Below are 72,089 nucleotides of genomic sequence, written 5' to 3'. Positions count from 1 at the left end.
CTTATGGTTCTAACACAGAAATCAGGGGTGGGGTGTACAATTTACCCTTTAGCATTGATACAATGATAACAAATACCTTGGCTAATACATTCTTCATTCTCCAAGTCTTAGATCAGTAAAAAGGGGTTTGAAGAAAGACTACAAGGTCATTGACCCTGAACTCTGGCCAGCTCTGTCACCAGAACTTCTGTGTGCTACTTGAGGGTGGATTTTTCTTCCCAGAACATCCATTCCCCTTTATCATTGCAATAGTACCTCCATTTGTCTTTGGGGGAACAACTCCATCCTTACTCCATGTGCTCAGGAAAAACTGAATCCACTATACTTTGTGACGGAGACTAAATAAACCACAGAGCCCATTTCCACCACCATCCTCCACACCCCCACCTTCAACCACAGTGCTGGAAACATAGGATGAACACATTGACCCAAACTGCACTGACAGGAGGCGGGTCAGTAAAACCCTAGACCTGTGAAAATGCTTCAGGTAGCCATCCACCCTATACAAAATGCAGAAGGGGAATCATACAAGTTTCAGTTCATTGTGCGCCACAGTGCAGACCCTAGGAATGGATCAAATGGAATTGTTTGAGCATAGAACCAAAGCACCTAAAACTATCTATATGCTTAGATGGTTTCACCTCTCCTAAAGGAACAAGAAATGCCTAGGTCAAATTTGATTTCCAAGAAAGTATTTGTAATAACAAGGAAAACGAATTGACATTTGACTTTCTCCACTAGGCAAAAAAAAAAAAGTTCATCTTACATTGTAATTAAATCATTGTGAAAAGGTTTCAAAAGAAACATGCATTCATCTGAGAGTAAAAAATACAAATTTAAATATAGATAGCTGTATCTGTAATTTATAAAGTATATGCATGGCTAGTAACTTGAACAGAAATATAGTAACCTTAAATATTTAGTCTTCAAAACAAATTAGATAAAGGGTCTTAGATATGCTAATCAGATCAGCAATAAGTACAGATTTGGGAACATATTTTCCTGTACAGTAGCTTTTCACAAGACTATCAGGAGAGCACAAAATACAATTCTGACTCTGGGGCTGTTTGAGTTTTGCAGGCTAGCAAACATCTTTCAACGTTTGTTGGACAAACATTTATATTTGTATTTATATTTCTACCCAAGAGGAACAGAAACTCAGAGGTGATCTTTTAAAAGCTTACAGATTCCTTTAAAGCTACCCTGAAATCATTTGCTTGTAAGATCTTTTAGAAAGCATGCTGAGTGGCAAGATTCAACTGTGGTCAACTGTTTTTAGTGTCACTTTCAGATGGACTCAGTATAAAGTTAATACTCTGTAAAAGAAAACGGTTGTCACTGCAGTTTGTTTTTCTTTGACAATGTAAGACAATTTTCAGTCCTGATCTGGGTTTTCCAATCTTTCACAAGGGGAAATACCCAAACATAACCAACCAATCACTAAACTGCTGTACTTTCTTTCCAGTCACTTCAAGTAGCTAGATGAATGTCAGGATCATGTTGGTGTTCATTAAACACATTTGCTAGCTTCCCTTTCGTGGGTGTAATCTTGGTATAGACAGCTTGCCTTTGAATTCCTTCCAGACAGTATCTTAACATTCTGGCAGAATTCAAGTGAATGAGTGTGATGTTCCAAAGGCAGTTTTAAACTTCAATGTTTTGGAACTGGAACATGCATATGCCTGTGTGAAGGTACTGTAGCCGTGGTCTCCTCTTACTTACAGTAGATATATTTCAAGATCCCAGTGGATGCCAGAACCAGCCAGTGACACAGAACTGTATATGTACATTTTCTTCTTATCTGTACCTACTTACGAACTTATAAGTTAAGACAGTGAAAGATGGACAGTAACTAAGAATAAAGTAGAACAACTGTAACAATGAAATATAACGAAAGTGATGTAAATGTCTTTTTCTCTCGACTGATTCAGGACACTGTTTTCAGAGTACAATGGAGTGTAGGTAAGTAAAACTATGGAATGTGAGGCCACAAGAAAAGGTCATTTCTATAGTCATAGCTTGGGTCTTCGAAAAAGCTGGACAGATTCCAGCTTTTAAGTCTAGGTTTCTCAGTCTTACACTTCACACTATTAGCCTCCCCACCTTCTGAAGAGGATGTCCTTTTTAGTTGGATATTTTCTGCTGCATGCAACAGGAAAATGAACCCAAACTGACTTTATCAAGAAGAATATTTTTCTTCAGGCATGTCTGACTCAAGACTCAAAAGCTGTTGTCAAGTCGTCTCCTTATTCAGCTTTATCCTGTGTAGCCTATCATCTTGGTTCTCTCTGGTAGTAAGACAAGGCTTAACTCCAGACCTTCTAGTTGGGAAAACAATTCTCTCTCCCAGAAATCAGAAAACGTCAATATCCCTCTTTGACTCAGGACAATCTTTAAAGCAATCAGAAAATGCAGTGTGTACAAATTTCTGTGGGTACAAATGCCAAATGGATGATAGGAAATCAAAGAATAACTTGTCTTCTAGGAAAACATTATAATAGGTCACAAGAATTTGTGTGTGTGTGTGTGTGTGTGTGTGTGTGTATTAGGGCTTGAACTCAGGACTTGGGCCCTGTCCATTAAATATTTTACTCAAGGCTGGTGTTCTACCACTGGAATCACAGCCCCACTGCAGGCTTTTTGGTGGTTATCAATATACTTTCACTGACTTTCCTGCCCAGGCTGCTTTAAATCATACTCCTTAGATCTCAGCCTCCTGAGATTAGAGGCATGAGCCATCGGTCCCCTGAGTATCATGGTACACATCTGTAATGCCTACTGGGTAGTTGTGGCAAAAATGTGAGATCCTATCTGAAGATCAAACAAAAAGCAAAGAAAGGAGGAGGCAACAATGCTTGATAAGAAATGTACTCATTACTTTGCTCATATAATTGTAACCCCTCTGTACAGTATTTTCACAATAATAATAATAATAAAAGCAAAGGACTGGGGGAGGGGAGGCATACCTTAAGTGGTAGAGTTGAATCCCAGGATCGCAAAAAGACAGTTTATTTGTTGTTGTTGTTTTTAAAAAGACCAAAAGTATGTGTCAACTTGCTGCTAATACCTGCTGAGTTCTGTTCTCATTAGTCAACAATATCTCTCACTTGCATTGGGTTAAAGCTGTATAAACGAAAGTGCATAGGTTTGTCATCTCTCCTATTCCCATGCAACTAGCACATCTAGGGAAGATAAGAGAGAGACAGGCCAACGCCGGGGACCCGGAGATCAGAGGGGCAGACACTCCACCGAGGAAGGAGGAGAGAAAACAATGGTGAGCAGTCATCACTAAAGTATGGAGAAAGTAGGGGAAAGGACAGGGTAGGAGCCTAATGCTCTGGTGACAGAGGAAACACTCCCAGCCAACGGACGCAGTCAGTGGCTGGCCCTGTCTACTTTAGCCAACTATGGCAGCAAGGTAGGGGTATTTTGGTGCTCCCATGTCAGTCTTGCTCAGAATAAGTCTGTCCTGGTCTTTGATTAACCAAGAGGTTTTACTTTCATTCCCCTCCAAGGAAAAAAAAATAGAAGTACTACTTATTTAGAAATTTTGAAGTTGGGGTTGTGTGTCTTGACCTGTTTCGCTTTGTGTCAAGGAAACAATGTTGGTTTTATAATTACAAGGTAAAATAGTTAACAGTTACACACTTATTTGGCTGTGTGTGCATGCATTGAAGAGAAACTGTAGTGGTTATAAGCACGCATCAAATAAGCTCCCCTGGAAGAATGAGGAAGCAACGATTGCAGCTGGTGAGTGGTTTCGATCTCTAACCACAGAAGCAGCAGCCAGCAACAAATTCAATTTACAAAGTAAATGTAATTTCTACTGTTGGGCAGAGTCTGTTGTTTTCTTAAAGGAAATATATTTTAGTTTTGCACTGTAAAAACACTCGGATTAGCATTTTTCAGAACATTAGGAATCAAATGCACTGTCATAAAAAGCCTAGAAAAAAGGGAAGTAATTTCCACCATCTAGTTACAGATGATGCTCAGAATTAAAATGGTGTGTGACTAATAGAGTCCAAATTTGTGTGGCTCTTCTCTTTTCCGTGTGGTGTTCCATATATGGTTCTATAGGAGAGCAGAAGACAGGACCAGTATAAGAAGCCCACAGACAAAACCCCACCACAAAAGACAGATTAGGGCTGGGAGGGTGGCTCAGTGGTACAGTGCTTGCCTAGCATGAATGCAGCCTCGGGTTCGATTCCTCAGTACCACATACACAGAAAAAGCCAGAAGTGGTGCTGTGGCTCAAGTGGTAGAGTGCTAGCCTTGAGCTAAAGAAACTCAGGGACAGTGCCCAGGCCCTGAATTCAAGTCCCAGGACTGGTAAAAAAAACAAAAAAAGACAGATTAACAAGAGGAAAGCATAACCAATTTATTGAATCGACATTTTATGTGGCATAGGATAGGAATATTCAGATTGAAGATTCAAAAGAAAAGACAAAAGAAACTAGGAAAAGCCATTACTTTTGACTCTCTGATTTGATAAAGAATAGATGGCCTAGAAGAAATGGGATTGGACAAAAACGTAGGTACCACTAGCCGGAAGTGGGGAGGCCCACCAAGGCCTGTGTGTCCAGATTCTTCTCGGTGTCTCAAGGTGTCCTTCCTTCCTCCATGTACCCGCAAGACCCTTTGAAAGGGGCTCTTATGATCAGACAAGTTTGGTCAGAGAATTTCTTTCTGGCCAACCCTTATACAGAAAGGCAAGGAAAGGCTAAAGAAATACTTGTAGGCTTTATGACTTGCATGAGGGAAAAGAGGTTCTGGTTCCCAGTCTATCCTGGGAAAGAGGAGTCCTGATTTCTTTACCTTGTTTCTGGGAACAATGAGAGGAGGCGAGAGAAGGCCAAAGAGACCTTGGTGCTGCTGTTCCTGAGGCTTTCTAGTGGCCTCAGAGGCCCACAGTGCTGTGCCCCAATACCACCACGACTCAGTAAAGCCATTCCAACTCCTGTCTCTGCCCAGCTTCTTAATATCACCTGACTCTGCAAAATAGTGCCATCCTATTTGAATTAAATTCAGGATTTCTTTTTCAAAGTAAATCCTCATCTTAAAAAATCATTTCATATTCATATTAGACAATTTTAATGGAAATTTCCAGAAATAATAATACACAAAGCAAAGCATTTTATGTGTTCCTAAATCAGAAAATAAACAATATGGATGCTCCTTGAGACTTTGGTTCCTGTTGGTGCTTTGGGCTCAGACAGAAACTGAAGGAACCTGCTAGAAACTTTGGACAAGGTTTTCAAAACATAAAGTTAAGCATAAGTATTAAGGTTGTATGCCTGCCATTTGACAATAGGATAAGACAATGTTAATATCCCACAGTACTTCTCAAAGTCAAAAGAGGAGTTCTAAGAGCTAAATAAGCAGTAATATAAACGAAGCAAAACTCATTTATATGAAGACGATTCCCCTGCTAGCTGTCTTGCTCAAAGCTTTTGAGGCTGGGCATGTTTTGCAAACCCTGGTCATTTCTGATGGACGTGGGGTGGGTACTAGCCGGACCAATGTGTGCACTGGACTGGAAACCAAAGTTGACCCGATTTGGCGAGAAGCAGCCAGAAGTGGGGGATGGGAGCTAACTCAAAAGGAAGTTGTGAGGCAGACCATGGCCCTTGCAAACTGAAGAGGAAATTAGAATTATGAGTAAGCAACGGAAGTTGCTAAGAAGCTTTCACAGGAAAATGGAGCAGATGTACAAAGATTCTGAGACCAAGTTTGGGACGCCTGCCTCTGGGTGACTTTGCTCCTCAGCCTCAGCTCCCATCCCCAGTGCCATTATTATGGACAGGAAGAAAACGGTAAACAAGCATTTCCTTGGGGTAGCTACAATGCAAAGAAGCCCTAACCACACACAGACCACTTCATCTCACATTGACCCAAAGCACCGGTGATAGAAAATGACTTCCTGAGTCTTTCAGTAAGGAAACAGTTGCTGGCCCAAAATGCGGTTTCAAGTTGAAGAGACAAATGAAGTCTTTTCAGATCTCTCACAAAAATTCTGATGTAGCAATTTAAAATAATGAAGAGTCCTGAAGAGTTAAAGACAGATAGCAAGATGAAGAGGATTAAGAAAGTCATTCCAGCATTAGTGGCTCATGCCTGTAACCCTGGCTACTCAGGAGGCTGAGATTTGAGGATCCAGGTTCAAAGCCAGCTCCAGCAGAAATGTTTGTGAGATTCTTATCTCCAATTAATCTCCAAAAAAAGCTGAAGTGGTACTGTGGCTGAAATGAAGCTGTGGCTGAAGTGGTACAGTGCTAGACGTGTTCAAAAGTAGCTCAGGGACAGTGACCAAAATTCAAGCCCCCAGGACTGGCGCAAGCGCGCGTGCACACACACACACACTCACACACACACACACACACACACAATCTAATCCATTAATGTAAGTTGATGCTGTGTAAATTCTCTCCCTTTACCTCTTTAATTTTGAGTAATATCTATTTCACATTTAATTAATTAATTAATCTTGCTGTTTCTGGGGCTTGAACTCAGGGCCTGGGCTCTATCCCTGAGCCTCTTTGCGCTCAAGGCTAGTGCTCTACCACTTGAGCCACAGAGCCACTTTCAGCTTTTTCTGAGTAGTTGATTGGAGATAAGAGTCTCTGGACTTTCCTGCCCCAGCTGGATTCTCAGATCTCAATCTCCCCAAGTAGCTAGGATTACAGACATGAGCCACCAGCACCCAGCCTAAATTAAATTTTAACTCTTTAAAAATGTTTCCCCAGGGATTAAAAAAATTAATGTACCTTTCCCTTTCCTGAGCCATAAGTATTTCCTTGTATGCACCATGAAACATTTCCTCATTCATTTAGTAGTCTAATAGATCAAGAACATTTTAATTGCATATTATAAGCCTAAAGGATTCTATTCAGTGCCAGGTCCATTCAAAGTGTCTGACTTTTTGCAGGAAGATCAAAGACAGACTTTGTATGCAGGAAACATGAAAATACAAGCTCTTGAGGCTTAGATTAAATATCTTTCCTTGACCTATGATCCAAAATTTATGTATTTAAAATACATCATATGATGAATTTTCTCTTATCTAAAACATATATGCTGTTAATTTAATTTCTCATGCTAGAACTTCAATTTCTCAGAGGTTTTGGATAAAGAAAAATGTCTCTTACTTTAATATTTTATGAATTCAAGCTTCAAAATACCAGCTTCAAATATCTGACAATAAGCGGAGAACTGTCAAAATAAAACAGTTCAGTAGAAATATAACATACATTTGCATAAAGTAATTACATATCTCCATGTCAGTTTTTACACAGACATTAAAACCATGTCACTATCCATTAAATCTCACAGTTTTATTATACAATATAGACCTGGCTACCTTTCAGCATTTAGTAGCGTTTTAATACAAAAAACATGCATGCTGTGATATGCCCCACACCCCCACCAGACTGAGACTCTTGCTATTCTTTGTCCCATGTCTTTCTAGAACTGAAAGTTTGGCTCTTAGAGAAGATTGAAAGCAGCCACAGTGTTCCCTCTCAGACTTTTCAGCCTGCCTAAGCTTCTTATCTCTGGGTTTATTTTCTTCTTTTCAGCCCAAAGGCAAACTTCTTTTCAGCTTAAATATCTGATATAAGAAGCATTCCTTTAAAAGACATTTAACCTTGTACACATGTGTGCATATTATCATGATGGTTGGGCTGTGGTTTGTTCACCAAAGGCTCCCGTGCTGGAAGCTTCCCCTCCTCTCTTGTAGCCTAATGCATGTGGGTCCTGGTACCAGCTGCTACGGTCAACAAAGGGGTTTAATGCTATGAGATCAAGTTGTAGTTAGAGGACCTACCACTCCCTCAGAATCCTCCTCATTTTCTCTTTCCTCACATGATCTCTTCTGTAAGTGTGCACGCACATGTGTGTGTGCACGGGTGCACATGTGTGTGTATACACAGGTGCACACGCGCACACACACACACACACTCCACCTATGGTAATGTCATCACCATGTGGCCCTCACCAGAGTCAAGTAGACACCAGGCCCATATTCTTGAGCCTCCAGGATTATAAGTTAAATAAACATCTTTTCTCTATAAAGTATCCTGCTTTGCATATCTTATTACAGCAACACCAAACAGGTTGACTACAACTGCCCTCTTATTTTCAAGCAAAATACACAAGTTCATTGAAGCAAAATATTGAAAGGCAAATTCTTTGTTTTTACCAAACAAAATCTGAGTTTTCAATTGTGTGTGTGTGTGTGTGTGTCTGTTTGGTGTGTTTGTTTCCATTTGTTTGGTGTTACTTCCTCCCCTACAAATGGTGCTCATATTTTAGTTTTTCAGATCCCTAGCTCTTTGCTACATGAGCCACAGCTCCACTTCCAGCTTTTTGGTGGTTAATTGGAGATAAGAGTAGAATGGACTTTCCTACTCAGGCTGGCTTTAAACCTGGCTCCTCAGATTTCAGCCTTCATAGTAGTTAGGATTGTAGCCAGATCCCACTAAGTTTAAACAGGTTTAAGCCTAAAGTTAGTGGTGTGCCAAGGATTGTTTTGTTGTTGTTGTTGTTGTTACTGTTGCTTTATTTCATTTTCAATGTTAGAAGGGAAGACTTTTTTACATATTTAACTATTTCTATATATACTCAGTGGGGGAAGAGGAGAGGTTACTTCATTTTTTAATCTCTCTTCAGCTTCTGTGAAATAAAATCCAGTCAACAAAGACACCAATGCCAGTAAATAATCTTCAGTTAGGAAATGGGATATAAATCTTTCCTTGGAAGGTCCTCAGAGTATTCTAAACTCATTACTTCTTAGGAATGCTGTTTTTTGCCATGGGAGACTTGCTGCCCATACTGCAGGGACTGACTTTCATTTCTAGACAAGCTCTAGAAAATGGATGGCAGGAGGCCTCTCTAGAGGAGGAAGTTTATGTCTTATAGAAAGATAGAGAAACAATAGAGGTTTACTCAGGCCCCTAGAACCAGAGATCGCTAATTACTAATCATACTTCCTATCAATACGTATTTTCCTCCTCCTTCTTGTCTTCTCCTCCTCCTCCTCTTCCTCCTCCTCCTCCTCCTCCCTTTTTTTTTGGTTGGTCATGGGGCTTGAACTCGGGGCCTAGACACTGAGCTCTTTTGCCCAAGGTTAGCACTCTGCCACTTTGAGCCACTTTGAGCTCCACTTCCAGTTTCTGATGGTTTATTGGAAATAAGAGTCTCACAGGGACTTTTCTGGCCCAGCTGGCTTCAATCCTCGATCCTCAGATCTCAGCTTCCTGAGTAGCTAGTATTACAGGCACGAGCCACTGGTGCTTGGCTTCCTTCATATTTTTTAGTGTTCTCCAATATCTCTGGGGTATCTGGGAGGAAAGCAATCAGGAATTTGTCCTTCCCACAGACACCATGATTCTATTTGTCTACCATTCTTAGTATATAGGTTCATGTTGAATCAAGGAATACTGTGTTACACAAATCCATGGGGCCTACATCTATTTTATTTAAATAGCAACCCATGGAACTAATAAGGCAGCTCAACCATGATCCAACTACAATCTGAAGTCATAACTTGTACAGTTGCTAATTCATACAAGGCAAAGAGCATAAAATAGTTTAAACATAATAACTATGGTATCTCTTCCTAAACCTTGAATTTGAAATAAAGAGCTACATGGTAAATTAATCTAATCTAGGGATGAGCCAGTTAAGAAAGAGAGTTAAGAAAGAATGCTCTCCAAGGTCAGACAGGCAGATAGACTCAACAATGTCTGTTTCTGGGCTGGGAATATGGCTTAGTTGTAGAATGCTTGCCTAGCATGCATGAAGTCCTGGGTTCGATTCCTCAGTACCATGTAAACAGAAAAAGCCAGAAGTGGCTCTGTGGCTCAAGTGGTAGAATGCTAGCCTTGAGCAAAAGAAGCTCAGGGACAGTGTCCAGGCCCTGAGTTCAAGACCCAGGACTAGGAAGAAGAAATAGAAGAAGAAGAAGAAGGAGGAGGAGGAGGAGGAGGAGGAGGAGGAGAAGGAGAAAGAGAGGGAGGGAGGAAGGGAGGAAGGAAGGAAGGAAGGAAGGAAGGAAGGAAGGAAGGAAGGAAAAGAGGGAGGAAAAAATGTCTTTTTGAAGATGACCAAGCCTAAAAAGAGATATAATGAGGAGCACGGAGAGATAAGGAATCAGAGTACGAACATTTGCTCCCTCTGTTCCCCATCTTTCTGGCCACCTTGCCATGCCAACTTATTATAGAACAATCACCACACATTTAGACTTTTAAAATAAATGCATGCTTGGGGCTGGGAAGGTGGCTCAGTGGTAGAGCGCTTGTCTTGCATGCTCAAGGCCCTGGGTTCGATTCCTCAGCACCACATAAGCAAAAAGAAAAAAGCCGGAAGTGGCGCTGTGGCTCAAGTGGTAGAGCACTAGCCTTGAGCTGAAGAGCTGAGGGACAGCGCCCAGGCCCAGAGTTCAGGCCCCACGACCAGACCCCCCCCCAAAAAAAGAGTAGTGCTGCAGCTGGGTGCCGGTGGCTCACGCCTGTAATCCTAGCTACTCAAGAGGCTGAGATTTGAGGATCACAGTTCAAAGCCAGCCCAGAAGGAAAGTCCATGAGACTCTTCTCCCCAATAAACCACTAGAAAACCAGAAGTGGTGCTGTGGCTCAAGTGGTAGAATGCTCACCTTGAGCTGAAACGTGCAGGGACAGTGCCCAAGCCCAGAGATCAGTCCTCACAACTCACAAAAAATAGTAATAATAATAATAGTGTTGCATTAAGCATGCGAGTTCAAGTATCTTTTGGGGTACCATTATTTCATCTCCTTTGAATATATTCCTGGATTATGTAGTAGCTCTGTTTTTACTTTCCAGGTATTTTTAGAGAAATTTCCATAATGGCTAAAGTCATTTATAGTCCTAACAACAATGTATAAGGGTTCCATGTTTACCCTGTCCTCACTAGATCGGTTATTCTATGTCTGTTTGGAGCATAGCCATTCTAACTGGGATGAAGTGGACTCAACTGACTTTTGATTTACATTTTATAAGGACCAAACATAAATCCTCATTATGGATCATTCTCAGGCTTTTGTTCTGAGTCACAGTGGAGGGAGTTTCCCTCCTGTTGTGAGTATGAATCATTACCGGGTAGACACAGCCATCTAGAGCTTACTGAGGCATATCTTGGCCAGTGTAAAGTCTTTTCAAGCCAGTGCAAGTTTTCTGGAGCAGCCAGAGCTGGAGCAAGGCCTCCAGAGGCAGAAATGGTGGCTTCCGTGGCATCCAAAGCCACGGTGGTCCTTGCAGCTGCAGTGGGGCGGCCTCGGAGTGACGCCTTGCCAAAGAAGGGGCTGCTTCACAGACAGCTCCTCACTCAAGGCAGCTGGACACAAGGGAAGGGACTGTCAGCTGTCCCTCGAGCAGCAACTGGCTCACACTTGACAACTTTTGCCCATTGAAAACAGCAAAAGATGCTTACAATGCAGTCCTGCGAAAATAGCCTTATTAGCAGTCATTTATAGGGCCTAACTCCCCGTCAAAGACCCTTGGGGAAAATTGGATCCTTCAGTCTGTTTTTTTAGGGTTTTAAAGTAATATCTATTTTAATGTTAGTGTGTAAAAACTGCGAATCTAAAGATGCATACCTAGTTCCCCTCTTTTTTTTGGGGGGGGGGGAGGGAGAGAGGGCACTAATAGAGTTCAAATTCAGGGCTTCACACTTGCTAAGTAAGTGCTGTACCACAAAAGCCACTTCACCAGTCCCTTTTTTGTCATTGGTTATTTTCAATGAGGATTTTCATTTTATGCCAAGGCTGGCCTGGTTTACTAGGATAGGTTTTCTAGGATAACAGGCATGTGTCACCAGACCCAGCCATTGGCTGAGATAGAGTCTCGTAGATTTTGATGCTAAAGCTGGCCTCAAACCACAATCTCCTAGTCTCTGCTTCTAAAGTTTCTAGGATGATAGAGGGTTTTTGTTTGTTCATTTTTTTGTCTTTTTTTTGTCTGTCTCTGTGTGTGTGTGTGTGTGTGTGTGTGTGTTTGTGTGTGTGTGTGAGTCATGGGGCTTTAACTCTGGGCCTGGGCTCTGTCCCGCACTCTTCAGCTCAAGGTGAGCACTCTACCACTTGAGCCAAGCACCACTTCCGGTTTTCTGGTGGTTAATTGAAGAGTCTCAAGGACTTTCCTGACCAAGCTGGCTTTGAACCTTGATCCTCAGATCTCAGCCTCCTGAGTAGCTAGGATTACGGGCATGAGCCACCAGCACCCAGCTGGATGATAGGTTTGTAATTATTGTGAAGGTCTATTTTCATATGAGTACATATTGGTATAAATGATCATTTAGTTCAATCAAAGTCAGATATTTTTCCTTTAAATTAATTTCAACATTATTTAAGTTATTTTGTTAAAAAGATTCTGTACATTACTTAAATTAGAGAGGCTTAGGTATATCATTAGGGTTTACTTGGAACTCTGACTGCCTTGCACCTATCCACAATATGATGCTACCTAGTCTGACAAGTTTACAAAACACTTGGTAACGTAACACATTTTTCACTTATATATTTTACTAGCAAGCAATGCACTGACTATCTTTTATTTCTTAAGTACTGAAAAGGTTTTATTTGGAACTCTATTTGTTAGGTTAACTTATCTACATATATGTCTCTACTGAATGCAGAGAAAGAAGTAGGGAAACATTTGAGAATGGGAAGCTTTAATTTCCTTTTGCTGCTGTAAGAACTGACCACAAACTTAGTGGTTTTAAAACAACACAACGGTACTATTTTACAGTTCTGGTCCTCAAATGTCTAGCATGAATTTTGCCAGCTCACTATCAGCAGGACTGCATTCTCTGTAGACTCTACAGGAGAATTCATTTCCTTGCCTTTCCCGGCTCTTACAAGCTTCTTGTATTTCTTGGCTGATAAGTCTATACCACTTTGACCTATGCTTAGAGTACCAGATCTTTTTTTTCCCTCACTCCAACCTTCCATCTCTCAATTATAAAGACCCTAGAATGACAGTGGATTCACGCAGAAACTTCTAGATAATACCCCTACATCAAGAGTCCTAACTTAATCACATGTGCCCAGTCCCTTTTGCCATAAAGTAACATATCACTGAATACAAACATTAGAACATGGATTACTTTGGGAGACAGCATTATTCTGCCTGCTACAACTGTGCCAGATTAGCCACATAACAAAAGCTGGTGGAAGCCAGGCCCAAAGAAACATAGGTCCATGGTTTCCCTTATTTGCAATAACTAGTATATGTCTGGGACAAGCAGAGAAGGTCAAAGCTATATACATATGACCATATAAGATGATGTTAAGTGAAATGAACCCCAAGACAGGGACAGAAGTGGTTTTTTTCTTGCTTGCTATTATTTTTAACGCATTTATAATGTACTATGTGACTTTTTTGTGTTTCTTTATATGTTCCTCCCCTACAGTATAACACCTGTTTTCACTGTATTTGATTCCTGTGCCCTGCATCTTGTATATACATTTTTTCTAATTTGGGGAGGGGAAGGGAAAAAACACAATGCTTAAATAGGGATACAGGTTGACCCATTGTAACAATGAGATGCACAAGACATTATGTTGAAAATGAACTTTGCAACTTCAGCTGAGGGGTGGGGGGAAATAGTTGGGAAGGTGGGGAAGGAAGGGAGGGTAGGGGAAAAACAAAGGAGGAGGTAACAATGCTCGATAGGAAATGTACTCATTACCTTACTCATGTAACTGTAGTTGTTGGTTTTTTTTGTTTTTTTTTTGTCAGTGGTAGGGCCTGAACTCAGGGCCTGGGTGCTATCCCTCAGCTCTTCAGCTCAAGGCTAGTGCTCTACCACTTGAGCTACAGCACCACTTCTGGCTTTTTTCTTTTTGTTTATGTGGTGCTGAGGAATCGAACCCAGGGCCTCAGGCATGCAAGGCAAGCGCTCTACCACTGAGCCACCTTCCCAGCCCTTACTCATGTAACTGTAACCCCTTTTACTAAAAAATAGATTAAAAAAAAAAAACAAAACAAAGCTGGTGGAAGAAATCTGCCCCTACTGGGGAAAAGTGTCGATATACATTCTCCAGAACAAGAAGAGAGGCATTCATCTAAGAGAAAGGCACCTTGTGTTGAGTGTGGAAGAGACTTGCAAAGAGGGACAGAGCTGTAGTTCAGGCCAAAGAACAGAGCTCCCTCAGGGCTCCTGCAAGATGACATCACTTAGCAAGATTGGTGGCCCGGGTTGGGCCAATCATGTGCACAAGAAGAGACACAAAACCCAGCTCCAAATGGCCACTTCCATTTTTTAAAATTCGACTTCTGCGAACAAACCAAGCAGTGCCATGGTCCTGGGCTCCCGCATGCTTCTTCCACGATGGCTGGAAGAAACCTGACACTTATCAGCCTCGTCCCAAGAAGAGGGCCAGGAGGAGCGATGAATCACCAACCACATTGGACTGGAGCCAAGAAATAAGCAAAAGTGATGTCGCCCCCACCCAGCCAAAGGACAATGGTGAAAATGGCCAGGGAGTTATTTATTCAAGGTTTAAAATTTTTAAAGGACAAAACATGGAGCACCCAATTTAATCTTCCAGTTGCTTTTATTCTCTTAAGATATTCCCTTGGCAACAGCTTCTGAAGCTGGGAGGATTCGTCTCTTGCTGTGTCATCCCATGTTCCCTTCCCCGCCCCCCTCCTGCTGCCTGTGGGCTCCGTGTGTGTGTGTGTGTGTGTGTGTGTATTTGGTTTCTCTCTCCCCTGTAAGAGCACAGCCCTTCTCCTGTTCCTGCTCTTGCTGCTCTGCCTGGCTTTCTGCTGCCTCTTTCCTCTCCTTTCTCTTCCTGCTTAGCTCCAGGCCCTCTGGTAAGTGTGACAAACACTCCCCCAAGCCCAGAGAAGAAAGTGCAGTTTGTAGTGCTGGAAATGTGCAACTTGGACATGGCCAGGGAACTGCTGAAGAACTTGCCATTGTTGTATTCAAATTCCAGTGTGTTGCTCAGGAAGGGAAGGTGTGTGTGTGTGTGTGTGTGTGTGTCCACTGGGACTGCCAGTGCAAAGGAAAATTCTCTCAGAGGAGGGAGGAGGGGTCAATAAAGTTTTTAGAAGATAAAATTCAGAAATTGTTTCTTGGCTATAAAATACATTGCTAAAAAGGAGTAATTGAAAAATAACAAAATTCTTTGTTCTCCTCCCTGCCCTCTTGCTAATTTGTCTAAGTTCTTCTTTTAGGAATTGTGTTGTACTGTTATGCTACTTTAAAATACTTGTGACGGTTCTTTCTCCCTTGTCATTACGTTTGGAGTTTGGGAAAATGAAAACAGGACTAGCTAGTATAATAAACAGGACAAGTATATAATAAACATATACAATAAATTTCATTTCTATTTTATTTTATAGATAAGTAGTCAGAAAGAGACAGACAGATGGGTGGAGGGGTCAAGGATAAAGGGTCATTGGTAAAAGTACTCGTGTAGGACAATGAGGCCCTGTGTTCCCAGCACAACACCCAAAATACAGCAACATCAACACTAACATAAATGTGGTATAGAAGCTCAAGGAATGTCCATAGAACTAAGAATGAAAACTTGAACAATTGTGACTTCCGATGAATGAGTAAGTCAAGGACAAAAAAGAAAAAAAAAACATTTTGCATGTAACCTAACTACAGTAAAACTATGGACAGACATGTCTTAATTACTTACTTGGAAGTTCAGTTTACTTTAGGTTTTTTTCCATCCAAAAATACTTTAAAATCCACATAGGGATTTAAACCAGTAAGTGCTTACTATTTTTAATTTGATTTTAAAATTATTCTCTGCACTTCCAAGGATAAAGTGTTACACACCATGACTCATTTTAGATGAGCTTAAAATAGCTCCTGGCTGGACCAAGGGTGACATGTGTCACCCTCTGAGTTTAGGGGAGGCAGAAGTTATATATAGATGAGTGTGTCTAATAAGGAGAGAACAGGAGAAAGAAGTTATAGTGCTAGAGACCATTGGTTTTATAGGTAAGACCATTTTACTTGGTAAAAGTTGGTGAATGAACATTGATGAGCTTACTTCTTGGTAGTCAACGGGACTGAGAGGGAGTACTAGTAGTCACTTTGATTGTTCCTCCTGGGCTCGCTTCCAAGCATTTGACTTCGATCTTGACAATGGAAGAAGGAAGCCATGCAGTTAGGAGAAACAATTTTTTGTTTTCATTTTGATACCAACACAACAGCAAAAAGCTGTGAACTAGAGGGCCTTGCCACCTTTTTATGCGACTAATTAGCAACTATTAAACATTATTTACAGGGGCTGGGAAGGTGGCTCAGTGGTAAAGCGCTTGCCTTGCATGCTTGAGGCTCTGGGTTCGATTCCTCAGCACCCACCCATAAGCAAAAAAAAAAAATCCGGAAGTGGCGCTGTGGCTCAAGTGGTAGAGCCCTAGCCTTGAGCTGAAGAGCTGAGGGGCAGTGCCCAGACTCAGAGTTCAGGTCCACGACCGGACCCCAAATTAAATATTATTTACAAATGAAATGCATCATACTTTAAATGTCTAAGCCAAACCTATTTACCCTACACAGGGTAATAACCAGAAGTCTTAGAATCTTTTTTTTTTTTTTTTTTGCTAGTCCTAGGCTCAAACTCAGGGCCTGGGTGCTGTCCCTGAGCTCCTTTTGCTCGACTAGTGTTCTACCACTTGATCCACAGTGTCACTTCCATCCTTTTCTGAGTAGTTTATTGGAGATAAGAGTCTCAAGGACTTTTCTGCCCAGGCTGGTGGCAAACCATATCCTCAGATCTCAGCCTCCTGAGTAGCTAGGATTACAGGTATGATCCATCAGTCCCTGGCTTAAGTCTTGGAATTCTTAACTCATTCCCTCAACCCATATTTCCCCAAAGCTCATGGTACATCTGAATTATATCCCTCATTGATTTACTCCCTGTGTATTATACATAGGTATTTCTTTTTAAAATATTATTCAATTTCCTAAGGGATTTTTGACTTAGAAGTGAAAGTTGTCATCTGTTTTCTTCTAAAAGGAAGTCATTTTAGAGTAGAACAAAGACCATTGTAGAAATTTAAAGAATTAATATCACAAGCATCATCATGTTTCCAAATTAGCTGGCTTATTTATGCCCTCTCTCATTCCTTGTCTTACTTATTAAATGATGATAGTTTGAACCTCAGAAAACCTGTTTTTTTAAGTGATAATTGCATGTTCCCCTCTAAGAAAAAGAAAACAGAGAAGAAATATTTCCTATTACTAACATGTTTATATCAAAGAACACTAATCCAATGATGACTTGTGGAACAAAATAGAGCTTAGGGACTTATTTATTTATGTAAGCCCATCCTAGGGCTTGAACTCAGGGCCTGACTCCTGTCCTTGGGCTTTTTTGCTCAAGGCTAGTATTCTACTGCTTTAGCCCCAGCTCCACTTCTGGCTTTTTTTAGTGGTTAATGGGAGATAAGAGTCTCAAGGACTTTCTTGCCTGGATTGGCTTTGAACTGCCATCTTCAGATCTCAGCCTCCCGAATAGCTGGGATTACCCACGTAGCCACTGACATCCAGTTTACAAACCTAACTAGGATGAATGATTTTAGTAAGCACATTAGTTTTTGTATTAAATATTTTAACTTTGAAAAAAATGTATATATCTATGTAGCTCCAGTGATTAGGAATTATCAGTAATACTGGATACTACTGAAATCTGAAGATCAAACCAAAAATATGCCAGTAATAGAACTTGATTTGAAAAATGTTTCTTGTTGTTTCTACCTCACTAATTGTAAAGTCAATGGTTTGTGAAGGTACATGGAGATCTTCTTCCTTCTTCTTTTGCTTCTTCTGCTTCTGCTTCTTCTTTTCTTCTTCTTCTTCTTCCTCCTCCTCCTCCTCCTCCTCCTCTTCCTCTTCCTCCTTTCTTTTGCTTGTCCTGGGGCTTGAACTCAGGGCCTGGGCACTGTCCCTAAGCTTCTTTTGCTCAAGACTAGCATTCTACCACTTGAGCCACAGCACCACTTCTGGCTTTTTGTGTGTATGTGGTACTGAGAAATCAAACCCAGGGCTTCATGCATGCTAGGCAAGTACTCTACCATTAAGCCACATTTCCAGTCCCATAAAGAGTATTTTAAATATTCAGAGGAGTTACACCTTTAGGTTCCTCCCCTAAGAGCATCCTCCTTTTTAGGCTGACTGTGTGTGAATGCCTAGAGTCCTATATAATTTATCGTGTCCCAGAGTATTTTAGATCTAACTTCCACATATGAAAGAAAACATGCGCTGTTTGTCTCTCTAATCTTGACTTACCTCCCTTAACATGATTTTTTCTAGATCTATACAAATGACATAATCTATTTTTTTTTTTGCCAGTCCTGGGCTTGAACTCAGAGCCTGGGCTCTGTCCCCGAGACCCTCTGTGCCCCAGGCTAGTACTCTACCACTTGACACACAGCACCACTTCCAGCTTTTTCTGTTTATGTAGTACTAAGGAATAGAACCCAGGGCTTCATGCATTCTAGGCAAGCACTCTACCACTAAGCCACATTCCCAGCCCGGAGATCTTTTTAATTGATATCTTTGCCATTAATATGTCATTGGGTTAACTGGGTTAATACTTAACTATGTTTACCACCAGATTCTACTGCCCTTTATGGAGGCTAATCACTCTGAACAGCCCTCAACCAAACCAGCACCACAGTCAACACCCCCAAATGACAGTTCATCATCACCCAATCAAAATGTCATGGGAAAGCAAGATGGTCAGGATTCCTCAACTTCACTCCAAGCAGCAGAGCAGGTGGCAAGTATACACTCTGAGAAAGGAGCTCACGATATCTCCGACGAATTGAATAGACAACTGGAAGACATCATAAGCATGTATGGGTCTGCTGCGGGTACAACCGGCAAAGAAGGCCCTGCCAAGCCCAAGGAGCAGTCTGAAAATGCAGAAGTACCTGACCATGAGGATGGGGACTGTGAAGAAACTGCTGAAGAGGCTGAAAAAGCAGCCAGTGCTCCTGGAGAGCCATCCACAGGCAAAGACCCAGCCAGCAATAAAGAGCAAAAATTGGAAAAGAAGATCCTAAAAGGATTAGGCAAGTAGATATACTCCATATTACCATTTTTTGCCGGGGTGTTGGTACTAGAACTTGAACTTGGGGCCTGGGTACTGTTCCTGAGTTTTGTTGCTCAGGGCTAGAGCTCTACTACTTGAGCTGTAGCTCCACTTCCAGTTTTTGAATGGTTAATTGGAGATAAGAGTCACCTGGACTTAACTGTCTAGATTGGCTTCAAACTATGACCATTAGCTCTCAGCCTTTCGAGTAGCTAGTATTACAGGGATAAGCCATCAGCACCCACCCAATTATAGTACTTTAAAAAATAAAACTACAAAAGCAGTATACTTCTTAACCTTTACTAAAAGTTGCATCTAATATTTAGACTACGATAGCCCCCTCAGGACTTTCCTAAATTTCCTCTTGCTTTCTTTGTCCCTGGCTTCTTCCTCTTGATAGAGGTCACATGAAATTTTCAACTGGTTTTTCATCTACTCTCTATGGCAGTGGTAATTCCCATTGCTTTTGGAGAGAAGATATATTTTTTTCAGAAAAAAACCCCACATTTTCTAAGGCCTTGGTCGAATTCCAACCAGTCCCAATTTTACTTCATACGAGGGTACAGCCAAAACATTCCCTTCCTGAACACTCTCTCCTATTCCAAGCACACTGCAATCCTTCTGATCTTTCTCAGTGTTCAAACTTCCCATTGTCCATCCCCTGTATCCATTTCCTACTGCCATCAGTTCAGCCCTCATCTGAGATCTTTATTGTACCATGCCCTTTTTCTCTTTGTTTAATTAACCAGTATTTGAAATTATATATTTATTTTGGGGATCTTTTATCTGAACAGTAGGGTATCAGTGTGTTTAGACATCACTGTATGCCTACTGCATAGGTCAAGAAATGACATATTCTAGGCTCAATAGATATTTCTGAATATCTACTGGAAAAATTGGGAAATAGCAATTGGAAGAATTGCTTATACCCAAGCTATTGGAGTTTTATTTCCATAAAATGATTATCAATGAGATCACTTTGTAATATATTCCATGACTACATAAAATATTTTGATTAAACATAACTCATCAGAAATGTATCGATTATCTTTGTAATTAATTGCAGAAAATATACACTCCATTGGTTTAATAAGAAAACATATACTTCGTTGGTTTTATAAGTATGTTAATGTCTAGCCATCATGGGACACTGTACTAAGTATACAAAAGTAAAGAAGCTCTAGATAGAATAGATAGATAGATAGATAGATAGATAGATAGATGAAATATAAACTACTTTGTATATAGATAAGTGCCAAAACAGGAGGAGGATTTTCTTTTAAGTATGGGGGACTGGTAAAACCAACAATAGTTTTAAAAGAAGAGTGAGAATGTTAACTTTCTCCTGAAAAGATGTTAATGTACATAGTAAAGTCCCACTACCAATCTGTCTTTCCTGGTGAAATTTCGCTGACAGTATCATTAGGTGATAATTTTCTCATTGTGCTGGGCTGAACTTTTATCCTCCATTAAATGTTTTGCAGCAATCATACGACTGTCTTCCATGCTGGATGGATAGCTTATCAAGGGAAGTAGTGACATCTTATTTGTTTCTGGAAGAGAGACTGGGAGAATGAATAGGCATTGGGGCTCAAACTAGGTTCAAACTTCAGTAATAGATTGGCCTGAAGTATGTCTACATTTGAGTAAGATAGCACTATGATGAACAAAAATCATTGAAGGGCTAAATAATACCCCCCAATAACCTACTTGACCCACTCAATAGAGAGATCAATCTTTAAAAATCTACTCTATTTCCAAAGTACAACCTGTGAATCAATCTAGAGAGATTTTTTAATATTAAGATAATGAAGTTGCTCTTTGTTGCAGAGCAAGTCTCCTTCTCTAATCAAAACATCTCAGACATGTCCTTTTGAATTAATGGCATTAAATTTTCCATAGCAAGTTACCATAAACACTTATTTCAGAGGTAAACAAATTCAAGTGTTTCTAATCAGTATGTTCCTGATGCATATCCTTAACCATTTTATCTTATCAATTCAAAACATTCACCCAGGAATCTCTGTAGAGTATGCCATATTGAAAGGAAAGATATGAGGAAAAGAGGAGTAGAGTTCAAAGTAGCCAGTTCTGGCTTCTAAACTCTTTTCCATGAGTTATTTTATAATATATATTAAGATTATAACTATAGCTGGGTGCTGATGGCTCATACCTGTAATCCTAGCCAGGTTGGAGGCCAGCCCAGACAGGAAACTTTATGTAACTTATCTCCAACTAATCACCAGAGCACCAGAAGTAGAACTGTGGCTCAAAATGGTAGAACACTCAACCAGGCTTGAGCAGAAAAGCTCAGGGACAGGTCCAGGCCCTGAGTTCAAGCCCTACAATTGACAAAATTAAAAAGCTGGATGTGGTTCAAGAGCTAGAGTTCCAGCCTTAAACAGAAAAGCCAATCAAGAGCATAAGGCTCTGGGTTTCAAGCCCCAATACCAGCACACACACACACACACACACACACACACACACACACACGCACACACACACACACACGCACGCACACACATGCACACACTTTATAATTATGCAATTACTAAATAATTACAATTACACAATTGCCAAATAATAATGGATACGAAAATAGATATGAATTTTGTCATTTCCTAAACTTACTGGATCAGGATGACCTTGTGTGGTTTTTCACAGCTGAATCTACAACCCAAGCATTCAGGACTTGTTTTTCCAATAGAGGATGTGTATTCTCCCACAATCAACACACCAAATCCTGACGCAGTTGGGAGCATTTTTTAAATCTTTTTAGCTGGTAGAGTCTCTTTCCCCTTGATATCTGAACTGAAAGAAAGAAAAGAGTCTTGCCAGCTCCCTGCCACGTCCCATTAATATCTAACATGTCCCCCTTGTCTCCCTCACCCCCACTGCGCAAGCTCAGAACTGGCTTACTCATGACTCCCTTTACAACCTTATGTTGCCCGCATAAGCACCACATAATAACAAGCACAAGACAATGATATCATATAATATACCTTCTGCTATTTCACTTGTAACTGATGACATAGAAAATCATAGGTTTGAAGCACAAACCTGGGGGTTGAGGAAACAAAGCTAAAGCCCAGGTCCATTCTGAGCTCAGAATCTATCTACTCAACCTGCTAATTTTATAGACAGGGAAATTAAAGCCCAGGGACTTTAGGAGTCTGCCAAAAGGAAAAAAAAAAAAAAGAATACTCAGTGACTTGATGTGATTAGTCACAAAGAAGGCAAGGGGGTGGAACTGGTATCAGCATAGCAGGATCAAGGTATTAGAAACAACTGGTATGTTGGTTGAAGAGAACTGGACTGTAGCTTAGTTAATGGATCTTGTCCTCCTGATGCTGAGAAGTTTCACAATTATTCTTTTCTCTCTGAAGTGTCAATACTTTTAGTTTATGAAATAAACAGATATAGGAGGGGAAAGAAAACTTAAGAATTTTATTACACGCCAAGCATTGGGGTTATGAAACTTAAAGAAGAGCAAGATGGCTCAATCCTTATAAGGAGCTTCTGTGGGGAAGAATGGTAGCACAGGTTATGGAAGGTCGAGGAGAGGATCTAACCCAAGTAAAGGGTGTTCCAGGTGACAGTAATGCATTGTGATCCGTTAGCACCAAGGGACAGATCCCAATCTTGTTAGATCTCTCCTGAACAGAACAACTCTCACTGCACCTATTTACATTACTAAAAGAAAGCTTTTCAGAGCCACTTCCATGACTGCAGAGATATGTAGTTTCTCTGAGCAACTGGTGCCAAAGAAATATATCTGTGGTGGGATATTTTACCCACCCACACCAGATACAGATGAATTTTATACCACCTTCTGAGAGGTCTCTAGTTAAGAAGCTGGTATTTCTGTGGTGTCTTCAGACACCCATTTACTTAGCCTTTCTTAGACTGACTTCTGAGATGGTCTGATTCATCCTTTTTGGGTGATATCTTTATACTCTGAGAGGATACTATCCTGTGGCTTAGATGCTGATGCTAAATGTTCTAGAAGGAAAGATAGAACATCAAAGGAATATAAGGAAAAGAGGAATTGGCAAAGACTCATGACACATAGGGAAGCTAGAACTTAGGACAGAATTTGAGTAGAGAGCAGATTAGAGAAACAGATGCAAGAGAAAAGTATGTCTTGAGTGATTATTGATGATCTCTTCTGACCATGGCAGGAAATGAATGTGCCAGTATCTTACTACTCTTTCTGGATTTGTAAAAATGTTTCCTCTGTGACTGTTAATATTTTAAATACATCATTGGTTGAGTTAATAAGTCAAGGTCCACTCCAATTGCATGAGAAGCTCCCAATTTAAGATCCCTAAACTACCAGATACACAAAATGCCAGCTAAGTGGAAAATGTTTGGCCAGAAGTTTCCATTACTTCTCTAGGTTTCCCCCACACCAAAGAAATGTAGCGATTTAAAACAAGAAGAGTCACCTTAGATTCAATCAGAGCCAATCTGATTATGTAATTTTGGTCTTTTCTGGGCTTTTGTTACTTTATCTAGAAGACTTAACTGTCTGGATGACCTCTGAAGTTCCTTCTGTACCTAACTTTCTTTTATTCAAGGTAGTATTGCTAGATTTAGTAAATAAAAATACCAGGTTCCCAGTAAAGTTTGAATTTCAGGCAAACAACGACTAAGTTTTATACACAAGTATGGCCCATCCATCTGTGATCGGCTCCACCTTAGTTCTATATTCTCTGCCTCACCAAGACGAAAGCGCAAATTCTAGCCAAGGGGACAATATCTATTCTTGGGGGAAAGGTGGGAAAGTTGTTAGCACTCTTCCATAGAATTATATCAGGAAACATGAGCTCTGTTGGGTGGCGTGACTCCCTGCTCTTACTAGACAGAGAAGTATCACAGAGAGTTGAGGACAGGAAAGTTCCTCCATCTTGAATGAACAGCTTGAAAAGATATCATTAGCAGTAAATGTGGGAGTTAGTGTCCCAAACCTTCCTCCCAACGTGGAATGGTTGCTTGAAATCTTGAAGACAAAATGTCTAGACAGAGGCTGGGGATGTGGCTTAGTGCTAGAGTGCTTGCCTAGCATGCATGAAGCCTTGGGTTGGATTCCTCAATATACACAGAAAAAGCCGATAGTGGTGCTGTGGGTCAAGTGGTAGAGAGCTAACCTTGAACAAAAGAAGCTCAGGATAGTGCCAGGGCCCTGAGTTCAAGCCCTAGGTCTGGCAAAATGTCTAGACATCGCAGAAGAAAAATTCTGAATAAAGGAAGAACAATGGGGAAAGAAAAGAAAAGCCTGAAATTCATTTTTCATAATTATGATGAGTTTTTAAAGTAGTTTTGAAGCCCATCTAGGGACAAAAAAATGGAACCACCAACAGAAATTAAGTCCTGGATGGGAGAAAGGAAGGTCTGAGAAAGCTAGGACACAAAAAGACTTATGGAAACAGCTTTCCCTATCTTCACTGTTTCCCTTTTTTATCCATTTTATTCTGTTTGGTAGAAAATATGATCAGAATTATTACCATGCAAGCCTCATGCATGGGCTTTTACACAGAGAGGAGAGAATTGGTTCCCAAATAAAGAGGAACAAGGGGTACTGAGAGAACACAGGGGGAATGATGAGCCCAGCGCACTATCCTGCCAAGATTCTCTGCTTTTGGCTGTAATTCTAGCAAGTGCATGTTTCATACTGGCTGTTGCATGCTCATCACGAAGTTGTTTTGCTTTTTTAAAAAATTAATTTTAGAAAAGATAATTATTTTTTCATTAAGTCAGTGTTTTAATGCATTGTGTATCTTTTGAAAATTAAGGTTTAGGAGGGAAAGTAACAAGGTTGGAGTTGAGAATTTGGACGCAATTGATCTATTGTTATAGCAGACGTTTATCCAGTCTCCCATGAATCTGACCCTGTACTCCATACACGATCACAAACTTCCCAGCTAATCCCCACTCAAAAGCAGTCTATCTGAGACTCAGATAGGTTAAGTGATTTGGCCAGGATTGGTAGTAAGTCAATCTGAGATACCAACTCATGTTAACTGACTACAATTTCAACATTCATGTTTTAAAACATCTTTATATTTTTAAGGCAAAGAAGCCAACCTGCTAATGCAGAATCTGAACAAGCTGCAAACACCTGAAGAAAAGCTCGAGGTTTTATTCAAGAAGTATGCTGAATTGGTAAGATCTTTGATCAGTTCTTTTGGGAAGACATATCTAGTCTCTTGTTAGAGCTGTGAAAAGGAGACTGTTAGATTTTTTGTACTTCATTCTAGACTAGAGCTGGTTACCTCACACAAGCTAAAGATAGAATTTATAAAAGAAGAATCATCTTTAAGGAAAAGAACTCACAGCAAAAGGAAGAAAAGAGGATTCGAGCCTGCTCTGTTATTAATGGTGTTTTACACAATGGAAACGGGGAATGAGAGAGAAAAGTAAATGAAAAATATGAATATTTTAAAGTTCTTTTTTTACTTCAAAACAAAACAGAAATATATCCAGAACAATGATAAGCAAAGCTTACATTTTCATCCAGTTGTCATATTTAGGGTTTCTAAGGGTTAAAAAGAGAGGAAAACAGAGAATGAGGTAAATGCCACCCTCTTGGAATATACTTGTTTGGTCTGGCCCATTTCTGTACTTTTCTTCCATTCTTTCCCTTCCCTACAATATGGGTGGTTGAGTGCTCAGTTCCAGGTCTTCCACAGGCAACCACACTCTCAGTAGATAGGCTTCTTGCAGGGAATATCTGCATAGTGCTCTAGAATCTGCCAATGGAAGAAAGGGGGAGGGGCTTAGTGAGAAAGTCTCCCATGCCTGCTGAGATGAAGATGACTGCTCTCTAAGGTTTGTATACTTGCACACACAGAGAGGAAACTCGCAGCTGAGATGTGAAGGTGTCCAGACATGAAGCCAGTGACAGGAAAATGAAATTTAGGTCTGCATATTCCAAGAAAACTTAACGCTAGCCAGGTGCTGTTGGCTCATATCTATAATCCTAGCTACTTAGGAAGCTGAGATCTGAGGAGCCCAGTTCCAACCTAGCCCAGAAAGGAAAAGTGAGCCTCTCATCTCCAATTAACCACCAAAAAGCTGGAAGCAGAGCTGTGGCTCAAGTGGTAGAGTCCCAACCTTGAATGACAAAGCTAATGGACAGTAACTAGGCCCTGAGTTCAAGCCCCAATACTGACAAACATATGCAGAGAGAGAGAGAGAGAGAAGCACATCCACACACATGTACATTCACATTTTTTGGGGGGGGGTCCGGTCATGGGGCCTGAACTTGGGCCTGGGCGCTGCCCCTCAGCTCTTCAGCTCAAGGCTAGCACTCTACCACTTGAGCCACAGCGCCACTTCCGGCTTTTTTCTTTTTGCTTATGTGGTGCTGAGGAATCGAACCCAGGGCCTCATGCATGCAAGGCAAGCGCTCTACCACTGAGCCACCTTCCCAGCCCACATTCACATTTTTTAAAGAAAAAGAAAAGAAAATCTTACTTCAGGGAGTTTATTGAAATGCCTCCCATGTCTAGGTAGATTTATTTTACAGGTAAAGAAGCCCCAACATGGGTCATCTCACTTTTTAGGGTCTCTAGAAGATCTTAGACTTTATTCTTCCTCCTTAATTATTTTTTTCTTACGTATACCATAAAATCTGACTAAGCTTCAGGCCCACAAATTCTCTAAGCCTGTGAATTAAGTGGAGTGAATGACTTGCATTTTTTGTTGTTCACTCTGACTTTAATCCTGCAATCTTTATTGGTTCCCTCCTACTACTTTGAGTCATAGTACCACTTCTGGCTTTCTGGTGGTTTATTGGAGATGTGTCTCATAGACTTCCTGCCCTGGCTGGCTTTGAACCATGATCCTCAAATCTCACTTCCTGAGTAGCTAGGTTTATAGGCATGAGTCACCAATGCCTGGCTTGAATTATTTGTAATCCACCAATTACATTATGGTGGTAGAAGAACAATGAATACACAAAACTTTTTTTTTTAACTCTAATCCCATCATCTAAAACATCAGCTTTTTAAGAGCATTCTAGTTCTGCTAAAGATACATCTTAGCTGGTATCTGGTTTTCCTGGCTCATATGACAGATATTTTCTCAGGTATTTTACAATTTTCATAGCCATATTTTATAATTATTATGTCACATTAAACCAGGAATGGTAGCATATAACTATAATTCCAGTTATCTGTAGACTGAGACAGGAAAGTTGCAAGTTCAAGGCTGGGGCTGGGAAGGTGGCTCAGTGGTAGAGCGCTTGCCTTGCATGCATGAGGCCCTGGGTTCGATTCCCCAGCACCACATAAGCAAAAAGAAAAAAAGCCGGAAGTGGTGCTGTGGCTCAAGTGGTAGAGCACTAGCCTTGAGCTGAAGAGCTGAGGGACAGTGCCCAGGCCCAGAGTTCAAGCCCCATGACCAAAAAAAAAAAAAGAGTGGCCCAAGAAAAAGTACTTTAATTTTCTTAAATTCAAATTTTTGGTACTTCCTTTTAAGTAATTAAAAGTTTTTAAAGTTTCAAAGTACATAAAACAATAACACTAGTACAATTCTAATTTAGTATTTGATATTAACTTTACCTTGGTAATTTCATAATAAAGAGAGAAAACATGGAAGATTGTAGATAAAGTCCTATATGCCTGTTACAATTCTACAGTCAGCTGCAGCCAAAGCCAGCACTTGGCGAAGGTTGATCCAGTTACAATATGTTCGCTTTCATTCATTCATTAAGAAATCCCAGGTACTCATATGCATTCACATAAGTTTGAATTATTATGAGCGTAATTATCTACCAAAAAAAATCAGAAAAGTTAAGGGTTTATTTTAGAGCAAACCAAAATACAGCCAGCTAACTTTTACAATTGTATGATCTTTCAGTATAATTGTAATATTAACCAGTCAAGCACAAATCATCAATCTTCCAACTTATAAAACACTTTTTTTCCTTCTGACCAGAGGCAGTTTTGCTCATTTCCAGGGGTCAACAAGTATCTGTCTGGAGATGGTTTTAGATGTCAGAACAGGATCGTGTTATTAGCATATAGTGAGTAGGTGTCAGTGACATTAAATTGCCTACAATGTACATTGTTTTGCACAATACAAAATACATGATCCAACATGACAATGGTGCTGAAGTTGAGAAGCCTTGACATGTACTTTAATCTTCAAAAGGTAAAGTCTAAATCATAATAAGAATCACAATATGTAAATTCCAAGGAAGAATGCATTCACAATCCCAATATAATCACATGAATCAATTGCAGCACTGTGGAATAATGGTACAAAGTCAAAGAACATATCTATCATATAAACAGGAGTTTAGCATGAGAAATATAATTTAAAAAATCAGCGACTTCCAAGAGAAATATAAATTTCAGTCAGTATTTTTAGTAACATGGTTCTTGTTCCCCCCCAAGTTAATTTCTCCCTAGCAAGTAAAAAATTATACATGTGTATGGAGATATCAAATGTATATACCCTTTGCTTAATCTGGCAAGCATTTTATAATGGTTATTTCAGTGTGGCAGAAAGAAATGAATAAAGCAAAATGTCAATGCTCATATAGCTCACAAAGAATGAATTCCTTTTCAAAACATTTTCAAACTAACACATACAGCAGACACATGTGGTATGTGTATGCAATTGCATCAGGCTTTTTGAGGTACCAGGAGCAGCTGGGGTCTGGAGAGGTACCTGAGAGCTCTCCATGGCTTTTCTTTTTATTAGCCAACAAGCTCATCATTTGTACCTTCAACATAGGTACTACATCATAGGACCTTCCTGGCTTAGGCACCATTCAGGCACTAAATGAACACACAGTTACACACAAAAGGCTGGTGCGTGACTGTGGCCACACCGTTGGTCTCTCTGGAACTGACATTCCAACAGTGTACTAGTGTCTTTCTGAAGGCTTTTGAAGATTGATCCCTTAATCTGGATTAGTATTCCATGATGATGTTATCAAATTTAGAAAATAAAAAATGCATCCATTAAGTTTTCATTTCCAATAACTAATAAACACTTTTATGGTAAAAGTATAGCTCACCTAATATCTGGAATACATTTGCCCTTAGCAACATTTCCTTATATATCTGAAATTTAAATTTAACTAGGTGTCCTGTGTTTTATCTGGCACCCCTACCCTAGAATTTTAGCATCTCAGGATGGAAAGTACAGGGGTAAATTGGTTTCATTTCACATGCCATCTGCGATTACCAGAAACAAGTGCTTGTGGTGTCTTTGCTGTAGCACAGAGAGGGTGGGGGCTGGGTAGGCAGGAAACAGATATTTGTGTTCCATGTTGTTGAGTTATGCAGTGGTTATTTCTGACTCTGGTGACAATTCATCAATGTTTAGGTGTTTGAAGGATGCTTTTTTTTTTCTACTCCTTTCCCACACCCAAAATATCCAAAGCCTAAAATTATAAAGAAGAAAATTCATCTTTTGTTCACCAGTAGGCCATTTTCCTCTTTCCTTTTTTAAATAGCACTACAAGTTTGTTTTGAGAAGGACTTAGTAGAAGGGAATTATAATCCAAGCAAATTGTTGACCATTGTTTGAATGAAAGGTTTTATCACAAATTCTGGCAATTTACAGATTGAGATATTTCCTGCTAGCTATACTGTTGAACTCAGGAAAAATAGTCCTAAGACAACCAAAAAAAAAAAAAAGGGCAAATCAAAGAAGAGACTACTCCTTCTGGTAGTACATAGAAAACCTCTAGCTATTATGTTAACACTGTCTACAAGTACTGCAAAGGTGTGTGTCCACTTAGTGATCATTAGGGTTTGCTTCTTTTCTGTCAACCCTCAAGACTCCAATTCCATTCTCATTTGCACCCCCCACCTTTAGCTGGATGAACATCGCACTGAGCAAAAGAAGTTAAAACTCCTGCAGAAAAAACTGGTACAAATCCAGAAAGAAAAGGACCAGTTACAAAGCGAGCACAGCAGAGCGATCCTCGCTAGAAGCAAACTGGAGAGTCTGTGCCGAGAGCTACAGAGACACAATAAGACGCTGAAGGTATGTGTTCCCCTGCTGGATTAATGACATGTTTGCTTGTAGGCTGCATAGACACAGGCCTCTGCTACCCAGGGACAGATGAGTCCAACCATCAGAAAGCACTGAGTTTGCTTGTTTGTGACCTTCAATGCATCATTTTTCACCCTTGACTTTTCTTACTGATAAACTGAGTATTTCTATGAACTTCCTTCTGGGGTTGGGGAAAAATTAGGTAAAATTCTATATTTAAGGAATCCATAAGTACCTGATACAAAGTAGGTCCTTTATAAAATAAAGGCAAGTCTTTTTCCCCTTCTTACTATGTTGTATTTTATAAGGTAGCCCTTGGTTTACTATTTAAGACGTTTGCAAAATTTTAATATTTCATATTATACTAAATGCTACATGACATGAGACAGATCCAAAGCTAATTGATATGAGAAAGTGAGATTGAAAGCCAAAATGTCAATAGTTATCTGCCATGGCGGGGAGGGGCGGGAGGAGCTACTTGAAAAAAAAACCATAGGGACTCTTCAGACTTAATTATTCAAACTAAAAATAATAGACTGATCACTTCTGTCTGCACAAGGTTCATTAATTATAGCGTAAGCCCCTAACAGTGTGGTTAATTTGATTACATGCAGACACTAGCTCCATTCAATAAAATAAGACGCTGGGCCTTCTAGAATAATGCTGTCTTTGTCCATAGTTTCCTTTCAGTGGAAGATCTCAAAGCCCTGAACAAACAGTAATTAACCAGACACTAATGTTTCTGTGAGGTAGTTATTAGCGCATGTGATTAAAGGAGATACTTTAAGAGATGATGGCTTTAAGGACTCTGAGAAACCCAGGCTAGCAAGGGCCTAGAAATGGAGGTGTTATCCTCTGCTTAAGATAGGCATCCATATGTGGTTTTCTTTGCTTCGCTGAGTCTCCAAACTCTTGAGAATGTCATCTAGTGAGGACGTGCAGATTAAATCAAGCAAGTGGGAAATGTTTCAATCAGGAGATTTAAAGGAAGAATGATGCAGCTTGGGCCCTATGATGACACAGAGAGGTAGGATGGTGGCAGTGGCAAAGACCTTGGCAGTGTGTCTACATTCCTGCAGTCATGGCTCATGGCTACAAGCGATGAAATGATGTAGCATTGCTACACCAGCTATTGTGCTATGCGCCTTATTCTTCACAAACAACCCGTGAGTGCTTATATCTCCATTCTAATGAAGTGGCAGTCCAGATCAGTCATTCAAGGCTGTGACTGCTTTAAGCATCAGAATTAGGATTCAAATTCAAAGTATTTCTGGTTAGTTCCTTTTCCGCTTTTTTTTTTCTTTGACCCATGGGTTTTGTTTAGAATTACTGTTTAAATTTTATAGCCATTTGCATATGGTCTCCCTTAATAAGTATCTGGGCAACTTACTGTGCATTTGTATTCCTCTGTAACAATTAGCTTTAGGTCATGTCTAACTGCTGAGGAATGGGTGTTAACAAAAATTACCCTAGAAAATTGTTGGAACACTCTGCTTCTTTCAACCATATCAATTTTTGTTTCATGTATTTTGAAGCATTGATACTAAGTATATGCTCAATCATGATTGTTTTGTCTCCTTGATGTATTGGCCATTTTATCATTATGAAATATACTTTGATAATGACCTTTGTCTAAATAGTTACATTATTTGATACCAAATTAGCCACTTTAGTTTCCTTACTCTCATTTTTCCCCCAAGTTATCTCCTTTCATCCATTTATTAGAACTGGGTCTATAAGTTAAAGAATATCTCTTATAGGGAGTAAATAGTTGTATTTTGCTCCTTTTCATTTGCAAATATCTTCCTTCAATTGCAGTGCCAGTCCATTAATATAGAATATAAAGATTGATGTGATTGGATGAAATGGCAGGTGCCATGGTAAATACCATTTTATTCTTTGTCTACTATATACCACCTCTCTTTTCTGTTTCTCTTTTCCAGTCTTCCTTTGGATTATTTGCCATTTAAGGATTCTTAAATTATATTTAATATCTTACTTTTTTGTTTTGTTTTGTTTTTTGTTAGTCATGGGGCTTGAACTCTGGGCCTGGGTGCTATCCCTGAGCTCTTCAGCTCTACCAGTGCTCTACCATGTGAGCCACAGAGCCACTTCCAGTTTTCTGGTGGTTAATTGGAGATAAGAGTCTTGCACAGTTTCCCACTGTAGCTGGCTTTGAACCGTGATCCTCAGATCTCAGCCTACTGAGTAGCTAGGATTACAGGTGTGAGCCACAGGCACTAGGCTAATGTCTTAGATTTTTAAACTATCTCTGCATTATTGTTCAGTGATGACAATCTACATTCTTCACATTTCATAGCTTACCTGGAGTTCAATACTGTATCAACTCAACACATAGAACCATCACAACTAAAGAGATCTTACTTTTATATCATTAAGCTATGGCTGTCACGTATACACAATGATGTTAGACTGTTTTCTTAACCATCATGCATATTCCTTTAAAAATTAAACTATAAAACTATCTTTTTACAAGTACCAAGATAGTTAACATTCCTGATACCTTTATTTACTCTCAGCCTAAAGAACTTGTGGTAGTACTTGTTCTATGGTACAGTTCTTCTAGCAATCAATTCTCTTGATTGTCTTTTTTTCATATTCTATTTTTTGTTATTAAGGAGTTGTACAAAAGTGGGTTACAATCCCATGTTAGGTGATGGGTACAATGCTACTTGGGCAATGTCACCTCTTCCTTCACTTTCCCCCATTCTCCCCTTTACATTCCTGCCCATAAATTGCTTCATTCATCTTTTACATAATGCATATTGGATACCATGCCTGCATTTGTTCACCCTCCCTCCATTTTTGTGCCCCCCTTTGTCTTTTATGTTTAAAATGTCTTTTTTTTAAAAAAGTTTACTACTTAATATAATTTTTCCAAGTCTTTCTATTTCCTAACAAATGGGGCAATGTCATTCTTTCTGATGGAGGCATAGAATTCCATTGTGTATATATACCACATTTTCTTGATCCATTCATCTACTGAGGGGCATCTAGATTGGTTCCATATCTTAGCTATGGTAAATAATGCTGCAGTAAACATAGTTGTGCTGGTAGCTTTAGTGTGGTCTTGTCTGTGATCATTTGGATAAATGCCCAAAAGTGGGAAGACTTGGAAAAAAATTATATTAAGTGAAGTAAACCAGGCCCAAAGAAACATAGGTCCCATGGTTTCCCTTATTAGCAATTACTAGTAAATGTCTGAGGCATGCAGAAATGGTCAGGTAAGTTGATGTTAGGCAAAATGAACCCCGAGATAAGGACTAAAATGTTTTTTTCTTTCTTGCGATTGTTTCTAACCTATTTATAAGATGATTTCTTTGTTGCTTTGTATGTCCCTCCCTCACAGTATAACCCCTGTTTTCACTGTATTTGATGTTGGTATAACTTGTGGAGGGGAAGGGAAAAAACAAATTGTTTAGATAGGGATACAGGTGGACCCATTGCAACAATGAGATGTACAAGACATTATGTCAAAAAATGAACTTTACAATTTTGACGGGAAGACGGGGGGGGGCGGGGGGGGAGAGTGGAGGGGAGCGGAAGATGGGAAGGGATGGTAAAGGGAAACAAAGGAGGAAGCAACAATGTTTGATAAGAAATGTACTCATTACCTTGTCCATGTAATTGTAACTCCTCTGTATGGTATTTTCACAACAAAAAAATTTATTTTTTAATTAAAAAAAGTTTACTACTGAAGACTATATTTATTGGCTATAAAATTCAACATTGACAGGATTTGTTTACAGTTTTTCTTTAAGCTTTTATATAAATTGTGTACTATAGTTTCTGATGCAAATCAACAATAAGTTTGAGTTGCTATTCTTCTATGTATGATATCTCATTATCTGGCTACTTTCAATTGATTTTTTTCCCTATACTTTCTATTGATTTTTGGCTTTCAGAACCTTAACTATTTTATGACCAATAACAGTTTTTTTCATATATATCACACTTGGTATTTGTTAGGTATTTTGTATCTGGATGTTTTTCATCAAATTTGGGGAATTTTTCAGCCATTATTTCTTCAACTATTCTCTTTCCTCCCTCCCTATCTCCCTTCTCTGTCTCCTGATTCTAAGTCCATATGTGTCTTTTGATACTTTTTTTTCAAAGTAAAGAAGTTTATTTCGTCAACAGTTTGGGAAGCTAGAAATATAAGATCAAGGGGCCTCATCTATTTGGGTCTCTGGTAAGGAAAAAGCCTTTGGCTGTATCCCAACATGGTAGAGAAATGAGGAGGGGAAAACCCACAGGCAGAAGAAGCCAAGTATTAAAGTGACCTGAGGTTATATCAACCTGCTCTCGTGAGAACTAATGCGTTCCTTAAAACCATCACTGATGCTTTCTGAAATCAGCACCCCCAATGACTTAACCACCTTCCACTAGACCCCACCTCTTAACACCATCTCTGATTACACTACTGAACACTACCTGTAAACACCACCAAGCTGAGGTACCAGCATATAGCATATAAATCCCTGGGGGACACAGTCACATCATATTTAAAACACAGTACATTTTATGACCCAGCCTCAAAAATCATGGAGTATCATTATCACAAGAGTCACTGTCCATCCAATTTCAAGAGGAAGAACATAGTGGTCACTTTGCTTTGGCAGGACTTCAAATGTGTTATTAAGAATGAAAAACTGAGCTGGGTGCTAGTGGCTCACATCTGTAATCCTAGCTACTCAGGAGGCTGACATCTGAGGATCGTAGTTCAAAGCCAGCCCAGGCTGGCTTTTATTTTTTATTTTTTAACATTTATTATTATTATTATATTATTATTAATTATTATTATTATTAAGTAGTTGCACAAAGAAGTTCCCATTCTGCAAAACAGTATATGAATACAGGGTGTCTGACAATGTTCTTAGAGTCTATCACTGCATTGGTCATCTGTACGTCTTGCTGTTGTATCTTCAGATTTCATCATTTCTATTAGTCTATCTTCACCTTCATTGCTTTTTTCCTCTAATCTCTATCATGGCCTTAAATTTCTGATTCCATAATATTTAATTAATCATCAATTGAGACCATATATTTCCTTTACATCACTGAGCAGCATTATAATACCTATATAAAAATTCTTAGCCAGGTGCCGGTGGCTCACACCTATAATCCTAGCTACTCAGGAGGCTGAGATCTGAGGATCACGGTTCAAAGCCAGCCTAGGCTGGAGAGTCTGTGACACTCTTATCTCTAATAAACCACTAGAAAATTGGAAGTGGCGCTGTGGCTTAAGCAGTAGAGCGCTAGCCTTGAGCCGAAGAGCTGAGGGATAGTGCCCAAGCCCAGAGTTCAAGCCCCACGACCAACAAAAATTAAAATTTTTTCTGCTATTTCCACATTGAGACTATTGCAGAATAAGCTTACTCTGTCTTTTCTTTTGATAAGTAGTCACTTTTTTCTTAGCTTTTCATGTGTCAAGCCATTGCCAATTGTATCATGGATATTGTGACTGATGTCCTGGAGAACAGATTCCACCATCGCATTGACCTTTCTTGGCTGTGATGAAATACCTTAGAGAAATCATCTTAAAGGAGAACATGTTACTTGGGATCATGGTTTCAGTTTGTGGTGACTGGCTTCACGGTCTCTGGGTTGTGCTGAGGTGGCAGAGCAGGTTCCTCCACCTTGCCGTGGCCAGGAAACAAAAAGCCACGCCCAGTGACCTACTTTCTCCAAAAAGGCTTCATCTCCTAACAGGCTATTCAGCTATAAACTCATCAATGGATGAGTCCACTTGATCCCCTCATGATAGAAATAACCTCCCCAAAGCCCGTCAGTTGGGGACTCGTCCTTCAAAACATGAATCTTTAGGGTACAAACTTGCTAGGGAAACCATAACAATTATACTCCTTTGAAGAATGTTGACTTTTTTCCCCATCCAATCAGTTTAGCTAAATTAAAGCTACAATTCTTTGTTTCTCGGACAGTAACTTAGCTCTTCCGTTCAGTTCTTGTTTTTTTGTTTTTTACTAAGCTGGGTTGCTTTGAGTCTACTCTACAATAGGTGTGGCTCAGAATCAAAGCTTTGAGCCAGGGTTATTCATGGCATTTTGATTTCTCCCTCTCCCTCTCTTCTTCCTGGAACTCTCTCCTCCATGTCTGTGGCTATAATTGCTTAGCATTCTGACCTCTTGTTCTGCAGACCAGAAGCAGGGTAGATTTCCTAGGAAAAGTTTTACTGGCAAGTGCCAACTTGCCTCCAGGACTGTCTGATTTTCTTTCTTTCCCAGTGTTTAAATAGCTGTTTCTTGCATTATTTAGTCCAGAAATTATAGATGTGATCTTGAGAAAGTCCAACCTGGTATGACCTTTCTGGCTATACTAGTAAGACAGAGTCAGCTCCTGAATTTGTTCCTGGGAAGACCCAGGAAGACAATGCATAGCCAGATATCTTCCTACCATCATTAACGTTAACCTTCACTGTTTCTTCATTAAGGTAAAAACTCACACAAAACCTTAACAAGCTAGAAGAGTTTAGGGGGGAACAAAAACAATGAAAGTATAATGTGCTAATTTTAACAAAATACTACCTATCTTTGACATATCAAAGTTGAGTCTAAAACAATATTGTGAAAGACCTGCCTAGTGAGAGATGTTATCTCAAGAAAAAGATTTGGTAAGAAAATAAGCAACATTTGATATCATAACACAGGATTTTTAGTGTGCAAAGGACAATAGTCATCATCTTGTCCAAGCTACTCATTTGTCTACATAAAATTAATAATTTGTCAAGTAGTTAATTTTTTATTTTTATGCAGTTGTGGGGCTTGAACTCTGGGCCTGAGTACTGTCCCTCAGCTCTTCAGCTCAAGGAGAGCACTCTACCACTTGAGCTACAGCACCACTTCTGGTTTTCTGGTGGTTTATTGGAGATAAGAGTTTCACAGACTTTCCTGACCAGGCTGGCTTTGAACCGTGATCCTCAAATCTCAGCCTCCTGAGTAGCTAGGATTACAGGCATGAGCCACCAGCACCCAGCTCGAGTAGTTAAGTATTAACTGAGTACCTATGGATTATGTGCCAGGCATAGCATCAGTTCTAAGATCTGTGATAGTGGCTACAAAATTAATTCCAGACTGTGTCTTCAACTTTATTTGCTACTAATTTTTTTTCACTTTGAATAAGGTACTTGGTTTTAAAAGACAAAATCTTGTCTCACTGTCCAAATGATTGCAAATTCTTTATCAGTGAACTCAAATGTGTAAGATATAGCTAAATTATGTATTTATTTTCAGTACTGGGGACTGAACTCAAGACGCCACTCTTGCCAGATAGGCATATTCACTGGTTTGCTGAGGTGTTTTTTTAATTAATCTTTATTTTAATCAAATTTTTTATTATGATGTCTGAAGTTTCTTTCCCCCCCCCTCCACCCACACTTACTGTTGAGACACAGCCTCCAAACTTTTCTGTGTTGGTGATTTTTGAGATAGAGCCTGGATTCCTGATTGGCGCAATGCCTAGAGGTCCCCTATTTTAGTCTTCCTGCCCTGGTGCATGCAACTGTGTCCAGCTCTTCATTTGAAAGGAGTCTCATGATTTGCCAGTCCAATCTGGCCTTCAATTGCAATCTTACCAATCTAAGCTTCCCATCTCTAGATTTAATTATTTATTTACATGGTTGTAAGGTTTGAACTTAGGTCCTAGGTGCTGTCCCCGAGCTCTCTTGCTCAAAGCTAGCACTCTACCACTTTGAGCCACAGTTCCACTTCCAATTTTTGAGAGGTTAATTGGAAATAGAGTCTCGTGGTGACTTTTCTGCCCAGACTAGAATCAAACTACAATCCTTATATCTCAGCCTCCTGAGTAGCTAGGATTACAGGTGTGAGCCACCAGTGCCCAGCTAGATTTTTATGTCATTGAGAAACATGATAGCGAGATATGGTGATATAATCTGTAATACCAACACTCAGAAGGCTAAAGCATAAGGATCAAAAGTTTGAGACAGGCTGGGCTCCATAGTAAAACACTCTCAAAAAAGAGAGCTAAAGGGGCTGAGAAGGTGGCTCAGTGGTAGAGCGCTTGCCTTGCATGCTCGAGGCCCTGTGTTCGATTCCTCAGCACCACATAAGCAAAAAGAAAAAAGCCGGAAGTGGTGCTGTGGCTCAAGTGGTAGAGCGCTAGCCTTGAGCTGAAGAGCTGAGGGACAGCGCCCAGGCCCAGAGTTCAGGCCCCACAACCGGACCCCCCCCAAAAAAAAGAGAGCGAAAGAAAAAATGAGAAGGGAAGAAAAAGGGAACACAAGAAGGAAAGAGGGGAGAGAAGATAGCAGAGAGAAGAAAGAAGAAAAGAAAAGAGGAGGAGAGAGGAGAGAGAAATGAAAGATGTACATTTTGTGGCCAAGATTGAGTGTGGTTCCACAGTTTGCCATGAGTTTAGTGCCATCCTAACATCGGTCCTTTTATTGGTAGCCAGCTTCCCTGACTCTCCTGTGGATGGGGTCTTTATCAATTCAACTAGAGTTCAGATCATGGTCTGTATGTAGTCCTGTAATTCAGAATTTCTTGATCTCTAATCTTATCAGAAGCAATGAGATGACAGTCATTATTGCATGCATCTTGAATTGCTCTTAACAGATAGCAATAGTCATTTTTAGCAAAATATATATAGTAGACATTTGCAGGGAAATAATATACAGTTCATGTCTTCATATTCAGAAGCAGAACTACCTTACACAATATCCCTGAGGAGTTATTGCTGGACAAAGGTTTATAACATAACTGAATTACAAAACTGATGACCAGGTCAGAGATAGGAAATGTTTTAATTGTATAGAAAAGATGAAAACCCAGTGATAAAAGGTTTCCAGAGCACATATTTTCAGGATCAGTTTTTATTTTGATCACATTATTCTATTATAATAAAGATTTGTGCAATTACTCCTGCTAAAGTAATTATTTCTTTTTTAAAATCCCATTGTATAACTTGAACTTGGTAGGCAACCAAATGCAGTATATTTTTACTTGCCAACAATGAAGCAAGCTTTCATATTAACAATCAATCAGAGCTGAAAAGAATCCTAAAATGTGTGTATCATTTGTCATCAGTGTAAGTGTCTATCTTTGGTATGATGTACCAAGATCAACTCCTTTTATTCTAAAACAATGAGAGGAATAATCACAAAGCAAATAATTCTCAATATAGATGTAGCAGGAAATTGGGTATATTGTTAATGGTAACCAAAGAATGGAGAGTTTTGATTTGGGGAAAAAAGAGAACAAAAATAATTTAAAAACTAATTTACAATTCTCTGTTAACAAAGGATCAGGGAGAGATCAGATGTTTTATTTTAGAGTTAAAGAGACTTAAAACTTAATATTACTTTTGATTCAAATGCTACATTGAATATTTCAATTACTCAATGTGACACACAGAATGGTTTTTCTTCCAGAAATAAAATATCCAACTTACTTAGAAATTTTCCTTTTTTTATTTTTGAAAAGCTTTTATTGACATATATCTGTCTTCATTTCCCTTTTTAAGCTTTCTGATGAAAATATCTTTCTTGCTATGAAGAGGTTTACATTAGCATAACATATTTCTAAAACCTGGGCATGACAATTGTGTGGTTAATATGACATGGTTTAAAAAAAATAGAGGAATATTAGCTCTATCACTCCTCTCCCTGTACCTTTCTATAGGAACAAAAGGAGCTCATGATCTGTCCCCTCCATGGTAAAGTCAAGTTGCCTTTTTGCCCACTCCATAGTGAAGAGATCAAAACTGTGTGCCTGTTTGTCAGAATCACTGTAGTTCATTCACCCAGCAGGGGACACATCATCTTTAAAACAAGCCTATTCATCACCAGGATCAAATTCAAGGTCCTCCCAGCATCTGCTCTGAGTGACTGTGCACTTAACTGCCAAAACCTCTGCTCATATATTTATTTTGGGACAGGGTAACTTCAGCTCGAGAGGACTGAAAAAAAATTTCATTTACTCAGTATACTGAGTCCTCATGGTGATCTTATCCTGCATTCTCTAAGCCTATACACCAGCACAACAAAAACATTTGGCTTTTTATTCACAGGAGGAAACCCTCCAGCGGGCACGTGAAGAAGAAGAGAAAAGGAAAGAAATCACAAGTCACTTCCAGACTACCCTGACAGATATCCAGGCTCAGATAGAGCAACAGAGTGAGCGGAATATGAAGCTTTGTCAGGAGAACACGGAGCTTGCAGAAAAACTGAAAAGCATCATCGATCAGTATGAGCTCAGAGAGGAGGTGAGAACCACATCGAGCCTTTTGAAGAACTGCACATGGCTCTGGGTTGTGAAAGTGGGGAGCTTGCTTGCTTAATAACAAAAGACATGGCCAACCCTCTTGACTGATGAATGGTGAGGCTTGGATTTCCTTTACATCCAGACAGATGGTGCTTACAAAAATGCCTGGCTGAAATTCAAACTGGATTTCTTCAAAACTGAAATCACTGTAAAGGCAGTAAGTAGAAAGTGGAAGGCTTGGAAACAATATTTCCCAGCCCTTTAAAAATGTTCTCTATATAGACAAAAATACCTCTCATTTTCTTAATAAAAATCACTCTATCATCTAAATCAAGAGGTAGTAGTCTACAGAGCTTACAAGCCAATACTAGCACTAAAAAGGTAACAATGATAATAATGATAGCATTTATTTGGCACTTACTTTTGTCAGGCAATATGCTAAGTGCTGTACTTTGCATACAATGTGTCATTTAATTGTCTCAGCCTTTTCTAAAATCAACCAGAAGAAACTATATTTTTTCATTTTGTATATGATAAGCGGAGGCTCAAAGGCAAAAATCACTTATAGTCACAAAAGCTAAGATTATTTTTTAATACTTCCGATGTTCTTAAGACCCCAGATGGCCCTTTCAGGAATTTGTTAAGCTTATATGCCTTTCCCCATCCTAGCCAAATTTTACATCTGCCTTAAAATATAACATAACATAGTCAAAGTGACTCTCTAGGCAATATTCTATGAAAAAAAAAAGGAACTGAGCCAAGAGCATATGGTCCCAGTAGTTTGGTAAGCAGGAAACGCTTCACAGTGTACCAAAATGCCTTGCAACCACTTTAGCAAGCCTAGTTCAGAATGGAGGTTCAGATAAAGAAGAGGGGACGATGTGAAAAGAAAATGGCCACACTCTTCAGAGAGCTGCAGATGGGAAGCCCCGGTATACCAATTGTATATCCACACAATCTGATCCCCGTAAAGCCCAGGGACAGAATTTCACATGGCCTCTTTTTGATGATGGGAACATCTTCATGATTAAGTCTTCTCAATGAGGTAGAGTGGAAACCTCACTTTATCCAGCAAGTCCAGAGGTCAAAAGGTATGTGAATTTGCACATCCACAAATCTGTTCTTTTGTGGCCCTTGACTTTGTCATCTTCATTTGTGTTAGTCAGCTTTCTGTGGCTGTAACAAATGTGTGTTATAATGCATTTACCCAGAGGTTTGGGTTTTGTGTGTTTTTAAATTTTTATTTTATTGTAAAGATGCTGTACAGGGGGGTTACAGTTACATGGGTAAGGTAATGAGTACATTTCCTATGAGCATTGTTACCTCCTCCTTGTTTTTCTCCTATTATCTGTTTGACTTAAGAGCACTGAGGCTTTGGTCTACGCTCCATCGGCCCCACTCATCTTGAGCCTGTGACAAGGCCACATAATCATGGTGAGAAATGTGGAGCCAGAAAGATGCTCATGTCAAAGCAGCCAGGAAGCAAAAGAGGAATCCAAAGGAGCAGAGTCCACAGTACACTTCGGGGCACTCACAAGTCAGGCCCCACCTTTTACATTTTTCTGCCACTCCTCACTACCAGCAAGTTAGACATTTGGCTTTTAACACATGGCCTTTGAGTGCCATTTCAGATCCAATGGACAGCACCAACCCATCAGACCAACGGAGTGGAATTCAGGGACCTGGGACTCACTCCTACATACAAGGACCACGTGGTGGTAACTCACACCTTTCTCACCATAGTGCAGATACTAAGCATGATACCCATGTTAATGTTGTAGCTAAAAGAGCCAAAATACTACAAGACAGTTTTCTGTCACTCACTGTATAGATCTTTGTGGTGGCTACCATAATGACATCCTATCAACTACTTAATTTTTTTTTTTTTTTTGGTCAGTCACGGGCCTGAACTCTGGGCCTGGGCACTGTCCCTTAGCTCTTCAGCTCAAGGCCAACACTCTACCACTTGAGCCACAGCGCCACTTCCGGCCTTTTCTGCTTATGTGCTACTGAGGAATCGAACCCAGGGTCTCATGCATACAAGGCAAGCACTCTACCAGCCACCTTCCCAGCCCAACTACTTAAATTTTTTTAAGTAATGTTTTTAAAATAATATTAGGATCTTAGTCAGGCACCAGTGGCTCATGCCTATGATCCTAGCTACTCAGGAAGCTGAGATTTGAGATTGTGATTCAAAGCTAGTCCAGGAAGAAAAGTCCCTGAGACTCTTATCTCCAAGTAATCACCAAAATGCTGGAAGCAGAGCCTGTGGCTGAAATGATAGAATGCTAACCTTGAATAGAAAAAGGGACAGTGTCTGGGCCCTGAGCTCAAGTCCCAGAACTGGCATGCATGCATGCACACACATGCACATACACATACATGCACATACACAAAATAATAACAAGGTCTAAATCAGGCATTGGCATGTTGAACTCTGGCACCTCGACGCTTGTGTCTACCACTGCACATGCAGCAATGCAAGTGCATTTATTCTGCCCCCCCCCTTGTTAAATCTCAAAACAGAGCACTTGGGTTCCTGTGAATTCTTTTTGTTTCAAGCACCAACAATAAGCTATGTTTTCTGTGTGTTCTATATTTTTTCTTAGCATCTGGACAGAATATTTAAGCACAGAGAACTGCAGCAGAAGCTGGTGGATGCAAAACTTGAGCAGGCCCAGGAGCTGATGAAGGAAGCAGAGGAGCGGCACAGTCGAGAGAAGGAATATGTACATATCGTTTCAGTTGGCGTGCACACCTGGTCTCCCTGGTGTCAGAGATGCTCTAGCCAAGTCGTTTACAATCACAGATAGAGAGCACTAGACGGATGAAGGAGTCCTAACTGGGCCAGCATAGTACAAAGCACTGTACACCACTTTTCACCCCAAATACTCAACAACTATTCAATGATTTTTTCCTTATGTACCTGTCATCTACTGAGCACCTTATGTACCTGTCATCTACTGAGTATTGGGGTGTAGCTACAAACAAGACAGAGAAGGGTTATCTCCCTCCAGGCAGAGGAGTTTCTGATTAGGAAGAGGCAGGCAATGATTTGAGAGAACACTGTTATCTATTAGGAAAATAAGGTAGAACTGAGAAGGAACCAAAGGAGAGGATCTACTTTAGATTGGGTGATTCCAGAGGGGAGGAGGACTCTCTCGAGGTAAGCCCTACTCAATTAGGGGCCACCACCTGGGGCGTGGTCTCCAGCCGCAGACTCTGCAGTTAGGCTTGTGATGACACAAGCCTGACCTACTCCCCAAATAGCAAATGGTCAGGGAGTAAGGAAGAGTAAGTTAACCACTGGGGAAAGGCTTACAGTGAAGTTGCAGAGGTAAGCAAGTATCAATGCTACATTGTCTTGCAGGGCTTAGAAAATAGTATGGAGCCATTCATGGTGATACATGCTTAATCCCAGTATTCAAGGTGTTAAGTCAGGAAGATCTTGAGTTCAAGACTATCCTGGGCCAGGCACTGGTGGCTCACAACTGTAATCCTATCTACTGAGGAGGCTGAGATCTGAGGATCACGGTTCAAAGCCAGCCCGGGCAGAAAAGTCCGTGAGACTCGTATCTCCCAATAAACCACTAGAAAATTGGAAGTGGTGCTTTGGCTCAAGCGGTAGAGTGCTCGCCTTGAGCTGAAGAGCGCAGGGATAGCACCCAAGCCCAGAGTTCAAGCCCCACAACTGACAAAAAAAAGAAAGAAAGAAGACTATCCTGGGCTACACAGTGAATTTGAGGTGACCCTGAGTTACAATAGCAAGTGTCTAAAACAAAATAAGAAGTAGTTTGGATTTTATCCTAAATATAGTGGGGAAAGTAATGGGAAGTTTTAGGAAAAGGAATGAGAGAATCCTTTGCATCTGTAATGGATTCATTGGGCTTTTGGGTGGAAAATGGCTGGGGGAATTGGCAGCTGAGATGGAAAGATGGAGATGGATAAAAGTTATTGTAACACCAACAAGATCATGAAGAAAGGTAGAGTCAAGGATGACTCCTAAATTTGGAGCTGACGAAGCTAAGTGGTGGTCATATTTCCTGCTCTCATTAATCCTAAGCATCTCCTAAAAGTTTAGGGTGAAAAGAGCAAAGTTCAAGGAAGATACACAACTTAAGGCCACACACTGCTAAGTGACAAAATTGGGCTTCAAGTCCACATGGAACCACCCTCCAAAGAAGAAATTTTGGAAAACTTAAATGTGTAGCTATTTCATAACAGAAAGCTATACTCTAAGAAATGGATCCAATCTAGTTCTTAAAGAAAACATTCAATCATGCCTCAAAATCCAAGAAAACAGACACCCTCTTAGATAACATATGCTTCGTACAGGATGGCTGAACTTTTCTATGGCATATATGAGACTTGGCAAAGGGAGAATAAGACAAAGATGCAGGTGAGGGGTCCTGGAGAGCAGATTGCAGGGAGGGGTACAGCCTTAGTGAGAAGCAAGCTCTCTATCAGATTTTCCTACCTGGCTAACCAAAATAGCAGATGTGAGTCAAAGATAGGAGGCTCCCTGAGGCCTCAAGGCTGGTCATGTGCTTGGCTTCCAGCTGGTACCACTTCATTAGGAGCGTGGTGAGGTACTACATCTGAGGTACTAATAGAATCACCTGGTTCCCTCCAGGCCACAGACAACAGTCCTACCTGGTTGGTTCAAAAAGACCGCTGCACGTCTACTTGCAGCTGCTCCAAGCCGCTCCTAAGACCAATCAGGGGCCCTTCATAATTAGCTTTAGGTGATAGCATGGTTGTTTTATTGAATAACAACTAGAAGTCTTATATGGCACATCATAGATTGTGCATTGTATCTAACCCAATGCAAAGGCCACAGCTTTAAAAAATAAATTGATACACATCTTAAGCTAAAATAATATCTGTTACACAAGTGTACATGGATGCGGTGCTAAAAGTACCTTTCACAATCAACCATTCCAGGGCTCACTTCTGACCAGGTTTGGAGGTCTCTGCCTGTAGAAGAGGGGTGAAGCATCTTGCTTTGTAAATTACCACAGGGCAGGACTGAGAACAGTTGACCAAATTTCTGTTTTTTCAAAGTACAATCCATGGAACTCCAAGATCCAAAGCATACCTGGGTATTTACTGTAAGCAAAGGGTTTGTTCCCACCCTATACTTCTTAAATCTTACTCCCCAAGAAGGATCTGTCTTTTAATGTGCCCTGAGCGCATTCAGATGCATTTTGGAAACTGTGTATCAGGAATGGGGCACAAAGATGAAATATAAATCTCTTACCGCATTGCACTCACTGTAGCGAAGCTCAGAGTCTTGGAGAATTGCTGCGATCATATAAAGCACAGCTGCTGCCAGTCACACCCAAGTGAAGAGGCTTAAGAGATGGGGAAGAAGAGATGGATGCTAGCTGAAGAGGATGGCTAGAGAATCTTCCAGAATTTGGTAGAAGGTTGAATTTTGTGTGATTCATCCTTGATTGGGAAAGGGTTGTTTAAATTAAAAATGCCAGTTTTTTTTATTAAAAATCTAAATTTAAAAAATAAAACTGTTAAACTTTTTTTAGCTATCTCAGATTATTTTAAGTTCCAAACAAGATATAATCTGGCTAATATAAAAGAAATTAGGCTTTACCCAAATTGCAGGCAAATGGTGGTTAAAAACAATTTGAAAGCTAGGTACTGAGGAGCTCATGACTGTGATCCTAGCTCCTCAGGAGGCTGAGCTCTGAATGTCATGGCTCAAAGCCAATCAGGATAGAAAAGTTTGGGAGAATCTGACCTCCGGTGAACAAACAAACAAAAACACCAAAAGTGGAGCTGTGGCTCAAGTGGTAGAGTACAAGTTTTGAGTGCAAGGGCTAAGAGACAGCACTCAGGCCCTAAGTTCAAGCCCCAGCACCAGCACAAAGAAACAATAATTAAAAAAAACAATCTGACCTTCTTCCCTTGCATTCTGTCTTTTTCCAGTTGCTGAGCCAGGCAGCAGAGTGGAAACTTCAGGCCAAAGTGCTGAAGGAGCAAGAGACAGTGCTACAGGCTCAGGTAAAGTGGGGTAACAGGGCATCTTGGTTCATGTTGACCTTACTCCTCCTCACCATGAGGCTAGGGCCAGAGATGCCTCCGCACATTGCCTCACAGATGACAGAGGATGTGGGGACAGAGGGTGGAAATTAAAAATAAAAACCAACCTCATGTTCATTATTATTTTTTTTGGGGGGGGGTCTGGTCATAGGGCCTGAACTCTGGGCCTGGGCTCTGTCACTCAGCTCTTCAGCTCAAGGCTAGCGCTCTACCACTTGAGCCACAGCGCCACTTCCGGCTTTTTTCTTTTTTGCTTATGTGGTGCTGAGGAATCGAACCCAGGGCCTCATGCGTGCAAGGCAAGTGCTCTACCACTGAGCCACCTTCCCAGCCCCATATTTATTATTTTTAAGTAGAAATAAAAATATAGTATTACATCTATGAAAAGAAGATGTTTTGCACCAAGAACATGGAGCCAAAGGTTTGTGGACGAATGAGGCCATTAAAATGGCCAGTCACAGAAAGCCACGGTCCAGATTATCACCTGCCTATGCAGATTTTCTATTTCTTCCCTCTCCCATTACCAAATTAAGAAGAAAAGGCAAACTGCTGAGATGTACAATTTATAACTGTCAGTTCTTAAACTGGTGTGTGTGTGTGTGTGTGTGTATAAGACCATACTGGTGCTTGAACTCAGGGGATAGTGCTTTTGCTGGACTTTTTCTCTCAAAGCTGATGGTGTATACCATAAGAGTCACAGCCCTCCTTCTGCTATTTTGCTGCTTAATTGGAGCCAAGAGTCTCAGATTTGTCTGCCCAGGCTGGCTTTAAATCAAGATTCTCAAATCTCAGCCTTCTAAGTAGCTAGGGCTATAGCCATGAGCCACCAGAGCCTGGCTTGATATAATTTTTAATAGGACCTGAGAGGGAAGGTTTTCCAGGAGTTAGAGCCTCTATAGCAGGTCTACAACTGCCTTGTCATAGGGCACAGAGAGTCTCTAGCTCTGCAGCTGGGAGTGTCCCAGGCAATCCCAGAGTTCATCTCATCATTGTGTAGCAAGAGGCAGGCAATGGCAGATCCCTAGCTAGGAGATCAGTAGTGGAAAAGAGGTATGACCTTACTGTTCAGAGGTGCAAGAAAACCATGCCAGGGGTTCTGATTTACCTAGCACTGTTCATTCAAAGCAGAGAGCTTGGGGAACAAGAAACTACTTGGAACTATGCAATGCTTACCTCATCCATTATATACAGTCTCTACTCTTCTGTGCTAAATATAGATGAATTTGACAAGAGTCAATCAATATGATTAGATTCTGAGCTGAATTATTCAAGTGGCACTAGAATCTAGAGTTGTAATGATCTGAAAAATAAAACATAAAGATGCAATCCAACCTTCAAACCCTAACATTTCAAACTTGGAAAAGAACCTATCAAGGGTTCTAGATTTGCCCTTGATCCTCATTCATCCCTCAGGTCTGGACAGCTCTAGGAACCAAAGTCAGGATCCTATTTCTCTATGTGACCCTGTGGACCTCTACTCAACCTATGTAAGACTAACTTCCCTTGTCTGTAGAGTGACATGCCAAGCCAGAGGCCTCTGGGATACCCAATGCTTTTTAGTGTTAAGAAATAGCGTAACACCAGGCATGGTGAAATAGCATAACACCAGGTGGCTCATGTCTATAATTCTAGCTACTCAGGTGACTGAAATCTGAGGATTAAAGTTCAAAGCCAGCTCAGGCAGGGAGGTCCATGAGACTCTTATCTCCAATTAACCACCAAAAGAACTGGAAGTGGAACAGTAACTCAAGAGGTAGGGCACTAACCTTGAGCAATAAAAGCTCAGGGACAGTGTCTAGGCCCTGAGTTCAAGCCCTTGGGCCAGTATACACACAAAAGAAAATGAGGCTTCACTAATAAATATATAATGTATACAGTTGTTTACTAAATTATCTATGCAAAGCACCAGGCCAGTTCCTAGTCCCAAACAAGTACAATTAACTCAACCCATACCTACTGTACATTTTCCAAATGGGGGGTCAGGGTTCTAGGTGATAGTATACAGTCAAGAAACAGAAAAATCACTGCCTGAGTTGACTCCCTTTCTAGTGCTTTCCCTAAGGCTAACAAAATGCTAACTAGCAATCAGTGTGTGAGCTAGTATAGTATTTCATAGGTAATCATCATGTGAGAAAATAAGAGAGTCTTAAGTTGAAAAAGTTTTAAGAAGATGACCTCAGGACCCCAACTGGCTCTTGAGGATAACTGTGAAGAACTTCCAGAGCTGAAGAACTTGGCTCTTGTCTGAATTAACCCTAACTTCTCTTCCTTTGCCCATAGTTGCCCACAGTGTAGGCTACCTCTCAGGTTGCAAAGATTCTCCTTTTTTTTCCTCTTTAGACAAAAGCAGTGCTTTCAAAACTCCAATTATTACTTAATCTTCCAGAAGGAAAGAAAGGCTGTAATCATTATGTGTAATGCTGAAGCAAGCTTCCCCCCCCCCACTGAAGTATCAGCATTATTAGTGGTAAGCTTTTGCTGGGGATGGTAGCACACACATGCAGCTCAGCTACTGAGGAGGCTGAGGCAGGAAGATCTGAGCTGCAGCCCCAGGGTAACTCAAGGCCAACCCAGACAACAGAAACAAGTCCTTGTGTCAAAAAATACCACACTTTCCGGGCACTGGTAGCTCACGCCTGTAGCTACTCAGGAGACTGAGATCTGAGGATCACAGTTCAAAGCCAGCCCAGGAAGGAAAGTCTGTGAGACTCTTACTAGAGAACCAGAAGTGGTGCTGTGGCTCAAGCGGTAGAGCTGAAGAGCTGAGGGACAGCACCCAGGCCCAGAGTTCAAGCCCCACAAGCGACAAAACAAAACAAAACACCTTGACAAGCAACCTTATTGCAAATCTTACTTAGCACTCTCACATTTCCTTTGGTTTTATGCAGTCTTTAAAGGGGTGTGAGTGGCACCACTCCAGGCCTTCAGCCCCATATCTAAAGCCTGAGCAAGAGAAAGCTCAAGGACAGACAACATTGTTTGTTCAAACTGAAGTCACATTTTATTCATAAGGCAACAGCTGGCCAGCTGGGAACATGTTTCTTACTTAGGGAAGAGATGTCTGGCTTTCAATTATATAGACTGAGGCAAGAGAGGGACTGTCAGAGATGATCAATGGCATACAATTGTCACTACAAATGAAGTGTTCATTGGATCAATAAGGATGCAGACAGTAGCTGATGTGGAAAGTCAGTAGTATCTGACAGCACAGGCACAAACCACCACCAGCGGGGAAAGATCAGTGAGTACACTCATAAAAATGTGTCACCATGGTCTCAGAAGTCTTCTCCCTGGTCCATCCATGATGAGAGGAAAGCCCCTGCAAGTAGTTACTGTCTCCACACCATTCTCAAAGGCTAGCAAAGACAATTCCTGGACATGAGTTCAGTTTCCTACACTCTACAGATGTTTAAAATTCAGTGCTCAGTTAAAAGAATGTGTGAGTCCCTTGCCCCATTTAAAAATGAAATGTTGAAGCAATTAGCATGACTTTGAACAATACAGTAGTTTTCTTTCTATTTCTGCCTCTGGTAGGAAAAATACTGCACACAACCTCTGGCTGTCCTCTGCTGGATTCTCTGAAACCCCAGGATGAGCATAGGCACATCCCTTGTCTATTCAAACCTGCATTGTGTCAGCATAATCCTCAGAGGGAAAGTACAATTGGACAAATAACCATTAAGGAAATACGTTTTTTTAGGGGATAGTGTTGAGGCTGGTTACCTGAAAAATACATAACTCACACATGTTTTGCCACCTAGGAAAAATAAGTCAGGTAAAAGAAAAGCAGACAATTAAATGCAGGTCACTAGAAGGAAAAAATAGAGAGTTGACAATAGGTTATAGGGTTTACATTTTTCATTTCTGAAAACTTCTAGAGATTGGCTGTACAGCCATGGGAACATACTTACTACTGATCTATATATTCAAAAGTGTGTGTGTGTGTAAAACTATATATATAGAACTATATATAGTCCCCTACTGGAACTCAAACTTGGTACCTGAAGCTTTCATTCACTCACTAGCATTTTACCAACTGAGCCATGCCTCCCACCTTAGGATGATAAATTTTGTTATACACATTTTATCAAAATTAAAATGGTTCCCAAAAGTGGATGTGGAAGGAAACAAAAACAGTCACCAGGAAAAGCCCAGAAGAGATGGTAATGGAGCAAGGCATGCTTCTTGGCACTTGTCTGCTTTCTTCATGCCTCAAGCCAGCAACAAGAAAAAATGGCAAAGGAACAAAAACACCTGCCCAATTAATTCACAAAAAAATAAAAATTCTGATTTTCTCCCTTAGATCTTTTACTTTGAGAAAAGATGGGGGAAACTACTTTATAAGTACATGCAAGTAAAAGTCACTACAGCTGAGTGAAGACAGTCTAACCAAAAACAAAACAAAACAAACAAAACCAAGAATGCCTGTCAACACTGTTGAAGTTCAGATACAACTGTTTCTGACTGTGTCAGTGTCACATCTGGGAGTGGAGAGACCACGCAGGTTGCCTAACTGAATCCTGAAACTCTAGAGTGTAAGAAAGGATTGGGAAGACCAGTTTAGGAGACCACAGTTTTTCAGCAACCCCCACATTTGTGAAACTGCTGAGATTAGTAGTAAATCATTAAAAGATTCAAGGGGCATAAAGGATACGAAAAAGAAAATTTCAGGATGGACTTGGCCAAGAATGCAAATGAATAAATTTTGTGATAGATGATTCCAAGATGTTTTAAGGAACAGACCACTAATGTATAATATAGATAGCCAGATCCACAAGAGTTTACACTAGGATTATTATTATTTTATACACTCTGTGTGTGTGTGTGTGTGTGTGTGTGTGTGTGTGTGTGTGTGTGAAATCCAAGAGCATTTTCCTAGCCATGAATTCCTTGCTGCCCCTTTACTCAATTTTCTGTAATCTTTCTGCCAAGGAATCATGAGAAACAAACATAATTTCAATTCTGTCATATGGCAAATGAGAGGTTTCAGACTGATGGTCATTTGTTTGACTTCTCTTTGGAAATTTTATATCCTATGAAAGAATTTATGATAATATTTTGTTGCTGCTTGCTGTACTAAACCTTCTATTATTCTGCATTATTTAGAAATAAACCAATGTGATAAGCTGCTTTCGGAGATCTAGGGGGTCTTTTCTTCACATACACTCATCCACTCGCTCTGACACTCCCTCCACCTGTGAGCATTCTCCAGTCTCCTGCTATTTTAGTCTGTGTGCTCTTCTCTCTTTTAGAAAACAGAGTCCCATCGAAACTACCAGTTGCTCAGCTTTTCAGACAGCCCTGTCCACCAAGTCTGGCCATATTTGTTATTGAGTGCTGTAAATTTGCTTCTTCATGTAAGACATTGTTGTAACCATCTGAGGACCTGGGACTGTTTCCCACACTGAAGAGTACTGAACTGAAAATGGAGGCTTAACTATGTTAATTTGTCTCTATTAAGTCTCTTCACTCAAAACAAGCCACCCGGATTCCATTTTCAGAACCAAGGTTTTGATGTTAGTGTCATTCACAGTCAGGGATTTAAACACTTTTCTTCCTAGTGCTGCCCACTGTTGTCATCTCAGATGCAAAACTTGAAATTAACCATGTGAAGATACAACGGCCCTTTTCAGTTCCTCACCTCTCAAGAAAGCTAATCCCTTGGATGCTTTTTTTAAAAATTTTTTTATTGTGAAAATACTGTACAGAGTGGTTACAACTACATGGGCAAGATAGTGAGTACATTTCTTATCAAGCATTGTAGCCTCCTCCTTTGTTTACCCTTCCCATCCATTCCCAGCCTCCCTCCCCCCCCACCCAGTCCTCCCCCCCCAAGTTGTAAAGTTCATTTTCCGACATGACAACTTGTACTTCTCATTGTTGCAACAGGTCCACCTGTATCCTATTTAAACGACTTGTTTTTCCCCTTCCCCTCATGCTTTTTGTATAAATTAGAAAAGGCATCTCTTTATCAACACTCACTGCTCTCATCTGTGATTTTGCTGGAAGGGGGCATTGTGAAGAACTAGTGGCTAGAATACCATGTTGATAAGCATACAAAAGCGGAATGCCTAAGGCAGATATGGTAGTTGCTTACAGTGATTACAGTCTGCACAAAAGGTAGCCACCCTGGTCCTTGGCCATCCACCTTCCTTTTTTTTTTTTTCTTTTGCCAGTCCTGGGCCTTGAACTCAGGGCCTGAGCCCTGTCCCGTGGCTTCATTTGCTCAAGGCTAGCGCTGTATCACATGAGCCACAGCGCCACTTCCGGCTTTTTCTGTTTATGTGTTACTTAGGAATCGAACCCAAGGCTTCATGCATGCTAGTCAAGCACTCTACCACTAAGCCACATTCCCAGCCCCACACCTTCCTTTTATCGCTTAGTTCATTTGTCTACATTCTGCCTCCCGTCAAGATACCTTCCCTACCAACTCACGTCTCACACAATCACCCACTGTACCTACTGGCTGATGGGGCAATTTGTCTCCATCATCATAGAGTCGTTGTCTTAGAGATTAGCCTCTCATTAGGAGTGAGGGTCCCTCAAGAACAAAATCCCCACGTGAAACACCTTTGTGCCTATAGTCCACGTATATGTATTCAGTGCTTACTGAATGTTGGTAAAAGGCTTGATACAATGAAATAGTGGAAATATATTATATCATTGTTTTCCTTTATGGAAGCAAGTCAGCCATGTTCACTCAGCTGGGCTGATCTTATAGTGAATAATACAACTGAACACATGATTAACACTCTACTGAGAATTCCTTTAAATCATTTTTCTTCTCAAATAATGAACAATGACATGTTGTTTTGTTCTGGAAGCAGCCTTAAAATAGTTCTCTTTCCTCTGTTTACAGCTTACTCTTTACTCAGGAAGGTTTGAAGAGTTCCAGAACACTCTGGCAAAGAGCAATGAAGTGTTCGCCACTTTCAAGCAGGAAATGGATAAAGTGAGTCTTACTTACCATCTATGAAATATTGACATTTTCTGACAGGCAGCTCTCCTTTGGGTTCATTTTCCCATGCTATTTTGGTGTATATCATGAAGTAATGAAGTATTAAAGGTAGGAATGAGACTTGAGTCATATTTTTTTGGTAAATTTGTAGTGAATAGATCTTAACAAGAGCCCCAAACTTCTAGGATATATTTCAGTCTGGGGAACAGTATTTCTTTTTTCTTCTTCATGGCTAACATGTATATAGCAAGGGCCAATATTATATTGTATCTATTAAAGTCTAACCTTCTAAAAGTTAATAAAAATCTTTCATATAATTATATAAAAGTATAATATTAGAGGAGAAAATACTGTTAGAGTGGCTCCTTCTAGACCCCTGACTAAAGATGTGAAAGTCCAATTTTACATTTTGAGTGTGTTCTCATACACTCAGTATGGCTGGACAGTACTTGTTGAAGAAGTGAATTCACTTTCCACTATCGAATTTTATTTTTCTTATCTATAAATTGAGATATTATCTTTCCTCATTCACGTGATTGAAAAACTCATAAATTAATGTACTTCAAAAGGGGTTTCAAATTTTTTGAGAATATTTAACAAATACATGCTATGAGTAGGTATGAATAGTATAACTAGACATTTTGTTTCATTTTGTTTTGTTTGTGCTGACCCTGGGGGGCTGAACTTTTGGGCACTATCCATGAACTTTTTTGCTCAAGGTCTAGCACTCAGTTGGTTGAGCCACAGCTCTACTTCTGGCTTTTTTTTTTTTTTTTTTGGTGGTTAATTGGAGATCAGAGTCTCATGGACTTTCTTGCAGTGGCTTTGAACTGGAATTCTCAGGTCGTAGCCTCTTGAGTAGCAGAAATTATAGGCATGAGCCACCAGCACCAGGCTTGGATGTGTTTAATTAAATCTCATTCAATTCAGTATTTTTGTAAGCATGTCAGTAGCAGAACTATTTTGATGGGTATGACAGCTTAATTCTATAGTACTAGCTACTTGGGAGGTGGGGTAAAGTTGCCGCATGGTTTGAGCTAGTCCAGGCAAAAAGGTCACAAGACCTCAACTCAACCAACAAAAAGCTGAGCACAGGTGGTGTATATTTATCATCCCACCTATGCAGTAAGGGTAAACAGGAACATCACAGGCCGGGTAGATACTGGCAGAACGGGAATCCCTAGCCTCAAAATAACCTTAAGCTAAAAGGGCAAAGGGTGTAGCTCAAATGATAGACCAGCTGTGTAACACAGCAAACCCCTGACTCTCACCTGAGTCCAGCCCCCACCACCATTCTGCAATGAATCAATTTATGGGTGGACATATTTTGGGCAGTATTTTCATGAAGTCCTGTAATTAATTTCACGATTAAGAACGTTAATGCTCGGTAAAAGCTAGTTTTCTCCAGTTTGCATGTATATATAATCCCAGTTACTCCACAGGTAGAGATGAAGGGGACAGAAGTTCAAGGCCAGCCCTGGCTCAAAGTTAGTGAGACTCCCCACACACCAACTGTAAGATACTGGCAGTTCATGCCTATAATCCCAGCTACTCAAGAGGCTGAGACACAAAATTCACTAACTGAAATGAAATGGAATACATCCAGCCCATTCTGTTAACTCTCTGAATATGATTCCACTTCTCTGAGACTCAGTTTCCCCACTAATGAAGTAGGGGGTAACCACAGAACCTTTTTTCAAAGACTAAATAAATAATGTGTAATCACATTCGGAGAACTTGCCTTCATCCTGCAAATAAACACAGATAGAGGACACAGAGAGTTGCTTTACTGTGGCCAGTGCCCAGATATTACCAATATTGCAAGGACTAAAGGCTATGCCAGCTTTGTGATTGTGATAGTCTTCTGCTCAGTAAAATAAATGATCTAATTTGCAAGTTTATTCATGGGTCTTGGTTAAGAAATCTTGACTTTGAATGAAAGGAAAAGCAACAACAAAACAATGTGCTCCTAAGTAGTTTTCTTTCTCTTGAATTGGCTCTCAGACAAATCCATTCATTCACCATTGACCTAGAGAACTCAGAAATAAGTCCTGACTCTTCCACAACCTTCATTCTTAGCATTCAACGTCTGTTTGCTTTAGCATCTGACAACAGAAGGACTGCTCTAGATGCCACATATGGAACTAGTAGCTTCCTTGATACATTCTCTCTTCAGAGTTAACACAAAACATTCTGGTTTCTGTAGACAACTAAGAAAATGAAGAGGCTGGAAAAGGACACTGCCACATGGAAAGCCCGATTTGAGAACTGTAACAAAGCTCTGTTGGACATGATTGAAGAGGTGAGGAAATTCTTCTGTTAGTTTTTATTCCCTATGTCCCTCCTCTCTAGTCAAAATATTCACACACAATATAAGCTAACAGTACAAGTGATTACATTGGGGGGAAAATGGGCTGAATTTTGCAAGGATGTAACCTGTTAAATTGTCATGAAAGTAATAAAACAAGGGTAATTTAGAATCCAGGCCGGTGTCATAAAAGAGCTTTATGACCCTTGATCACATGCTTGTTAATACAAAAGCTGTCCCCAGAACAGCACTAGGCCTGCTGTGCCTTACTTAAAAGTCGGAAGAGTGCCGGGCTCACACTTGTAATCCTATCTACTCAGGAGGCTGAGCTCTGAGGATCATGGTTCAAATCCAGCCCAGGCACAAAAGTCTGTGAGACTCTTATCTCCAAATAATCAGCAGTAAGCCAGAAGTGGAGCTGTGGCTCAAGTGGTAGAATGTTAGCCTTAAGCAAAAAAGTTTAGGGACAGCTCCTTGGCTCTTAGTTCAAGCACTGGGACTGGTATACACACACACACACACACACACACACACACACACACACACACACACACACACCACACACCACACACACCACACATACCACATACAATTTTTTTTCATTTCCCCAATGCCTACCATCTAAGAGGCACAACCAATGATGTGAATACACTAAGAGTCAACATCAACCCATTCACCCAGAGCATATGTAATTTTATAGACAGATATGGAGAAATATTTTCTTATGCTCCTTAAACAGGCATTTAAATACTAATATCATACCAAGATCTAAAGGTTTTTCAGTTGTAATGGCAAATATCCATGACCCTGACCTTATAGACAGGGTTTATATGTTACATATGACCCCCCAAAAAGTCTTAAAGGTACAGAGTAGCTCAAAGGAGAATGAGTATGTGCATGGTGACTAGATGAAGAACCTGTCTCTGCACAGATACACCATTATTTCTAGAGAAAGAAGTCGATAGTTTGGCCACTACAGTCATGAATTAGTATACGGTGAGTATCTATGGTTATAATTGCTGTTCTAACAATTCATCCCACATTGCAAGCCATTCTAAAGACATATGCTCAGTGATCATCAACATAAATCAAATAATTGCTTGGATTAACACACATTCATCTATATCTTCATCAATATAGGGCCTAAGGCACCACTTAGGGAAAGTTTGAGTCTGTCTTATTCATTTCACCCACAAGCTTTTACTCATAGCTTGTAGGTATTTAGAAAAAAAAATCACCTAGTGTAAGATTTGAGAGGCTCAGGCTTAATTCAGAGAAGAAGCCTTAGCATCTTTCTTTCCCAAAGAAAGATTCAAGTTCTACTATGATAATTAAAATTCTACATACAATGCAAAAAAAAAAAACCATACAACAACTTGTCTCCAACCACAGGTCTGTTCAGCTACCACTCCAATGCTTTCTTCCAGAAAGCATCCTGGAAATTCAGTTTTTCATTGCATTGTGTTTTGTGTGTGTTCAAATCACAGAAAGCACTGAGAGCCAAGGAATACGAGTGCTTCGTGATGAAAATTGGGAGGCTGGAGAAGCTCTGCCGCGCTCTACAAGAAGAGAGAACTGAACTCTACAGAAAAATCAGAGAGGCAAAAATATCTGAGAAAGATGACCAAAGTCAGCATACCTCCGATGAGGAGCCGGAGCCAGATATCAATGCAGAGAAAGAGGTGAACACAGAGGAAGCCAACAGTGTTCAAGACACTATAAAGAACTTGGCCACCGCCTTTATGGTAATCCATCACCCAGAGTCGACACTGGACCCATCAGCAATAGAAGCAGAACTGAGTGGTCCTCAGGAAGGTGGGGACCCTGCCCTCCAGAAGCCTGAACAACCTCCTCAGATCCCTAGTGGACATCCAGGGAGCCTTCTGCCTCTCCCAGCTACTCAGACAGAGGCTGGAAGAGGCCAGGCTGCCACACCCGCCACTATGGCCAGTCATGTCCTGGAAAGGTCAGGAGGAGAACCTCAGAGCCTCTCCACTGGGGCACAGGCTTCGAGTCAGTTCTCACAGCCCCCAGCCCAGGCCTTCCTATCCCAAGTGGAAGCAAATGGTCCTGCTCATGTAGAAACTTCTAATCAGGCCCCACAACCTCCAGCTCAGGTCTCCCTCCTGCAGTTAGAGGCAAATGATCCTGATCCACTCTCCACAGTCAGCGATCAAGTTCCAGCCATAGTAGCTGAGTGTGAGCCCAGCGGGCAGCCATTGCCAGTAGCCTCAGAGGAACTGACCCCAGCGTCCTCTGCCCAGCCCCAACTGCCCAAAGCAGGTGACAGCAACCTGGAAGGAGTGGACTAAGCATCATCATGTCTTCAGAGGTTGTCATCCTGACTTTGGGTCTTGTCATAGCAGACGCTCCCTAGAAAGGGCATTAAACAATGGGTATGTCAAATGAAAGAAAGTTAGGATCAAGACCAGATTTTTTAAACATATGATTCAAAGCACATTCAGACTTTTTTCTATGTTCTCAATTCATAACTGAAGTGGAACATTTCTACTTAACATTGAGTGATAGTATAATGTTCCCAAATGGCAGCAAAACATACAATAACAAGTTTATATTACTTTTCCACTAAAAATATACTTTATCCGATCTCTAAATCAGCAGTAAGATTTGGTATTTCAAGACTTTCACTGCAAATACATAAATACTGACAATGTTGTATTTATTTCTATAAATAGCTCAAGAATTCCCATAATAAAAGATGTCTCCTTTCCATTCAATAACATAGGGAACACATATATGCATAGGTGTTGGTGTACATGTGTATCTATTCACATATGTACAGTGTGAATACATACATATGTGCATATACATAGACACGTGTATATATTTTACATGCATATATACACATTTATAAATTTATTTCTCTTACCCATTATGTATTTTTCTCTGTGCAAGATCTTTAGAAGCTAATCAAATGATTACCTCTTATCTGTACCTGTACCAAAGGTTCAGAACTTTATTCATTTAAGCCATCACTATATGTGGCAAAAATAAATAACCCAATAAGAGATCAATAAATTCAGCCAAGTGGTCAAGCCACAAAATAGCAGTTGTGCTAGACTGCAAGTCTGTGACCAGCATGGACACAAAGGTGGTCACAGGAGACCCCTAAGGGAAAGGGAAAGAACACAGTGCTTCTACACTCCTCAGCCAGCTTCCTCCCAACCTCTACCACCCCCAGTATAAGACAGCCGTTCCTGACTGCCCACACTCCACCACCCCCTCCCCTCGCCCCGCCCCAAGTTGGATTGGAAATGGGCAAGGGAGCTAGCTAGTGATTGAGGGCTGAGGCTGTGGCTAGGTGTCTTCGTCTTATGCTCCTTATGTCTCAGGACAGGATATTTACTTCTTGCTATTTTTGACCCAATCTGTATTCTCAAAGCATCTGTTCCCTTCCTTCCAATGACCCTCCTTTGTAGCAGGGAATTACACCTGGCCCTCAGCTCAATTAAAGTTAAATAAAGCTGTTATTTTTCTGCAATAGAAACCCACACAGGGTCTCGATATGAGTGAGGAGGCTTACAAACACATTTTCTGCTTTGAGGGTTTTGTTTAAAGGCCAGAAATACAAAGTAAAAAAACAATAGGTCCCTACTCAAAATAGTGAGAAACAGATGAAAACTCAAAAAAGGCAAAAACTAAAAACATCTGGAACTGTCTATATAAAGATCATATTATCATTGCTTGACAGGGGTTCTAACAATACCAGCAGCATAATTACTGGACCTAGGATAAAGGATCCTGCAACAATGATGCCAGAAGGAAAATAGGGAGAGGAGAGAACAGAGAATGGAGGAAATGGAAGGAAAGAATGAAAAAAAAAAAGTCTACTCAATCTCTGTGTTAAAAAGCTGGGCACTAAGCCGGGCGCCGATGGCTCATGCCCATCATCCTAGCTACCCAGGAGGCTGAGATCTGAGGATCACAGTTCAAAGCCAGCCCAGGCAGGAAAGTCTGTGAGACTCTTAGCTCCAATTAACCACCAGAAAACTGGAAGTGGCGCTGTGGCTCAAGTGGTAGAGCACTTGTCTTGAGCTGAAGAGCTGAGGGACAGTGCCGAAGCCCGGGAGTTCAAGCCCCATGACTGACAAAAAAACAAAAAACAAAACTGGGCAGTGATGGCTCACACCTGTTATCCTAGCTACTCAGGAGGTTGAGATCTGAGGATCACAGTTCAAAGCCAGCCTGGGCAGGAAAGTCTGTGAGATCTTACCTCCAGCTTACTATCGCAAAACCAGAAGTGGTGCTATGCTATGGCTTAAAGTGGTAGAGCACTACCATTGAGCAAAAGAGCTCAGGGACAGCACCTAGGCCCCAAGTTCAAATCCCACAACTGACAAAAAAAAAAAAGTTGAATCGAGAACTTTAACTCCCCTTTCCTGTTTGGGGATCAGGAGAAATTTCTCTCTTCTCTATTTCTCTCTACTTTGACCCTGACTGACTAAAATAAATCCTTGCTGAAGATAAAAATGATAAAAATAAAGTTAAACCCAAGTACAACACCACCCTTCAGAGCCAACTACTAACTTCTCATGAATTCTGATAGTCAAATATAGCCATTTTCCAATGCCAAATTAGGTGATTTTTTTCATCAAATCAACAATATTAAAAACAAATAGAAAAAAAAACCCAAGTTGGAATTGGGGCATGGCTCAAGTAGGAGAGTGCTTGCAACTGCTCCACTATTAGGTCAGTCCCTAGTGCAAATAAAAAAAATTGAGCCCAAGAAGAAAAAATGGATAAAAGCAAGATTGTCAATTATGCAGCCAAGAAATCATTCTTCAGTGCTGGGCGTGGCTGATTGCCAGGGCACATGAAGAGCTTGTAGGTAGTAGCCATATGTTACAAGAATTATAAACTGCTTAAAAAGTAGACAATGAGAGAGAGAACAGAAATGTACCTCAGTGGAGAAAAAAAAAACAGGAAATAACCATGGCACTAATTTGAGAACATAGGTGTTTTTAAAGGCTTAAAATATTATATCCACAGGGATATACAATCAAAGTTTCAACATTATTGGAAATTAAACACCCCAAACCAAATATTCACAATCCATAATGATCCAAGACAGTCTCCTTTCCATCTGTTTACACAAGTTAAACTTCCAAGGATGGAGTAAGATTAGATAATCACAATAAAGTCTCAGTCTGAATGCTTAACAAGAGAAACAGACAGCTGTGCCAACAACCACTAAATCAAATATTCTCATATCCAAAGTTTATTATTTTCATCCAAAAGGCTTTCAAGGCAACACATTACTCGCTGCTGTGTATTTCTTCAACACATTTTCTGACGTAATATCTTGCTTGAAATTTGTAAAACTTAAATATTAGCTTTGGGAGAATTATTTTAATATTCAAAAATGTTTTATTGCACTCCTTTTTTAGAATTTGGCCTTGGTAATTATAACAATAACTCATAAGGTTGAAAAGCAGAAGTTTCTATTCTTTATTAAGTTCATGTAACTATTTTTGAGATGCCCAAATATACTTTCTAGAAACCTACTTAAACAACATAATTTATGTATCTATTAAAAAAGTACTTCTCCTGCCAAATTTTATCAAAGTAGTTTTTTTTACTTAATTTTCACTTATCTTTCTGTTGCTTCTGTGTTTCAACAACACATAGCAAAAATTATGGTTTTATTTTATTGTCATCTGACCATTGTGAAGAATCGATATGGAGTCCACACATTGAAAACTGTGTGTGTGTGTGTGTGTGTGTGTGTGTGTGTGTGTGTGTGTTCAGAATACAGAGGAAGGATACAATGACAGAGATATCCTTAACAATAAGGCTACAGTCAAAAACCATTGGAGCTTACAAGATAAAAAGGCTAGAAGCAGAATGCCAAGGTGCTATGGTTTGAATGTGTTTTCTCAAATTCAAGTGTCAGAAACTTAATCCCCAGATTCAATTTAGTGGTATTTGGAGGTCAGTACTTTGGGAAGTAATCACATTGTGTGTGCGAGTGAGTTGGGGCACAGATACCACAGATACACATGTGTGAAATTAAATTTGACCTGTTTACTTCTGTTCTCGTAGGTGAGGCTTGACACCGGTATTTGCAAAAAGATGGTTAATGTTATCTTCCTTGCCAAGGAAAAACTATAAAAAACAATTATTTCCTATGTGACTAAAGATATTTGAAAGAAACACTTAGCTAGCAATATAAACCCAGAAATTCATTGATCTATGGCACATAAATTACCCACAGGAGCGGTTTCATTTACCAGGGTATAAAATGACTAAATCACTTCAACAGCATATGCAAGCTCAGCTAAATCCAAATGCATGTCCTCCTTTGTGCTAAATTTAAGAACCCAAGATCTCTACCATTGCCAATGACTATCCCACTTTCAATGATATATTGTAACTTCATGCCATAACCAATGTCTATAGAAAACATATGACTTCCAAAAATTTCAATTGATGACATTTTATGTTGAATAACCCCCCCCCAAAAAAAAGCCCAGAAGACAAGCAAAGAGACATTCTGTTAAGAGAAGGAAAAGAAGAAAAAGAAAAATAAGACTTTCAGTCTGGTAGCTGTAATATAATACAAAAGGAAAAGTTAAAACCCAAAGAGAACTGGAAACAATAAAGGGAAGAGGCATATAAATTGCATAAATTGGAAGTAGACTGGCCGTGAATAATGCCAATGCATTTCAACACTATATCTCCCAAGCTGAGAAATTTTTAGTAACATGGTGTTTAGTGTTGATACATCATTATCTTTTTCTTTTTTGTCTTCCTTTTAAAATGAAAAATATGTTCTTTCCCATGTCAAAATAAAGTTATGTTATAAAACTCATAGAAAAACAGGTCACTAGCAAATGTCAGTGAAAGCTGTTGATCAGTAGCTGGGATGAGGGGAGACAATGAGGGAAAACAAGAGAGAAGGATACTCGGGAAAATAGAATATACACATCTGAAATTCCATGGTGAACACCCTTGGTGCAACAAATACATATTAAAAATAAAAAGAATAGCGAATTTTAACAGGTAAATTCATAAGCTACAGTCAGTCCTCATGGCATGTATACTATTCAAGTAAGCAGAGATTAAAAATAGTCAAGAAACAAAAAGTTCCAGAAAGTTTTAGAAAACAACACTGATGTGATGTATGAACACACCCTGCTGCAGCCTCTGGCCAGCCCATAGATCTTGTTTCTCTCCAGCATGTGTTTGAAGAACTTGTCTCATGCCTTATTCAGTGGTGTTCTATGGACTTAGGCCTAATGATTGCATCCTCCCTGGTCATTCTTCCACAGTGTGCTTTACCTAGCAATTATTCTGTATTAGGTACATGTCATCTAAAAGTGATTCAAACGCTAAGGAGGATACACACAGATCACATGAATACTGCTGTCTTATAGGAGTATCTTGAGCATCCTTAGAATTTGGTATCTGAAGGTTTCTTCCAACAACCCCCCTAGGGATACCAAGGGATAGTTGTGTGTAACCCAGAAGATAATAAACTAAGACCAATGGAAAACAATTGAAAATAAAAATGTTACCAACCCAGAGTTCTATACCTAATGGAAAAAGAAAACCTTTTAAAATTAGACTTTTATTTTTAAAGCAGTTTTAGATCAGGGCAAAACTAAACAGAAAATATAGTACATAGACCCATGCCAATGCCAGCCACCCCCACCAGGAAATTCCCACACCACAGTGCTGCTTATGTTCACGGACCGACAATGACACATAACTAGCACACCAAGTCCACAGCCTACAACTGGTGTGGACACCCGACAGGGCCTGCTAAATACTCAATGGCAGGTAGCTCCTGCGTAGAACCATACAGATTCCATCACTTCCCTCAATGTTTCAAGAAATCCTCAGGTTCCACCCCTTCATTTCCTTCCTGACAACCACTCCTCATCTATTCACTGTCTCCGGTTTTGCCTTGTCCAAAAAGTCTTGTAGTTTGACTCATATTCTGTGGCCTTTCAGATCACCATTTTTTAAAACTGAAAAACATTCACTTATTGCTCCAATTTTTGTGGCTCCATAGCTCATTTCTTTATACTGCTCAATAGTATTTCATTGTATAAATGTATCATGGTTTGTTTTTCCATTTACCTATTAGAGAATATTTTGGCTGCAAGCAGGCTTAGAAATTATAAAGCAAATGAGGATATTCTTAGGACAGGATCACAAAGGTTCAACAGTTATGTGCATATGATCATATAAGATGAGGTTTATCAAAATGAACTCCAAGAAATGGAAATGAGGGTTTTTGTTTATTTGCTTTTTTTTTCTCCTTTGTCACTGTTTTTGTTTCCTGTACCTTTGGTCTTGTATGTAAGTTTATCCATTTGGGGAAGAGTAAAGAGGAACACAGAAATGGGACAAAGGGTGAACCAATGCAGCAGTGAGACTCACCAGACACTATGTTGAAAATGGAAAAACCATGAGAAAACAAGGGAAGAGGTGACATTGTTCAAAAAGAAATGTACTCATTTCCTGATTTATGCAACTGTAACTCCTATACCTCACCTTTATAATCACAATAAAAATTTTTTAAATTTAAAAAAATTTATAAAGCCACTATAAACAGAAATCACCTTAATTTAATTATGGTTCATAATCACTAAATGACAGCATATTCTAAATTATCTATGTGTCTTTAATATTATGTTAGTTTCTCTTTTAGGAAGGACCTGGTAGTTCAAATGAGAATGTAAGCTATTAATAGCTACCAGATTTGAGTGTTTACGCTGTGTATTTAAACTTAAAAAATTATACCTTTTGCTTATATACTAACTCCTGTTATAGAATCTACATGACTATGAAAATTCAAATACTTAACACACATATACATTGTTTGAAAAGAGTACACTATGCATTGCATTTAAACATTCCACCACCACACACGTAAGTTCCCACTCCACACATTCAAGTTTGTACTGGACACAGAACAGAACAAGATGCTGAAACTCAATATAGCTCAGAAAAAAGCAAAATCCAATTCTAGACAGACACAGATAAAGTACAAATAAGCAACCAAACAAAAGAAAAAGTCAGACTCCTATGTGACAAGAAAGCTAATACCATAAATTATAGCATTGGCTAAACAAAGGTCACAGTTCTAAGACAAGTAAATCTAAGATCTTCAAAACTGATGATTCACTGTAGTGAAGTGATAGTCTCAGTACCATGCACATCACATCCATTAAGTGAGGCAAGGCTAAGAATCATTGTGAATACAAGCTTGCTCCAATATATCTGCTACACAGATGTTACTACTGAGATTTCAGAGACTTCATATACTTAAGAACATTTGAGAGCCAGAATTCAAGCTTATAGAAATAGCACAATAAGCATACCTTTAACTCTGCTACAGTGCCTCTGGCTGAATATGTTAGATAGGATGCTATCAGTATGATAGCATAGACCAGATTTATGATGGTGTAATAAATGTTTTATGCAAACCAGCATAATCCCTCAATTAAGACTATTGTAGTACTCTGAGTAAAAACAAATCATGTTCAACTCACTTCTTTCTTAGCATTCTTATCAAAGAGTTGTTTCTGGAATAAAACTACCCAGGTCTAATCCAGGCCAGCACTAATCCAAAAAGCAGATGATTGAATCCTTAGTATTCTATCAGGTAAGTGTCTTTAGAGAAATCACTAACAATTTGGACCTCTATTCACTTTTCTATACAATAAGAACCTGACCTAGAAGACATGTAGAGATTTGGGTGTCTCGGATTAAATCCTCAAGGTTACAAAGTTCAGGGAGAAATTTTCACTCTCCAAGGAAATTTCTATTCCAGACCTTGGATGCTTGTATTACAAGCAGGCAAAAGAAAGGAGACAAGAAATCACTCAACTAAAAGGTTTTAATTTTAGAAATCAGACAAAGGAAAGGTTGAGTTGGATACGCCTGTATGAATTTCTGGGCCAGACTCTGGAATAAATGGTAACAAGTACCATCTCTACTCCCACTGAGACTACATCTGGTCATCTGACTCAAGCCTGAAGATTCCTACCATCTGTAGTGTGAGCTGCACACCAAGCAAAGGCCTCTACCTCACTCCACAGGGTTCAGAAACTACAAAACAGGGACAATTCTGCTAAGGAACTTTTTTTTTGGGGGGGGTCAGTTGTGGTGCTTGAACTCTGGGCCTGGACACTGTCCCTCAGCTCTTCAGCTCAAGGCTAGTGCTCTACCGCTTGAGCCACAGCACCACTTCCAGTTTTCTGGTGGTTTTTAGTGCGGATAAGAGTCTCATGGACTTTCCTGCCCTGGCTGGCTTTGAACAGCGATCCTCAGATCTCAGCCTCCTGAGTAGCTAGGATTACAGTCATGAGATACCCGTGCCGGGGTAGGAACAATTTTTATTATAACTGATACTGATATCTAAAAGTGGAAAAGTGAAAGTCCATGGTTCAGAATGAGATTTTATTTAGCATCTGTGGAATTTGTGTATATGTATGGTATATATTCCCGCTATATCTACAGAGAGAGAAAATGAGTATATTCTTGAGTATGAGGATATATGTATGGGTGTAATGTGTACCAGGGTATGTGTGTAGTGTTGTATGTATATATGGAGTTCTGTGACTATATATATTCTGACTATATGTGTGTGTGACTATATATATTTTTGTGTGTGTGGAGGGGGATTCTGAGGATTGAACTCAGTGTCTGGGCACTGTCCCTAAGGTTTTTTGGTTTTTGTTTGTTTGTTTTTTGCTTAAGACTAGTTAGTTCTCTAACACTTGAGCCACAGCTCCACTTCCTGGTTTTTTTGGTGATTAATTGGAGATAAGAGTCTCACGGACTTTCTTCCCCACGGTTTTGAACCTTGATCTTCCAGTCTCAGTCTCCTGGATCAGTGCCTGATCCATATGTCATTATAGTTTACATAAGCTGTTGTGAATAGTTGGGTGGTTGTGTTTTGGGTCTGTGAAATGAAGTCACGTTGTAAATGTGACACCAGTCATAAGGCTAACTGGTTTTCTTAAGATCCCATTATGCTAAAGATTTCTGTTTGCTCAGGTAATCCTCTTTGGTTTACAGTGTCAGGGAGCTTACTTTTTTTGGCTGATAATCTGCCTTTTGAACAAACAGGCAGGTAAGCGAGGCTGCTTGCGCTGTGGCGGCTGTTCATGAAATCATTTGCACACACCTCCAGCCCAAGATGACAGACACCACTCACTCACAGCTCCCATCTCCAGGAAAGGATGTGGATGTCTGGAGAAAATCTCCATGCTATTTCTCACACAGCCGCGTAGCTGGAGCAGAACACAAGACTGACACCAAAGGGCCTGTGTTGTCTCTGGTCTTCCTAAGAGAGAAAGAGGCTCTTCACATGGTCTCTGTCTCTCATAAGGGTAAAATTCCTGAAGGAAGAATTAGTCTCCTTATCTTTATGCTACCACCCTACCAAAACCAAAACCTAGAATATTAAGAATGGTTTCCTGAACTAAAACCCAAAGAGTGATAGTGTTTAATCCATTTCTGTTTTCACCTGTGGGTTAGGAGGTAGTAAACCAGAGTTGATTGCAATCACTCACACCCATGACTCATTCTTTTTTGTAGAAAGATTTTTGTTTTTGCTGTGATACAATTTATCTCCTAAAATATCTACTATTGACTAGCTGAGCTGTCAGAGCTGGGCCATCTGGCTGCTCCTTGCTTGTTATTAGGAAACTCATCCAGAAACCTTCTAATTCCGTCTGGGAGCAATTTAAAGCAATGCCCAAAGGAAGGAGAGTGAGAGCATTTCATAACAAATTAATCACCAGCCATACAAGCTAACTGATGATCTTCCAAAGGTAAGGGGAGAAGAATAAGTACACATAAATTAAAAGACAAGAACAGAGGGGATGGTCACAATAAATACAATAAAACAATGATGTCCAGAATACCAACTGAAACAGTACAAAAGCATTGAGAAAAGGCAAACTATTCCGGCATAAGCAGAGAAAGTGGGTGCCTTGTCTACAGAGAATTAAAATAGTAATAGATCTGATGACCAGCCACCAGTTTGCTTTTAATCCATCACATACTACAATTCTCAATAATAGCCATGAGAAGCTGTCTTCCTTCCCTCCTTGTCAGATCATGGCTGATGGGGAGATTCCAGGGCACCACGCCCCAGCCATAGACCTTGGCCATGAATGGAAAGTTCCTAAAAAATACTAATGACCAAAATACATCAGACAAATAGATGGAACAAGAAGACACCATCACTTTTGTTCATCAGACGGACAAAAGTTTAAATATTGTAACATCCAATATGAATAGCAAGGAAGAGGGCCAATGGGTACACTCATAAACTACGGGACAGTATGAAACCACCTGTCCATTCATAGGAATTCTTTCAATTTGACAGCATTTTTTTTCAAATTTTTTTCTAATGTACACCACCAAAAATTACTTGGCAAAGAATATATGTGTGTGTGTGTGTGTGTGTGTGTGTGTGTGTGTGTACCAGTGCTTGGCTTGAATTCAGAGGCTTAGGCAGGACATCTGAGTCTTTTTTCTTTTTTCTTTTTTTTGGTTCAATAATAGCTCTCTATCACTTGAGCCACAGCTCCATTTGTAGCTTTTTGGTGGATAATTGTACTTTCCTGCTGGAGATGACTTTAAACTGCAATACTCATATCCCAGCTCCTTAGATAGCTAGGATTACAGGTGTGAGGCATCAGCACCCTGCTAATACATACATACTTTGACTGCCTGCACCTCTTTCTTGAAGGAAGTTCATTGTCCTGTCTATTTACAGTCTAGCTGGGGTCAGTCACAGAGGCCCGCTCCTTTCACCTACTCACATGGACTGCCAACACAAAGCCCTCCCACTCACCTAGTCCCAGGGTCAATCACAGAGCTGTCAATCACAGAGCTCCACCCCTCAAGCTGCACCTATAAAGCAGAATACTTGGTACACTACTGAGTTCAATTTCCATTGAAAAGGGGCTCATAAGCCTATAGCCTAATTAAAAGAGAGTCATGGGGCTATTTGACTCTTCATGAAGTTGCATTTGCCTAAAGATAACCACACTGTTTTTACTGAGATATAACCTGGGGTGGGGGGTGGGGAAGGGATGGGAGAAGGTGTGGTTGTGTGTTGCATGCTCTGAAGGCCTTCCAATCCAAACTGAACAAGTTTTCTATCTAATCTAGCTGTTGGTTTATGTATACACATGTGCATATGCAGATGAGGGAAGGAAATTTTTGTATCTCATAAATGATTGCTCACACATTATATATGAGCAATATATACTATAAATAATATGCATATGTAGATATGTGTGTATTAAATGTATATTTATATTATGTATGCATTATGTATATTCTATATAAATAGTATAGATACTACACATCTTATATGCATATATGTATATTATATATTACATGTATATTGGATGTATATGCTTTGACTCTTGGTAGCTTATTCATTTTCATTGCTATATAATATATGACTATACTCTAATTTATTCATCCCAATGCAGATGTTTAAATTGTTTTGAATTATGGGCTATTACAAGTAATACTTCTGTGGCACTTCCTAAATTATTATCCTGAAGGGAAGTATTAAAGGGGAATGTGGAAGGTGTCTGCTCAGCTACAGAAGATACCACCCAGCAGTTCTCTAGAGAGACTGTACCCATCATTTCACTACAGTATCCAAGAGTTCTAGGTGCTCCATGTCCTCCCCAATATATAATGTTATCAGTTGTCTTAATGTTAGCCATTTGGAGCTGTGACCTATCATTTGCTATAGTTTTATAGTTTTGCATTTCCAAGATGAGTAATGATGTTGAGTCCTTTTCTGTATAATCATGGGCCAGATGGATATCCTCTTTTGAAACATGCATACCTGATTGTGATGCTAGTCTTTCATATTATCTCCTGGAAGATCTAGTGTTCTACCTAGAATTTTTTTGGAGATTAGAGATGTAGAGATCAGATGAAAATTTTTTCTATTTAGGAATGTAATTGATTAAGCCCCATCTATTTAAATAAAACATATTCCCCATGTTATTTTAGTGGATTCTTGGTCATGAATTCAGTGTCATGTATGAGTGGGTCTTTTTCTAGACTCATATATATTATATATACATATATATATATGTTTCACCTTGCAACCAAGACTATATTGTTTTTAATTATTGTTATTTTATTTTTATCATTCATCACGTTATCTCACCATAAAGGTATTTTCTTTTTAGTTAGATATATATATATACACACACACACACACACTTCTATAATATTTACCCTCCTTGCTATTTTCCCCACTCCTTCATCCCACTGCCCTCTCACAACAACCCTCCTTTTACACTGATTTTTTTTATTCTTATTTTAGGCCTCGATCTCATTTTTTTTTTTTTTGTCAGTTGTGGGGCTTGAACTCTGGGCCTGGGCGCTGTCCCTCAGCTCTTCAGCTCAAGGCGAGCGCTCTACCACTTGAGCTACAGCGCCACTTCCGGTTTTCTGGTGGTTTATTGGAGATAGGAGTCTCACGGTCCTTCCTGCGCGGGCTGGCTTTGAACCGCGATCCTCAGATCTCAGCCTCCTGAGTAGCTAGGATTACAGGCGTGAGCCACCAGCGCCCGGCTCCTCGATCTCATTTGTAAGTAAAAACATATTATATTTGTCTTTGTGAGCTTGGCTTAATCCCCCTTAACATGATGACTTCTAGTTCCATCCATTTTCCCAACAAAGTGATTTCATTCTTCTTCATGGCTGAATAACACCTTTTGTACACACATATCACATCTTTATCCAATCATCAGTTGACAGGAACCTAGGCTCATTTCATACATTGGCTATTATAAATACCGTTGCCATAAACATGGGTGTGTAGGAATCTCAACTATATGTTGACTCACATTCCCTTAGATGTATGCCCAGGAGTGCTATGGCAAGATCATATGGAAGTTCTATTTTTAGTTTCTTGAGGGTTCTCTATACTGATTTCCACAGTGACTGGACTGATTTACATTACTACCATCAGTGCATGATGGTTCCTTACCTTCCCCCACTGCCCCTCCCCCACACCTCCACATCCCCAACAGTATTTGCTATTGTCCATTTTTTTCTGATAGGCCTCTGACTGGGTTGAGATAGAATCTTGGGGTCATCTTGATATTCCTTTCCTTTATGGTTAAAGGTATTAAACATTTTTTCATGTATTTAACCATTGTACTTCCTCTTTCGAGATTTCCTTCAATTTATGGTTCATTTATTAATCAGATTAACAGTTCTTTGGGTGTTTCACTTTTATTAGCTCTTTGTATATTCTAGATTTTAATCCTTTGATGAATAGCTTCCAAAAATTTTTCTCTCACTCTGTGAGTTGTCTCTTAATTCTGAAAACTTCTTCCTTTTGCTGTACAGAAGCTTTTTAATTTGATGCAATCTTATTTGTCAATTCTTGCTCTTAATTTGATGAATTATTGATGTCCTATTCAAAAGGTGTTGCCTGTGCTTAAGTTTTCCAGTATTTTCCCTGTGGCTTCATGTAGTATTCAATGTTTCAGGTATTAGAACAAGGTATTTGATCTACTTTGAATTGATTTTTAGTACAGGGCAAAAGACAGAGATCTGGTTTTAGTTTTCTACATGTAGATATCCAATTTTCCCACCACCGTTTGCTGAAGAGGTTAGGCTGTCTTTTCTCCAACATATGTTTTTAGCTCCTTTGTCAAAACTCAGTTGGCTGTTGGTATGTGGGTTTATTTCTGGATCCTATTCTATTCTATTCCATTGGTCTACCTTCTATTTTTGTAGCAGTACCATGCTGTTTTTGTAGAATAATTTGGAGTCAGGTATTATGATACTTCTGGTGATGGATCTTTTTACCCAGGATTGCTTTGGCTATTCTGAGTCTCTTATGCTTTTGTATGAATTTTTGGATTGATTTTTTTTTATCTTGGTGAATGAAAAGTGGCACTGGGATTTTGACTGTCACTTCATTTTTTTTATTTGTTTTTTTTTTCCTTGCCTCTTTTAGTTTTTTTTTTTTTTTTTGGGTCCGGTCGTGGGGCCTGAACTCTGGGCCTGGGCACTGTCCCTCAGCTCTTCAGCTCAAGGCTAGTGCTCTACCACTTGAGCCATAGCGCCACTTCCGGCTTTTTTCTTTTTGCTTATGTGGTGCTGAGGAATTGAACCCAGGGCCTCATGCATGCAAGGCAAGCTCTCTACCACTGAGCCACCTTCCCAGCCCGCCTCTTTTAGTTTTTACTTTCTAGAGAACTATCCATATCCAGTACCTTCAAATAGACATTGAATGCATTTTATCAAGCTTTCCTAGTTATTGCTGGATGAAAGATTTCCTCGAAACAATGGATTTCCTATTCAAGAAGCAGAATTTGCTTGTAATCCCAACTACTTGGAAGGTAGATCTAGGAATGTTGC

General features: G+C 40.0%; 1 protein-coding gene across 1 annotated transcript; it reads left to right on the top strand.

Moving 5' to 3' along the window:
• Window positions 1–14,690: 14,690 nt before the first annotated feature.
• On the top strand, window positions 14,691–57,997 carry Txlnb (taxilin beta). The gene is made up of 10 exons (XM_013026792.1): window positions 14,691–14,834; window positions 18,602–19,061; window positions 25,155–25,246; window positions 29,921–30,091; window positions 40,166–40,360; window positions 42,969–43,088; window positions 46,306–46,380; window positions 53,279–53,371; window positions 55,584–55,679; window positions 57,173–57,997. The coding sequence occupies exons 2-10, from the start codon at window positions 18,617–18,619 to the stop codon at window positions 57,995–57,997; spliced, it is 2,112 nt and encodes a 703-aa protein (XP_012882246.1). The 5' UTR covers window positions 14,691–14,834; window positions 18,602–18,616.
• The last annotated feature ends 14,092 nt before the right edge of the window (window positions 57,998–72,089 follow it).

The sequence above is a fragment of the Dipodomys ordii genome, unplaced genomic scaffold (assembly GCF_000151885.1).
Source record: "Dipodomys ordii isolate 6190 unplaced genomic scaffold, Dord_2.0 Scaffold97, whole genome shotgun sequence".
NCBI lineage: Eukaryota > Metazoa > Chordata > Mammalia > Rodentia > Heteromyidae > Dipodomys > Dipodomys ordii.
Note: the sequence above shows the minus strand (reverse complement) of the source record. Positions and strands in the feature narration are given on the sequence as shown.

Coding starts and splice junctions, on each gene's coding strand:
- Txlnb (XM_013026792.1), top strand. CDS start 18,617: ATGGAGGCTAATCACTCTGAACAGCCCTCAACCAAACCAGCACCACAG. Junction 40,361..42,968: donor AGTATGAGCTCAGAGAGGAG/GTGAGAACCACA, acceptor ATTTTTTCTTAG/CATCTGGACAGAATATTTAA. Junction 53,372..55,583: donor TCAAGCAGGAAATGGATAAA/GTGAGTCTTACT, acceptor TGGTTTCTGTAG/ACAACTAAGAAAATGAAGAG.